The 72,089-nt window shown below is 37.2% G+C and overlaps 9 protein-coding genes across 9 annotated transcripts; 1 reads left to right on the top strand and 8 right to left on the bottom strand.

Moving 5' to 3' along the window:
- Positions 1-4,572: 4,572 nt before the first annotated feature.
- LOC311628054 (olfactory receptor 5AL1-like) lies at positions 4,573-5,511 on the top strand (the record flags this gene model as incomplete). The annotated part of the gene is made up of 1 exon (XM_084894931.1): positions 4,573-5,511. The coding sequence occupies one exon, from the start codon at positions 4,573-4,575 to the stop codon at positions 5,509-5,511; it is 939 nt and encodes a 312-aa protein (XP_084751057.1).
- Positions 5,512-11,672: 6,161 nt separating this feature from the next.
- Positions 11,673-12,632, bottom strand: OR8U3 (olfactory receptor family 8 subfamily U member 3; the record flags this gene model as incomplete). The annotated part of the gene is made up of 1 exon (XM_084894895.1): positions 11,673-12,632. One exon carries the CDS (start codon positions 12,630-12,632, stop codon positions 11,673-11,675), a length of 960 nt encoding a protein of 319 aa, XP_084751021.1.
- A 14,079-nt stretch (positions 12,633-26,711) lies between these two features.
- OR5M9 (olfactory receptor family 5 subfamily M member 9) lies at positions 26,712-27,644 on the bottom strand (the record flags this gene model as incomplete). The annotated part of the gene is made up of 1 exon (XM_084894939.1): positions 26,712-27,644. One exon carries the CDS (start codon positions 27,642-27,644, stop codon positions 26,712-26,714), a length of 933 nt encoding a protein of 310 aa, XP_084751065.1.
- Positions 27,645-33,280: 5,636 nt separating this feature from the next.
- On the bottom strand, positions 33,281-34,213 carry LOC311628063 (olfactory receptor 5M3; the record flags this gene model as incomplete). The annotated part of the gene is made up of 1 exon (XM_084894940.1): positions 33,281-34,213. One exon carries the CDS (start codon positions 34,211-34,213, stop codon positions 33,281-33,283), a length of 933 nt encoding a protein of 310 aa, XP_084751066.1.
- A 3,771-nt stretch (positions 34,214-37,984) lies between these two features.
- Positions 37,985-38,926, bottom strand: LOC311628046 (olfactory receptor 5M5-like; the record flags this gene model as incomplete). The annotated part of the gene is made up of 1 exon (XM_084894919.1): positions 37,985-38,926. One exon carries the CDS (start codon positions 38,924-38,926, stop codon positions 37,985-37,987), a length of 942 nt encoding a protein of 313 aa, XP_084751045.1.
- A 4,093-nt stretch (positions 38,927-43,019) lies between these two features.
- LOC311627572 (uncharacterized protein) lies at positions 43,020-54,108 on the bottom strand (the record flags this gene model as incomplete). The annotated part of the gene is given in 4 exon segments (XM_084894074.1): positions 43,020-43,505; positions 43,509-43,535; positions 43,539-43,980; positions 53,147-54,108. Coding segments are annotated over 4 exon segments (1,917 nt in total).
- On the bottom strand, positions 46,952-47,908 carry LOC311628024 (olfactory receptor 5M5; the record flags this gene model as incomplete). The annotated part of the gene is made up of 1 exon (XM_084894898.1): positions 46,952-47,908. One exon carries the CDS (start codon positions 47,906-47,908, stop codon positions 46,952-46,954), a length of 957 nt encoding a protein of 318 aa, XP_084751024.1.
- Positions 54,109-60,921: 6,813 nt separating the features above from the next.
- LOC311628049 (olfactory receptor 5M5-like) lies at positions 60,922-61,860 on the bottom strand (the record flags this gene model as incomplete). The annotated part of the gene is made up of 1 exon (XM_084894926.1): positions 60,922-61,860. The coding sequence occupies one exon, from the start codon at positions 61,858-61,860 to the stop codon at positions 60,922-60,924; it is 939 nt and encodes a 312-aa protein (XP_084751052.1).
- Positions 61,861-67,886: 6,026 nt separating this feature from the next.
- Positions 67,887-68,834, bottom strand: LOC311628032 (olfactory receptor 5M10; the record flags this gene model as incomplete). The annotated part of the gene is made up of 1 exon (XM_084894906.1): positions 67,887-68,834. The coding sequence occupies one exon, from the start codon at positions 68,832-68,834 to the stop codon at positions 67,887-67,889; it is 948 nt and encodes a 315-aa protein (XP_084751032.1).
- Between the last annotated feature and the right edge of the window lie 3,255 nt (positions 68,835-72,089).

Here is a 72,089-nt window from a genome sequence, read left to right as displayed (position 1 = left end):
ATACTGCTGTCTGTGTCTGCTGGGGTCCCAGCATTACAAAGGGTTCAGCAATCTGGAGAAAGGAGCTGCGCGTAGATTCAATAAGGAGTCCAAAGATGAAAGATAATTTTGAAAGGCATTGGGGGTCAGAGAAGCTTCAGCTGAAGGAACTAAAGACTACCTTCTTGACTCAGGACCCTGCTTTTATTAACACAATTTGTCCTAAGGCAAGATGGAGATAGTACACTTCAAAGGGTAGGGTTTACAGAAGCATTGTGAGTTTGGGGAATAGCCTACATCTGTTCATGTTTAGCCAACAGGAAGCGATAACATGCAGATTAAGATGCTCTGAGCTGTCTGGCAGCAAGCAATCCTATTCAGGTTTGGGGGAGATGTTTTTTAGCCTTCCCCGATGACTCAGCCCTGCTGACATGCTGAAACTGGCTTCCGGCATGTGTCTATGAGTTTTTACTTGCTTTTCTTGTTTGTTCATTTGTTGCTTTCATTTTTATGTCCTACATATGAGTGAAATCATATGGTTCTTAATCTTTTCTGTCTGACAAATTTTGCTTAGCATGATATTCTCAAGATCCATCCATGTTGTTGCAAATGTCAGTATTTCATCTTTTCTATAGCTGAGTAATATTATTTTATATGTGCATACAATATCTTTTTTGTCCAACCATCTATCAAAGGGCACTTGAATTGTTTCCATGTCTATGCCTGTCTCAATATATTTCTATATATTTATTCAAAGAATAATACATTTCTCTGAAGTTGTTTATTGAGAATCTAATTTCTGAACATAAAAGTAACCATAAGAATTAACCACCATTATCTCATTATTCAAATAGAAAAAAATATTAAAATGATTAATTCTTTGGTTCATAAGAATGTATACCAATTTCCTCATTTCTCAAATAAAAGGATGCATCAAAAGCTAATACTTGAACATATAACTAGTTACAAGTAGAACAGAGACTAAAGTTCAGATTCTCCACACCACCAAAATCCCTAGTTCAAGATTTTCTGGTTCATTGACAATATCCCACATTAAAAGCAAAGATGAATAATTTAAATAATTGTTTCCTGATTTGCTAATATTTTGAGAAAATTTGAAAAACTGTAAAACATTTTCATATTGATGTATTTAACAAGTTGTCTTTATTAAATATAATAGTAGTGCATCCTAATTTTATTTATATCATTATTTTAACATGGCTTTCCACTTACCTGGAAGCCTGCTTTGGTCTCAAAAGACTCTTTGAGAAAACTGCTTTTTTACTATGCCTATGAGACCTCATTATATTGTTTCCAGTTATTTTAAAATATAATAATAATCTAATTCATAGATAGAATCCCAGAGGGGCATCATACATTCTAAACAAATATATTCAAAATAATTGAAACTTATAGACCATTTTGGCAATAACAAGGATCATATGCAGTTACACCAGGTAAACCTTGGGTAAGTTGGTTACTATTGATTATGTTATAGTATAACACAATGAACATAGTAGGCAATGTGGGATAGTAAAAGAACACATGCTTATTGCTAAAGAATAGCAATAGGCTCTGTAGTATGTACAAGCTCTCACAAGTTTATCAATTAAATAACAAAGTTACTAAATTTGGAGTCTTTAAAAAAAAAAAGATTAAACAGTGTGAAAAAGGGCATAGTAAATTGTGAGCACTTGCATATCATTTTTTTGTTTCTGTGAGCCTAAATACCTAAACCATCATACCAACTCTCCTTATGAACTTGAAGGAGCAATTGATAAATGGGAATTACAATACACTGTAATATAGAAAAAGTTATAGCCATAAATATTCGAGTATATTTTTCAAATAAGTGCAATGATAATTTTATAATTTTAAGTATACAGAAAATGGATTTGAGTTTGATAATCATTCATATCATTTAATAATTTTTATCTTAGATTCATTTGAATGCTAATGACCAAATACTAGAAATATGCTATTAAGGCCTAGAGAGAGATTACATTCAAATAAAAATATTTCTTAAAAATTTCTTAGGTCTGGGTCCACTTTGATTTAATTATATAATTTGATGGATCATAGAGAGATAAGATTAGTCTAATCTACAGTTCTCAATGTTTCTTTCCTCATCTTCTATTCTATTTAGATACATTTACCTCCCATTTGAAAATTTCAGTGGCTCCCCATTTGCTCACAAAGCTCCTGTAGCAGATTTTGAGTCTGTATTCTATGTACCAAAACCTTATCATTAAATCAAGAGAATTAACAACCTCCTGTCAGGCTGGTGCGTTGACTGCATCACAGCTGTTTGTTGGAGTATGGATTCCTTGGAGTTTAATCTTAATGTGAATGCTGGGTCTAACATTTGCTTCAGCAAAAGATCTCAGACAGTTTATTGTGTTTATGCATACCTCAGTTCCCATAGCAATATAAAGGTGAAAACAGTGTTGGCTGATAAATCTATTGTGATAGGATTAAAACATACAATGGATAAAAAGACATTTAAGAGTAAAATAATTTTTAAATGGATAATTGTTATATTTATTATACCTAATCTTAAAATGTTATACTTGGTTAAGTTATAAATATTATTTAGAAACTGAGGGTAGATGTCTGTTCTGAGATTTTTGGTTTGAAAGTGGTAAAAGGGAAAAAATAGATAAAGTAGTGATCAAGATAAAGTTTCCAAGAAAAAATAAATAAAGGGTGATGGTTTTTACATTTTACTAGAGGCCTGGTGCACAAAATTGGTGTGTGGATACGGTTTCTAGACCTGGGCTCCAATCAGGTTCAACTTCCCCTTCTGCCAGCAGCCGGCCCCACCCCCTGCCGCCACCTACCCTCGGTTCCAAATTCACCATTGGGCAATCAGAGTCTGCCAGCCGAAGGAAGGGACCAAGAGGTGGTCAGTGTACCTCATAGTGACTGGTCGTTCCACCATTAGAGTCAATTTGCATATTACCCTTTTATTATATAGGATTATGTTTTATCTATCTAAACCGTACAAGGTGCATGTGAGGTTACCTGAGACAATGTAGAAGTAAAGGAAAATCAAGTTACCTTATCTTTTGTTCTATTTAGAAAAGAAAGGCATAATTTCAATTCCACTAGCTTTTAAGCATTCATAATACAGCTTGAATTTATAAAAATGCCCTGTGAAATTTAGTTATTCTAAATATTGCCCAAATATTATTCACTTTTGACCATTTACTAACTTGGAGATAGATACTAAAACGATGTCTCTTCAAATTAAAAGCTGTTTTACAATCTAAAAAATTGTTCACTGCTGAGTATTCTTCCAAAATATATAGCCAGAAAATTCACAATCCTATTTTTCCTCTGGCAACCACCATACTGTTGTCTGTGTCTGTAAGTTTTTGTTTATTTATCTTTCTTGTTTGTTCATTTGTTTCTTTCAGTTTCATAACCCACATGTAAGTGAAATCATAGTTTTGTTTTTTGTTTTTTTTACTTTTCCTGTCTGACTTGTTTCTTTTAGCATGACATTTTTCGAGATCCATCCATGTTGTCACAATGACAGTATTTCATCCTTTCTTATGGCTGAGTAGTATTCCATTCTATATGTACCATATCTTCTTTATACAATCATCTATCAAAGGAAACTTCAGTTGTTCCATGTCTTGGCCACTATGAATATTTCTACTATTAACAAAAGGGTGCATTTATCTTGGCAAATAAATGTTTTCAAAGTTTTTGGAAAAGGGGTTACTAGTTCATATATGAATGAGGGTTCCTTTTTCTCCACTACCTCTCCAACACTTGTCATTGCCTCTCTTGTAGGTGTGAGGTAATATCTCATTATTGTTTTTATTTGCATTTCCTAGTAGCTAGTAAGTTGAACATCCTTTCATATACCTGTTGCCCATTTGTGTGTCTTCTTGGGAGAAGTATCTGTTCAGGTTCTCTGTTTAGTTTTAACTGGATTGTTTGCTTGTTTAATGTTGTGTTGTAAGAATTCTTTATATGTTTTGGATATTTACCCCTTGTTGGAGCTGTTTGTTATGAGTTTTATATCTTTCACATCTATTTTTGGTAACTCTTAATGTTCTTATGAAATGATGAAATGATAATTTTATGAGATAAATGTACAATTTAAGAAACCACTCATATAGGCTATCAAAATCACTTAAATCTTTAATGTTTCTTTTTTTCCTTTATATTTCAAGAAAAGCACAACACAGACTTTGCAATTGTGCTAGTGTTGATTTGAACCAAACATCTCAGAACAGACATCTGCCCTCAGTTTCTAAATAATATTTATAACTTAACCAAGTATAACCTACTTTCTTTTCCTATTAAACCAAGTAAAACTTTAATCAAAGTACTTTTTCCTTTTTTTTATAGTGGATTTTCTATGTTGGACTTTCTGCCTGGACCAAACCCTTTCACAGTGAAAGCATAAGTAAAACCTACTCATAATTCCTGTCAGAGATCTACTTACTGGTAGACTGAACTTAACATAACCTCCTCGTGATTCAGGGCATCTTCCCACATTGAATTGATTTTATCTCACAAGTCAAGATTATTCAGAGAGTGTGTTCTGGGAGAGTTCATTGCAGAATTGTTTATTTCATGGCAAAAGGCAATTATTCAGCAGTCACTGAGTTCATCCTCTTGGGCCTAACAGATAATCCACAGCTTCAAGCCCTTCTCTTTTGTGTATTCCTACTGATTTACTTAGTTACTGCCTTGGGTAATCTGGGTTTGATTGTGCTAATTCAGGTCAGTCCTCAACTTCACATACCCATGTATTTTTTCCTCTGTCATCTGGCTTTTGTTGATTTCTATGGTACCTCCACCATCACACCAAACACCCTCGTGAACTCATTTCGTGAAATTAAAAGTCTGTCATTTTATGCATGTGCCACTCAAGTGTGTTGCTTTATCACATTTTCCGTTTGGGAATTATTAATGCTCTCTGTCATGGCGTATGATCGGTACGTGGCCATCTGCAAACCTCTACTCTATGTAGTTCTCATGCCTAGGAAACTCTGCATTCAAATGGTCACTAGCTCTTATATTTACGGATTCACCGTGGGACTCATACAAGCAGTGGCGACATTCCACATGTCTTTCTGTGACTCTAATGTGGTCAATCAATTTTACTGTGATGATGTTCCCTTGATTGCTCTGGCCTGTTCTGATACCCAAGTCAAAGAGCTGATGTTGTTAATCATTGCTGGGTTCAATGTTTTTTGTTCTCTTATCATTGTCCTGTTATCCTACGTATTCATTGTCTTTGCCATCTTAAGGATCCGTTCTGCTGCAGGAAGACAGAAAGCCCTTTCTACCTGTGTTTCTCACCTGTTTTCTATCACTATTTATTATGGGACCCTCAGTTTTATGTACCTTCAGCCCAAGTCAAGCCACTCGCTAGACAAAGACAAATTTGCTTCAGTATTCTATGCGGTAGTGATTCCCATGCTAAATCCATTGATCTACAGCTTGAGGAATCAGGAGGTAAAAAATGCTTTGAAAAAAATTATCAAAAAGGTATACTCTAGTAATTAATAATGAATTGTCCTGTTACTAAAGAAGTACTGGATATGAAGTATCAACAATTTAAATAAAGGCTATCCAATGGTACAGTGACATGAAGCACAGGAGCCTTTGTCTTCTGGGATTTAGTTTCCTGATCTTTATTTTCATGGAAATTAGTATTTTGTTGGTTTTGCTTGCACATAGTAGATATTTCATCAATGTTTGTATGTTGAATTGTAAAAAAAAAAAAAAAGGGATAAAAATGATCTGCTCTTTTTGACCATGAGATGTTTCAATAATAGAGAGGAAGAACTAAGCACCTTAAAATCATAAATTTTTTATTTCACTGTGGTATTGAGAATTTTAGGTTGTCTTGAAAGACATGAACTATGCAGGTAAGATTTTCTTCCATAGTTGAACAGGGGAAAAATAACAAGGTGTTTGGGTCATAGTTTTGATTTTAAAATGCCAGGAAAGTGACCTTACTTTTCACTTTACAATGTCCCTATTGATATGGTTGAACATTTTCTAAAGACTTTACTTTTTAGAATGCTTTGGTTTACAGCAAAATTGAGGGGGAGGTACAGAGATGTGTCATATACCCCTGTTGCACAAGGCATAGTCTCCCCATTATCAACATTGTTAGCCGGAATATGGTATATTTGTTGCTATTGTTGATAAACCTATATTTACATATCAAAATCCTCAGTTTACCTAAGGGGTTCATTCATGTAATACATTCTATGAGTTTGGAAAAAAAAGTATAATTATTTATATCCATCACTATAATATTATACAGAGAATTTTTACTGCTCTACAAATCCTCTGTATTATGTTTATTCATCTCTCCCCTACTATCCCCTGCCCTGATAACCACTGATCTTTGTTTTTCATCCTTACTCGAGGATATTTTTTCAATTGATTTTTAGAGAGAGTGGGAGAGATGGGGAAAAGCAGAAATAAATATCAATGTGAGAGAAACACTTTGATTGGTTGACTCCTGCACAAGCCACAACCTGGGCCCTGGCCGGGGAGGAACCTGCAATCAATGTATGTGCCCTTGGCCGGAATTGAACCTGGGACACTTCAGTCTACAGGTCGACGGTCTATTCATTGAGCCAAACCAGCTAAGGTAGATCTTTTTTTTTTTTTAAAATATGTTTTTATTGATTTGAGAGAGAGGAAGAGAGAGCAATAAAGAGATAAAAACATCAATGAGAAATATCAATCAGCTGCCTCCTACATGCCCCCTACTGGGGATTGAGCCTGCAACCCAGACATGTGCCCAGAACAGGAATCAAGCCAGTGACCTCTTGGTTCATAGGTCTATGTTCAACTGCTGAGCCACACCGGAGGTTTTTGGTGCGATCTAAATCATTACTTGTAGGCTGCAAAATACAATAGCAAGTTAACTCACTTCAATATAATGCATACATATTGTGACCTCTTAAATACAAAATTTAATGAACCTCAGACAAAATCATAAAATGTAGTTAAACATTTTGTAAGTTGTTTCACATGTATGAAAACAATATTGGTTTTTAGTTATCAATTCTTTATTATGCTTGTAATCAGTACACAGATGTAAAATTTCAAGTGAATGTTCCTTACCTGTTAAGCAAATTGGATTCCAAAAGATTAATCATAACATAATTGCTCATGTTTATAAGATGTCATTGCGTGTTTTTGTTGTTGTTGTTATTGTTGTTATTCAGATATTTTCAAAGTGATGTAATACAAGGAAAATGTTCTAGAGGAAACAACAACTAGTACAAAACATACAATCTATATTATAAAAAGCCAGTAACCATAACACTGTAACGATCAAGTGACCAGTCACCAGGAGGTGCATTGATGGGTCCCATGGCAGTGCATGGCGTGTCTGGGGTCTCACATAATTTCACACACTGGGCCTCTAGTATTAGTTGAATTCACAGAGTTTACCTCCGGATCTATTGGACTGTGGCTGTGTTGTGGATTATTCAAAGGCAGTATGTAATGGCATAATACAGAAGAATTTACCAGGTGACCGAAAAATATGCAGCAGTACTCAAAGATACAGGGGGAAAAAACCCACAACATTTATTTTCAGATTATTTCACATGTACTAGTACAGTGACTCAGGGGTCATTCCTCCAAATCCAGAATAAGTCAATATGGAGGAAGTTCTCCCTTTATATCCCTTGGTTTCTTTGTCCCCCAAATATAGATGGCTTCCATATGGTTCCCTGAAATGGCCTTCTGGTCCTCGTCATAATGGTCTGCGACCAGTAGGTAGGTCTGGGCCCTCAACGGAGGTCTGGGTCCTGGGAGGGCCCTTCCGGCTAGAGAGAGAACTCTGGGCCCCTAGGGGTGGTCTGGTACCTCACCTGGACCATCTGGCTTATTGAAATGGTGGTCTGGGTTACAAATTGAGAAGTACACCCAGGATACAAGTCTGTGTTTTAGGCCTTGGCCCCGCCATGATAGTCTGGGTCCCAAATGTAAGTGTGAGCCCCAGGTGGAGGTCTGGGTCCTGTGAGGGCAGTTCGGGCCCGGAGGGAAGTCTGAGCCATAAGGATGGTCTGGAACCTCACCTGAGAATCTAGGTTATGGCATAGTAGTTGGGGTTACGCATAGAGATCTTGTCCACTGATACAACTCTGTGTTCCAGGTTTGTGGCCTGGGCCCCAGGTGGGCTACTAGGCCCAGCCATGAAGGTCTGGGACCCGGATGTAAGTCTGAGTGCTCAGGCATGGTGTGGTCACTAGGGGGCGCTATGAGCCCAGCTGGGAGGTTTAGGGCAAGGGCAGGACCTCTGTATGATGAAATGGCGGTCAGGTCTAGCCTGGTTATTTGGACTCCAATTAAGGAATAGGCACTGGCTTCCAGTAGGTTTCCCCGAAATGGCCTTCTGATCCTCGCCATAATGGTCTGCAACCAGGAGGTAGGTCTGGGCCCCCAACGGATGTCTGGTCCTGGGAGGGCTTTTCTGGCCATGGAGGGACTTCTGGGCCCCTGGGGGCGGTCTTGTAGCTCACCTGGACATCTGAGTTATGGAAATGGTGGTCTGGGTTACAAATTGAGAAATACACCAGGATAAAAGTCTGGATTCTGTGTTTTAGGCCTGGGTCCGGGATAAACTTTTTGGCCCTGCCATGATAGTCTGGGTCCCAGATGTAGGTGTGAGCCCCAGGTGGAGGTCTTGGTCCTGTGGGGGCAGTTCTGAGCCCTGGGGACGGTCTGGTACCTCACCTGAGCATCTTGGTAAAGGAATAGTTGTTAGGGTTATGCACAGAAAGCTCATCCCCTGATACGACTCTGTGTTCCAGGTTTGTGGATTGTGTGCCAGGTGTGCCTAGTTGGCCCCGCCATGAAGGTCTGGGACCTGGATGTATGTCTGGGTGCTCAGGCATGGTGTGGTCACTAGGAGGCGCTATGGGCCTAGCTGGGAGGTTTGGGACAAGGGCAGGACCTCTGTAAGATGAAATGGTGGTCAGGGCTAGCCTGGTTATTTGGACTCTAATTTATAATTAGGCTAAACAATAACAAATACTCAATAAATCTCATCTACTTTTTTTCTTTCACTTATTGTTAATAGTAGAGCATAAATTTTAGTATTGGCTAATAGTCTTTTTTTTTTTTTTAAATCTTTATTGTTAAAAGTATTACATAGGTCTTCCTTTCCCCCCATTAGCCTCTTCCAGCATGCTTGGGTTCTGGTCTTTTATTCAAATAAAATATTTAAAAACAAGTTATACAGAAAGGGTCCTGTTCTTTTAGTAGCAATTCAGTCTTCAGTCAACAAACTGACAAGAATTGAAGAGAAACTAAATCAAAGAAAATATAATATAAAGTCTGAGGCTATTAGTATCAATATGCAAGAATAAGTGCTAGGATTTCTATTCAAAGTAGACCACAGATTAGTTGTAGGTACAAAAAATCCAACCCTTTTATTTACAGAAAAAAATGTCCTTAAGATGATCTATGTCATTGACAATAATGATAATAAAGCTGATATTCACCAACCCTATATTCGGTTGATTGTGCCTTTGTCCTTACATATACTTCTACCTAAATGTTTATACACCAGTTGTGAGGTGAGCATTTTCCTTATTTTACAAGTAATTGGAGTTTTATATGCCACAGAACCAGGAGGAGCAAACCTCAAATTTGGGGCAAACTTTCTGAAAACTGTCATGTTCTTCACTAATCTTGAACACTGCCAATGATGAATCCATTTCCTACTATTTTTTTTTTTTATCTATCTATCTCTTGATTCCATATCAGGACACAAAAATATTATGGAGATCACAAAAAGAGGGATAAAAATACAAACATCTTATTTCAATATACCTAGAGATAAAAGGAAGAGTGTTGATTTTGATATTTTGATGGAGGGACCAGTGTCTCAAGAGATAAGCCCCCCACCTGAAACAATGGCTGCAGTCCAGTCCTCGCGGCTGCTCAAAACTGTGTGCCCCAGCCCAGGAACAATGAACAACATGTCTATCAAGTACACTTGAATTTCCTGGTCCCTGAGAAAAGCCAGATTTACCTTAGAAAGGATTGCTGATAGTAAGGATTTAATATTGGGTAAAGATGTGAAAACTTCCATTTAATTAGTGTCTGAGCATTGCTCTTATTAATCATTTTATGAAGCAGAAAGGTGCAGAGAAACTGAAGAAGGCCTGTGTTTTTCAGGTGAGGCACCAAGATTCTACAGGTGTGAATTTCTTTACCTGTAGAAAGAGAGAGACTGTCTATGCTGCTTCTATTTGTCTCATATGTGACAGGTGAGAATAGGTATGTTTATTAGTCTATATGAATATATTATCAGAAGACAAACTGTGGTGAATAGTAACATCATATTTCTTTGTCAAAATTGCTTTTAAAACTGGAGAATTTATTCAACTCCCATAGTTCTAAAAGTACCTTCTGGCAGCACATTTGAGTTATTTACAAAGTAAGCACAGAAGAGGAAATAATTAGCTAGTGCCACAAACCTCAAACAGCTCTCTATCCAATGATTGCAACTCTCACTATCTCCTTCTACAAAGGTAAAATAATAGAAAAATACTAAATCACTAATATAATTATTTTTATGAAATGTCAAAATAAAAGTACATCAAATCATTGACTTTTAAATTTCATGTCATGATCCTATAAGGGTAACTGAATAAATAGCAGTCTCCTAGAATTATTTCTATTAGAACAAAAATGCAAATACATTGAATTTATTCATTTGAAAGTATAATTTATTATAAACCATGTTCTTCAAATTATATTTTAAAATCTAATATTGATTGTAAGATTTAAATCTAGAAAATCTATATTATAATACACCTTATCCTTATACCCATAGTGTTAGGAAAACAAAATTCAGGTAGTCGAATTTGCACTTAGAATTTTCATATAACTAGTTGTGTGACCTTAAGTAATTTATAAATCATCAAGGCCCAGAGCTGAAACCTCACACACTTCTAGGTTTGTTTAATTTTTTTAAGTAAGACTACTTGATTAAGTGCCTAATAAGTGGTAGAAACCTATGAGGGCATGTGACGGGGGTAGGGGAAGCTCGGGGTAGGTCAATGGAGAAAAAAGGAGATATATGTACTACTCTATGTAATACTTTAAAAGATAAAATAAAATAAAAAACAATGAGTTTTTGAGTACTCAATAAATTAATCTTTAATTACATATAGCACACATTTAAATAACAAGCATTTATTTAGCACTTATTAACACAGGATATTTTTCTAAGCATCTTATAAATATTAACTTATTTAGTCTTCAAAATAAGCCAATGAGTAGGGTCTTATTATTTTCTAAAATTGGGAAGAGGGTCACAGAGTTCAGGCCAATTGTCCAAGGTTGCACAGATAATAAAGGAAGGAGATAGAATACAAACTGAGGGAGTTTGGTCCCAGAGCCGTTCAAAAGGAGGCCACTGCCTTTTCTTGGGACCCATGTGTGTGTCCTTGCTAGTGTGCTTGTGTTTGAAGACAATTTCAGTGGTCTCTAAAGGCCGAGTGGTCCTCTGACTCATACTGACTCTCCAGGACTGGCCCGGGTCCTTACATACAATGTCAAGGTCTGTTGACGTTATAAATAGTCCCATTTTCAGTTGATTGGAAAAGAATTCCATGAAATATCAGCAAAGAAAGCTTGACTTATTTCCCTTTTTGTACTTAGTAAAGCATTTGGTAGTATTATTTCCTTAATTTTAATGTCTTTAAGGTTTCACGACCTTTATCCAAGACTTTTTTGGAGGCATCTTTCACCTCTTTGTTCCTTAGACTATAGATGAGGGGGTTCAACATGGGGATCACCACTGTGTAAAATACAGAAGCCATTTTGTCTGTGTCCAGGGAGTGGTTTGATTTAGGCTGCAGGTACATAAAGATGAGGGTGCCATAGAAAATAGTAACAGCCACCATGTGGGAGCCACAGGTAGAAACAGCCTTGCGTCGACCCTGGGTAGAGCGGATTCTTAGGATGGCAACTACAATAAAGATGTAGGAGGTGAGGACAATGGAAGAAGAACAGATCATGTCAAAGCCAGCAAAGGCGAAGATCAGAATCTCCTTCACGTGTGTGTCTGAGCAGGATAGAGCCAAGAGGGGGATGTCATCACAGTAGAAATGGTTAATTACATTGGGGCCACAGTAAGTTAGCCTGAAGGTGATAATGGTATGAAACAGAGCAACCAGAAAGCTGTATATGTATGGAACTGCCACCAGTTGAACACAGACCCTTTTGGACATCACGGTTGAATAGTGCAGGGGACTGCAGATGGCTACATAGCGATCGTAGGCCATGGAAGCTAAAAGGAAACACTCGGTGATCATGAAGGTGAGAAAACAGCCCAGTTGTATTGCGCAGGCGTGGAAAGGAATAGTGTTATGTTCCACAACGAAGTTCACCATCATCTTCGGCGTGATAGCAGAGGAGTAACAAAGGTCAACAAAGGCCAAGTGACTGAGAAAATAATACATAGGTGTGTGGAGTCGAGCATCAATCCTGATTAAGGTTATCAGTCCAATGTTTCCCAGCACTGTGACCAGATAGATGACTAAAAACACCACAAAGCATGGGGCCTGAAGCTCTGGCCGGTCTGTAATTCCCTTGAGAATAAATTCAGTAACATGAGTGCTGTTCACTTCAGCCATCTATTCTGACAGATTTTGTTGCAAGTTGAAGAATAAAACTGACACTTTTCATGGCCCCTTCCAGTGTTGGGGAAAAGTGATCACTGATATTTTCTCACCTTGAATCATGTCATCTTGTGGCAAAAGGTCCACCTTAACTCTCTAAAACAGGCAAAACTTGCCCCAGGTAGAGGAATGTTTTACTCTCAAAATAGTCTTCTTAACACCTCTTTATTTTGCTTTGTGAGTTTATAAAGTAAGGTAGATTGTAGATTAAAAGTTAAATATTATCTGATAAAAAATATCTTGAGGCAACTAACACTAATACTTGAGTGCGTTGTTTTTTTTGCCAGTATCTTTTTTATGCATCTATAAATATGGCAGCACAAAAAGTGTATAATTCATAAATGAAAATTGATTATTTCCTTGTGTTTCAATTTTGTGCATGCTTCACAGCTTTAAAATATATAAAAATAACCTAGTATGACTTATTCATTTTCCTATATCCCATTCCTGCTTATATAGATGAAGTACTTTATGGTATATAAGCTAAAACAGTTCATCAGAAATTGAAAGAACTGAAGATTGATGAAGTAGTAAAAGTACAAATAGATATTCTTTATAAAGTACTAAAAAGCAGGCAGTATGAGAGGGAAAAATGCAGTTAAGATATTAGAGATATCTTATCTCTAAAGCAGACTGATTCCATTTAATACCACAGCTCAGCTAGGATAGGGTGGAAGGATAGCAATTCATTCAGTGTACAAACTTTGCAGGCAAACTGCTTGAACTCACCTGCCACGCCATGATTCTGGCTCCCTGTGAGCTCATTCTGTAGTTGTTTGGATGATATATTAGTTCCTGGCTTCCTTTGGGTCTAAATTTGAACCTCTAGAGATAACTGAAAGCTGTAATGTTTTCTTTCCTGTTTTTCTCAAAGTTTGATGAGCTACACAAATTATTCTGAGGATTTAAAAAACATATTTTAATTATCTGTATTTGTGAAGGGACCATACTTCAAGGATATCAATAAGACTATTTTCATGAAGGAAAAGCTAGACTATACTAATGAAAACAACATTTTTAAGGCCACATTCATGTAAATAAGAACTCAAGTTTTGTGAAAGAATAAGATTAGCACTTAAATCCTGAGCAACTTACTTACGGCAACACCCACACTCTGTGAAGGCCTCAATTTCAACTATAAAATCAAGTAAAAATGGTGCATCTTCTATGTTTTTTTGTGAATATTGAATGAATTAGTAGATGTGAAGAACTTTATAAACTCCATGGTAAAGTTTTAAGTGTTCAAAAGAAAAGATACACATTTGCCTTTAAAAGTAAGCTAAATCAGAAACATAAATAAAGCCAAGGTACTCCAAAAAACTACCTGAAAAAGAATCCTGCTTCTACCATAATTTTAGACTCTGTTTGGGTGAACTATATAAAAAAATGAACCGTGTGTTTGTCAATGCTAAAATTTAATTTCTCATTAAATTTCAGACTAGAAAACCATTTTAAAATATAACATATAGCACATATGTTATATGTCTCTAGATATATGTGTATTGAATAAAATTCATAGAGGTAACCAACATTTTTTAAAAATTGTCTACTGCTTCCAATATTTCACAATCTTTTGCTCTTTCCAATCCTGCTTTTCCCTCCAGTTCGGTATCGTTTGTCTGGCTATTACACTGTTGATAAATGCAATGATAATTTAAAAAATTTTAGCCAGGCTGGTGTGGGTCAGTAGTTGAGCATCGACAGGTGAACTAGGAAGTCACAGTTTGATTCCTAATCGGGGCACATGCCTGGGTTGCAGGTTCAATCCCCAGTGAGGGTCATGCAGGAGGCAGCCAATTGATGATTCTATCTCATCATTGATGCTTCTACCTTTCTCTTCCTCTCCCTTCCTGTCAATATCAATACAAATATATATATATATATATATATATATATATATATATATATATATATTATTTTATATTTCCTCTGAAATTTGGAAATGCACATTGTCTCCCCTGTTGTGCTATTACATTTTCTTTGTTGTTGTTTTTTAATGGTGATAAGAACCTTTAGCATGAGATATATTCTCTTAACAAAATGTTAAGTACACAATAAGGTATTGTTAACTATTGACAACATGTTGTATAGTAGATCTCTAGATCTAATTCATCTTGTATAACTAATTCTTTTTGTCCATTGAACAACTCTCACTTTACCCCACCCCAGTACTGGCAGCCACCATTCTACTCTGTGTCACCTATCCATAGACATTTAAGTTGTGAATAATGATGCAATGAACATGGGAGTGCATATATCTTTCAGATCCTGATTTCAATTCTTTGGATATATATTCAGAAGTGGATAGTCAAACGATGAATAATATGATTGTTCTATTTTTAATGTTTTGAGAACTGTTCCATACTGTTCTCCATAGTGGCTGTGCCAACTTAATAGTCCCACTGGCACTGTATAAGAATTTAAATTTCTCCACATCCACACCATCATTTAGCATTTTTTAATAGCAGCCACATTAAATGAATAAGGAGATATTTCACTGTGGTTTTGACTTTCATTTCCCTCATGTTAGTGCTATTGACCATATTTTCATATGACTAATTGCCCTTTCCAGTCTTTGGAGAAATGTCTTTAATTGTTTTCAGGGGTTCTTTAATTGCTCCGTTATAGGAGTCTCATATACTAGTATTTTGGATGTTAACCATGTATCAAATGTATAGTTTAAAAATCTATTTTTTCCATTCTGTAGGTTATCTTTTACTCGGTTGATCGTTTCTTTTGCATGCAGAAGCTTTGTAGTTTAATGTAGTTCTACATATCTAACTTGCTTTCATTTCTGGTACTATATCCAAGAAATAAGTGCCAAATCCAAAACCATGATTTCCCTCTGTATACTTTTCCAGGGTACAGTTCCAAGATTTACATTTAATTCACTTTGAGTTGATTTTTGCATATGGTGTTAGATAAGGATTCAATTTCATTCTTTTGCATGTGGATATCCAGTTTTCCCAGCACCATGTGTTAAAAATACTATCCCTTTCTTATTATTTATCTAGACATCCTTGTCTAAAATCACTTGACTATATATTTATGGGTTGACTTCTGGGTGTTCTATTCTGTTTTATTGATCTTTATGTCAGTTTTTATGCCAATACTATACAGTTTTAATTACTAAACCTTTGTAATAAACTTTGAAGTGAAGAATTTTGATGCCTTGAGCTTTATTCTTTCTCAAGATTTCTTTAGCCATTTGGGATCTTTCGTGATTCCTTGTGAATTTTATGATTGTAAAAAATGCCATTGGGATTTTGGTAGAGATCACATTTTCTTTGTTTTTCTCATACCACACTGATTTCACTTTTTGCCTCTACTTTACTGCTGTTATTTCTTCTAGTTACTCCTTTATTAAACTCTTTTTAATGCTCACAACATCAGTTATCAAGGAAACTCAAATTTATTTTTATATCTTAGACATCTCCTTAAAGCTTGACTTTTATATCCAAATGTATATAATTGATTTAAGTTGGATGTCTTAAGTGCCTTAGTTTCTGCATGCCAAAGACTATATTCTCAAATCTGATGTTCATTCTTTGTGCTTTATCTTGGTGAATATTACTACTATCATTTCTGCTATGTGAGTCAAATAATAATAGTCATCCTTAAGCGTTTTATATTCATTTCCAAGTTTTGTATCTATTTTATATTTTTGATATTGTCATTTTTCTTGAATCTCTGCTGCATGCCTCCAATCTCAATATCATTTCTTGTATTCAAATACATAATTTCTTACATATATATTCTCCTTGAATCTCCATTCTAGCTAGCACATTTATCAGGTGTGACTTGAGGCAAATTATTTAAATTCTCTGAGCCTCTCATATAAAAGATGAGAACAAGTATTTTACACCACAGTGTTTTGTAAAGAATAACTATCTTAGGTACATAGACCTTTTTAGTACCATGCCTGGCACATAATAATCACCCAATAAATTTGAGTTACTGTTATTATTATTCTTTTCATTATCATTCTATTCATAATCATTACAGTATCATCAATTTTTAGTTTGCAAAATGATGTAATATCCATTATAGATTTACTCAAAGTTGTCCTGGGCTGTACATAGTATTTTTATTTATTAATTGGGGCTCAGAGTTTATGACTTTCCAAGGAAGACATGGGTGGATGGTAGAAGAACCAGAGTACAAACCTAGATCTGGCTTCAAAACTTTTTCTCTTCACACTATACTAACTTGTCTCCCAAAGGAAGGTGCTTCGAAGCAGTGGAATCAGCCATCCCTGAGGAATAGGATAATTATCTCAATATACTCAAACTAAACTGCAAATTCATTAATCTTAAGTTGAAAACTTTGTCTGCTGAAATTGGTTTCAGTTAATATGTCCCCATGATGAAACTGAGAAATGTCATTTTAATAAGCCCCCTTGAAACTGATTAGCAAGTAAACCCACTTTTACCAATTACAGTAGGGAATTTTGTTTGCAACACAAAGTTTTGTAATAAGACCCACAGAGACAGTTTCATCATCAATACTTAGCAAACTCTGACTTCAGTTTCCCTTTAGTTAATGATCAGCATTTGATTTAATTAAAATCATCTGATAAAGAATGGTGGCCTCTGTAAATGATAGTTTTCTTAACTTTCCCAGATACTCAACTTTTGCAGCCTGACTAGGAAGGGAAACTGATGTAATGGCTTTCATATTATAGAGTATAGGAAAGCAGTTGGCACTCAGGACCTTCTAAATTCTGTGACAAGATACTGTATATTACCTAGTACTAAATAATTTGGGAATACAACCACTGACTAAATTTTTTTCAAATACAGTGTCAAACTGCTAGTTTTTACATATGCTATGACCCTAAGGCCTTGCTAGAATTCTAATGCATGTTTAATTCTTCCCTGAACATACAAATTCTAAGGAGTCAACTAGGTATAAATCCTACTGAAATGGGAATAGAAATATCAAATGCATCCTAACAATAAAAGGTGGCATGTGTGCAGTTTGCATGGAAGTGATGGTTTATGATTTGCAATAATTAGGCAAAATATTGGTTTCTGCAAACCTTCAGAATACAGATTATGAATTGAACCATGATAAAATGCTTCTGACTATGGTTTGCTCATCACAATACAAAATTATATTAAAAGATATCAACTTAATTCACTCCACGAAAAGCAAATAAAACAAATACTTGAAGGAATAAATCAAATTTACAATTTAAAAGTATCAAGAAAATAATTGTGTATATGTATGTATTTAAAGGAATACAAATAAAGGCATATATGCAGAGCATTTTTTTATTCATAAGCATAAGAATTAAACACCAAAAATTAAATAAGGAAAAAAAAGGCTTATGTAGGTAAATTGAGTCAGAACTGCAAAATATAAAGGAAAAATAACTAAATAGAAATTTTTTTTAGCCACTTTATCTGTGTGGTTCCTGACACAAACTGGGGACTCAGCAAGTCATTATTGAACAGTAAATGAATGTCACTTTTGGCAATTTGACTCCCAACAGTGCCAAGTTCTTTATTTTAAAATGGTTTTCTTTTATGCATGTAAATTATATGCAAGTATATATACATAAATTTATGCATATTTTAATCATTAGTAAATATACATATTACTAATAATATACAATTTACTAATGACTATATAAATCTTGTATAATAAAAGAGTAATAAGCAAATTGACCCTAATGGCAGAATAATCAGAATGACGGGGAATGACTGGTTGCCATGAAGTGCACTGTCCAACAGCAGGCAGACGCTCAACACAGGAGCTGCTTCCTGGTGGTCAGTGCATTTCCACAGGGGGAGCACTGCTCAGCTAGAAGCCGGCTCATGGAGAGCACAGCTCACGTCAGCACTAAGGATGTCCAACTAATAGCTTAGGACAGCTCCCCAGGCTGGCAGATGGACATCCCCCGAGGGGTCCTAAACTACAAGAGGGTGCAGGCTGGACTGAGAGACCATTCCCCACCTTGCATTGTGTGTTTGAGTCCTGGGCCTCAGAATAATCTTCTGAGCCCCGCCATGATGGTCTGGGACCCGGTTGTAGGTCTGAGCCTCAGCTGGAGGTCTGGTTCCTGAGAGGGCCGTACTTGCCAGGAAGAGAGATGTGGGCACTGGAGGGCAGTCTGGTACTTCATCTGGACAACTGGGTTTGGAATGGTGGTCTGGATTATAGATGGAGAACTACACCCCTGATACAAGTCTGGATTCTGTGTTTCAAGTCTGAGCCCCCAAATAACCTTCAGGGCCCCTCCATGATGGTCTGGGACCCAGATGCAGGTCTGAGCCCCAGGTGTAGGTCTCTTGGCTTGGAGAGAGGTGTTGTCACTAGGGGGCGCTATGGGCCCAGGTGCTAGGTTTGGGGCAAGGGCAGGACCTCAGGATGATGAATTGGTGGTCTGGATTCACCTGGATATTTGGACTCCAATAAAGCGATAGGCAATGGGTTCTAGTCTGGGTCCCCAGAATGGCCTACTGGTCCAAGTTATAAAAGTCTGAGACGCGATTGAAACCTGTTTGTCTCAATGGATAGAGCCTAGGCCTGTGGACTGAAGGGTCCCAGATTCAATTATGGTTAGGGGCATGTACATTGGTTGGGGACACAGCCCCAGTGCGGGGTTTGCAGGAGGCAGCTAATCGATTTTTCTCATCGATGTTTCTAACACTGTACCCCACTCTCTTCCTCTTTGTGAAAAATCCATTAAAAAATACAATAAAAAAGTTCTAGGACCCGGATCCTCGTTCTTTGAGGGCAATTCAGGATAGGGAAGGAGGTTTAGTCCATGGGGGGTGGGGGGGTGGTGGGGGGGTGTCTTGGTACCTCATCTGAACATCTTGATTATGGCATGGTGGTCTGGGTTACAGATGGACAACTACACCACTAGTACAAGACTGGATTCTGGGTTTGAGGCCTGGGGCCCTGAATAATCTTTTCGTCCCCGCCATCATAGTCTGGGTTTAGGTGTGAGCCCCAGGTGGAGGTCTGGGTCCTGTGAGGGCAGTTCCATCCCAGAGGGAAGTCTGAGCCCTGCGGACAGTCTGGCACCTCACCAGAACATCTTGGTTACACATACAGAGCTCATCCACTGATATAACTAAGGAATACTTGTTGTGGTTATGCATAGGGAGCTCATCCCCTGATATAACTCTGTGTTCCATATTTGTAGCCGAGGCCCTAGGTGGGTCCATTAGGCCTCACAATGAAGGTCTGGGACCCGGATGTAGGTCTGGGTGCTCAGGCATGGTGTGGTCACTAGGGGGCACTACGGGCCCAGCTGGGAAGTTTGGGGTAAGGGCAGGACCTCGGGATGATGAAATAGTGGTCAGGACTAGCCTGGTTATTTAAACTCCAATTAAGGAATAGGAACTGGCTTTAAGTATGGTTCCCCTAAATGGCCATCTGGTCCTCGCCATAATGGACTGCGACCAGGAGGTAGGTCTGGGCCCTCAATGGAGCTCTGGGTCCTGGGAGGGCCTTTGCGGCCAGGGAGGGAATTCTGGGTACCAGGGAGCAATCTGGTACCTCATCTGGACATCTGGGTTATGGAAATGGTGGTCAGGGTTACAAATTGAGAAGTACACCCAGGATTCAAGTCTGGATTCTGTGTTTTAGGCCTGGGCCCCGGGATAAACTTTCCAGCCCTGCCATGATAGTCTGGGTCCCAGATGTAGGTGTGAGCCCCAGGTGGAGGTCTGGGTCCTGTGAGGGCAGTTCGGGCCGGAGAAAAGTCTGAGCCCTGGGGACAGACTGGTACCTCACCGAAAATCTAGGTTAAGGAATAGTAGTTAGGGTTAGGCCTAGAGAGCTCGTCCCCTGATACAACTCTGAGTTCCAGATTTGTGGCCTGGGCCCCAGGTGTGCCTACTAGGCCCCACCATGAAGGTCTGGGACCTGGATGTAGGTCTGGGTGCTCAAGCATGGTGTGGTCAGTAGGGGGTGCTAGGGGCCCAGCTGGGAGGTTTGGGGCAAGGGCAGGACCTCAGGATGAGGAAATGGTGGTCAGGACTAGCCTGGTTATTTAGACTCCAATTAAGAAATAGGCACTGACTTCCAGTAGGTTTCCCCGAAATAGCCTTGTGGTCTTTGCCATAAATGGTCTGGGCCCTCAACGGAGGTCTGGGTCTGGGGAAGGTCATTCTGGCCAGGGAGGGACTTCTGGGCTCTTGGGGCAGTCTGGTACCTCATCTAAACATCTGGATTTTGGAAATGTTGGTCTGGGTTACGCATTGAGAAGTACACCCAGGAGACAAGTCTGGATTCTGTGTTTTAGGCCTGGGTCCCGGGATAAATTTTTCGGCCCCGCCATGATAGTCTGGGTCCCAGATGTAGGTGTGAGCCCCAGGTGGATGTCTGGATCCCATGAGGGCAGTTCGGGTCTGAAAGGAAGTCTGAGCCATGGGAACGGTCTGGTACCTCACCTGAGAATCTATGTTAAGGAATAGTAATTGGGGTTAGGCCTTAAGAGCTCATCCCCTGATAAAACTCTGTGTTCCAGGTTTGTGGCCTGGGCCCCAGGTGTGCCTACTTGGCCCTGCCATGAATGTCAGGGACCTAGATGTAGGTCTGGTTGCTCAGCCATGGTGTGGTCACTAGGCGGCGCTATGGGCCTAGCTGGGAGATTTGGGGCAAGGGCAGGACCTCAGGATGAGGAAATGGTGGTCATGACTAGCCTGGTTATTTAAACTCCAATTAAGGAATAGGCACTGGCTTCCAGTAGGGTTCCCCGCAATGGCCTTCTGGTCCTCGCCATAACGGTCTGCAAACAGGAGGTAGGTCTGGGCCCTCAATGAAGGCTGGGTCCTGCGAGGGCCTTTCTGGCCAGGGAGGGACTTCTGGGTGCCAGGGAGCAGTCTGATAACCTCATCTGGACAACTGGGTTATGGAAATGGTGGTCAGGGTTACAAATTGAACAGTACACCCAGGATACTAGTCTGGATTCCGTGTTTTAGGCCTGGGCCCCGGGATAAACTTTTTGACCCCGCCATAAATAGTCTGGGTCCCAGATGTAGGTGTGAGCCCCAGGTGGAGGTCTGGGTCCTGTGAGGGCAGTTTGGGCCGGAGAAAAGTCTGAGCCCTGGGGACAGTCTGGTACCTCACCTGAGAATCTAGGTTAAGGAATAGTAGTTGGGGTAACACATAGAGAGCTCATCCCTTGATAAAACCATGTGTTCCAGGTTTGTGGCCAGGGTCCCAGGTATGCCTACCTGGAAATGGTGGTCAGGGTTACAAATTGAGAAGTACACCCAGGATACAAGTCTGGATTCTGTGTTTTAGGCCTGGGCCCCGGGATAAACTTTCCAGCCCCGCCATGATAGTCTGGCTCCCAGATATAGGTGTGAGCCCCAGTCTGAGATCTGTGTCCTGTGAGGGCATTTCGGGCCCAGAGTGAAGTCTGAGCCCTGGTACCTCATCTGAGAATCTAGGTTAAGGAATAGTAGTTGGAGTTACGCATAGAGTGCTCATCCCCTGATAAAACCATGTGTTCCAGGTTTGTGGCCTGGGCCCCAGGTGTGCCTACTTGGCCCTGGCATGAAGGTCTGGGACCCGGATGTAAGTCTGAGTGCTCAGGCATGGTGTGGTCACTAGTGGGTGCTATGGGCCTAGCTGGGAGTTTTGGGGCAAGGGCAGGACCTCAGGATGAGGAATTGGTGATCAGGACTAGCCTGGTTATTTGGACTCCAATTAAGGAATAGGCACTGGCTTCCAGTAGGGTTCCCCGCAATGGCCTTCTGGTCCTCGCCATAATGGTCTGCGAACAGGAGGTAGGTCTGGGCCCTCAATGAAGGCTAGGTCCTGAGAGGGCCTTTCTGGCCAGGGAGGGACTTCTGGGTACCTGGGGGCGGTCTGGTACCTAACCTGGACATCTGGGTTTGGAAATGGTGGTCTGGATTACAAATTGAGAAATACACCCAGGATTCAAGTCTGGATTTTGTGTTTTAGGCCTGGGCCCCAGGTTAACTTTTCGGGCCCGGCCATGTTGGTCTGGGACAGGGATGTAGGTCTGAGCCCCAGGTGTAGGTCTCTTGGCTTGGAGAGAGGTGTTGTCACTAGGGGATGCTATGGGCCCAGGTGCCAGGTTTTGGTCAAGGGCAAGATCTCGGGATGATGATTTGGTGGTCTGGACTCGTCTGGCTATTTGGACTCCAATAAAGGTCTAGGCGTTGGGTTCTAGTCTGGGTCCCCAAAATGGCCTTCTGATCCAAGTTATAAAGGCTAGAGTCTCGGCCTGGGGACTGAAGGGTCCCAGGTTCAATTGCAGTCAGGGTCATGTACCTTTGTTGCAGACACAGCTCCAGTATGGGGTTTGCAGGAGGCAGCTGATCTATTTTTCTCATCAATGTTTCTATCACTCTACCCACTCTCTTCCTCTTTGTGATAAATCAATAAAGAAAATACAATAAAAATGTTCTGGGACCCGAATGTAGGTCTGCATCCTTGCAGGGCAGTTCAGGCCAGGGAGAGAGGTCTGGGCCACAAGGGGGTGGTCCTGGTACCTCATTTGGGCATTTGGGTTACTATAAACAGTGTGGGGGAAAATGGCTGAGAATTCCGGAAGCCAAGAAAGTAGCTTGTAAGTATTTGGACATACTAATGGAGAGAAGCAGCCTAGACGTTGGGACAATGTCAGGCCATGACAAGTTAAGGACTCATCATGCAGGGAGACAAAAGAGTTATAATGCAAATCTAAGACCTGAGAGTTGTGTTTTTAACTCCTTCTGGTTAACACAGAGGATCAGATTTACTTTATTTAATACCAGGAAAATAGGTAAGTATCTGAGGAGATTGAAACATCCTCAAAGCAAAATTTTCCCTAGGAAGTATAGGTGAGATGACAGGGATCATACTTCCAGAATGTATTTTAGGAATACTTGAAAGGAAGATTAGGATACTGGCTAAGTGCTATAACTAGCGATCCCTAAAATAAAATAGGATTGTATTTCTTTCTCAGGCAACTGTGTGACTTGAGGGCTAGGGTAAGGCAGTTAGATCTTCAGTATGTAGCTTTCATGTTTGGGTCTAGGCCAACCATTTCAGTGGCAACATGTTTGAGTGGCCAAGGTCAAAACCACTAGACCCTGGTGTATGATCTTGGAACGATAGGTTATAAGATCAGTCTCTGTGAAAGTAGTTGTTTCTTGAGTAGCCTTACTTTTCAGACTTGATAATAATTCTTTAGAAGCAAATATGAGTGGTTTATAACATTTTTTAAAAAAAATCTTTGTTAACATAGCTTTAAATATCAATAAACAGTACTTTCCCCTACTCAGACTCTAAAGTTATGAATGAAAATTCCCCTCCTTCCAACCATCTGCCTTCTCTCAGATCCATTCTAAGGGGAAGTGGCCCATGTTTAATGAGTATATTAGTCTAAGTACCAATATTGTTTCTGAATTTATCCATCTTACTTGCGGTATTACGACATTTTCTGCTGCTCCTCAGAATCCTCCTGCACATACTCAATTGTGTGCCCCTTTTAGTTAGATTAGCACTCACAACAGGACAAACTAACTCATCAGGAATCACTTCTCCTTTACTTCCATTTACCTCTATACTGGTAATTTAACAACAGTCATCAAAGGTATGCAAATTTGTATTCTACATTTACCAAGAATGGAATGTAGATAAAGTAGGATGTATATGCACCAATCTAGATAAATTAAGCAGTGAGTTTTTGGAGATTTTTAACCAGACCCAATGGGATATCATTTTGACCAGTATTACTTAAATTTGAATTCATCCCCAGAGCAATATAATTTAGTTGAACAGTGCTTCTTATCTGGTTGATTCACTCTAGGCACTAAAAGCTTGATTTAAGCTGCAAGATACAGAACCAAAACATTTAATATTAGTAGGATGAACTGGAATCAAGTGATACTTTTAAATCATATCAATCAAAGATTTAATAGGACAAAGTCAGATTAAAGTACCAAAAAATTCATACTGGTTTATTTTTTTATTATGATGAGAGTAGGAGAATCTTTATAAATAGTAATCCTTTTAAATAATTAAAGGGCCATAAATAATTGACCTATTTATTTACTTATTTTAATTAACCCTTTTAAAACCAATAAATTTATACTATAACCCAAAGCAAGGAATAAGAGTAATTAAACAGATTATTTAAACAGAAATAATGTTAACTATTAAACAATGCATACTGAGGACAAATCTTATGATTATATTAAGATATTAGTTGAAGTTTCAAAAAAAAACTTCATTTTTTAGAATCCATATATACATAAACACCATAGAATACTTTTTGGTAAATCAGGCTCCATCAACATTCTGTAATCATAGAAAAAAAGATGAATTCTTACTTATTTTTTCTCATAAAGTTATATATTTTATTTGAAACCTAGGCAGATGAATATTTGTATATAAAATATATCCTAGGAAATCATGTTTGATTTCAACAAGGGCACCTACAAACTAACATGTATCTATCTAAACTTATTCATGAGTTCTTCCAGTGACTACATTTAGCACAGTTTTATATACACTGTGAATGACACTAATATTTCAGATTCAATAATATGGTTGCATATATAAGATAAAGCAGGTTTAATCATTAGATTCCATTCATAGAATAAAGCATCATCATATTAGATTGGACCTCTTATTGTATGTAAGAGTTGTCATCAGAATATCTTTTCTGAGCTAGGACTTTTATGCCTGAACATTTATAATAGAGTAGGGGCCCAGTGCATGAATTTGTGCATCTTGAAAGGAATTGTGGCCCACAAGGCTGCAGTGGGCACAGGGGCAGGTCTCAGCCCATCCTCTGCGCCCCTCCCTGCCTGGCCCTCCTTCCACAGCCCCTAGTCCCCTGTCTGCCAGCAGCCCCACTCCTGCCACCACTGCTTCCACCAGCTGATGGTGCTGGCCCTGCTTGCACCCGTTTATGTTGCAGAGCAATTGGAGCCAGCACCATCAGCAGGTGTGAGCAGCAGCTGCTGCCCCATTTGTTCCTAGGGAGCAAGGGGAGATAGAGAAGCCCTCAGGGGTGATTGGAGACAGCAGCTGTTACTGACAGAGCCTAGCGATCAGGCCAGTGCCAGGTGCTGGCAGCAGGTATAGGTGATGGCTCTGGTGCCAGTGGTGGTTGTGAGCAGGTCCAGCGTGGCAGCAGGTGCAAATGCCAGGCAGGACTGTGGCACACAGGAGCAAAGAATTTTCAGTAACCAACAGAGTCTTGTCCCTATGACAGTGACCGGCGCCCCACCTAGGTCTGACACCCCCACTCATCTGCCCCACCAACCTGCCGTGACTGATGCCCGCCATGTTCTGCACTCTGCTGCCTGCTGCCAACTCCTGCCATGTACTGGGTGTGCCACCTGGTGGTCAGTGACATCATAGTGACTGGCTGTTCAGTTGTTCAGTTGTTCCACCGTTCAGTCTATTTGCATATTAGGGTTTTAAATACACTGAGTGGCCAGATTATTATGATCTCTGAACACATAATAATCTGGCCACTCAGTGTGTTGTGAGTGTGTGTGTGTGTGTGTGTGTGTGTGTGTGTGTGTTGGAGGCCTGGTGCATGAATTCATGAATGGGTGGGGTCCAGCCAGCCTGGCCAGAGGGAGAGGACATGGGAAGTTGGCCGACCTGCCTGGTGATTGGAGTCCTGGTGAAGGGGACAATTTGCATATTAGCCTTTATTATATAGGATATACACTGAATGGCCAGATTATTATGCATTCAGAGATCATAATAATCTGGCCACTCAGTATATATAGACTAAAAGCCCAACATACGATATCATAAGGCCCCACCCACCTGCACGCACCCCACCCTCACCTGCCATGCTCGCAGCCATGCTCGCAGTCATGCCTGCCTCTCCACTCCCATCCTCCTGCTGCCCCGCTCGTCTGCCCGCCGGCCACCAGCCTTGCTGAGATCAGAGCCTGTGGGCCACGGGGGAGGGCCTGAGAGGTGCTCTATGCATCTCATGGTAAGCTTTGTTTGGTTGTTTTGGTCATGACACCTCTTGGCCTTTTATTATTATGATAGCAACGCACCACAAAAATATCTGTGGTAGTTTCACTGACCCAAGTTGGCCTTGATGATTGCTTTATTGACTGCCTCTTTCACATCCTTGTTCCTCAAGCTGTAGATCAAGGGGTTCAGCATGGGGATCACAGTGGTATAAAACACAGCCACCATTTTCCCATGCTCCACAGACTCTTCAGTGGGCCGCCTGAGATACATGAATATGAGAGTCCCATAAAACATGGTAACAGCTGTCAAGTGGGACCCGCATGTGGAGAAGGCCTTCTTCCTCCCGTCAGCAGAGCGCATGCGTAGCACAGCTACTACAATGAGGGTATAGGAGATGAGGACCACTGAGAGGGAATATGTGAAGTTAATTCCAGCAATCACAATCATCGTGTATTCTTTGATGTAGACCCCGCCGCAGGCAATCTTGATGAGAGGAGGGTCTGCACAATAAAAGTGGTTGATTTTAAAGTTTCCACAGAAGTACAAGCCGTAGGTCCATAGTGTGCATATTAGACTGACAGAGAATCCATAGACATAAGGCACAGAAATGAGGCGAACACAGACAGTCCTGGACATTTTACTGCCATAAAGCAAAGGGTTGCAGATGGCCATGTAGCGATCAAAGGCCATCACTGCCAAGATATAGACTTCCACATGGACAAGGGCAATGAAAAAGTAACACTGCACCAAGCACCCCACATAGGAAATGGTTTTCGTCTCTGATAATAAGTTTTCCAGCATTTTGGGGGTGACATTGGAAGAGAACCACACATCCACAAAAGACAAGTGACTCAAGAAAAAGTACATCGGGCTCTGAAGCTGGGGGGTGACACTAATCAATATGATCATGCCAATATTCCCTAATAGAGTTATTATGTAAACTACTAGGAACACCCCAAAAAAGAGAACTTGAAGATCCTGCTGACTGGTCAACCCTAGAAGGATAAATTCTGTCACATCTGTGAAATTTGGCATTGTCTTTACACAGACCCAATCTGTATGGCCTATGGAGAAATGTTTTTAAATGAATGGATTTGTTTTATTCTTAAAATTTTTAGTCAATTAAAATAATTTAAAAATCAATGAGGATTTTGCACAATGTCCAAGAATATATGGGCATAATTGTTTTCTTTAATAGGTCTTATAAGTAGTTACCATCAATATTTATCAGTTTCTTATCTGTAAGAGAGGAAATTGCATTTATTGTTAGTACATATTATTAAAATTAGACATTTATATTTTACTAGATTATGACACTAATGTTAAAATCATAGGAAATAAATGTGACTAAAGTTAGACTGAGAGTTTTCAAAGAATGGTTAAATCCTATCCCACATAGACTGATTTACCAAAAAATGTGCTATATTTTTCATATGTATATGGATTTTTAAAAATGAAATTGTATTCAGAACCTTAAACAAGTGTCTCAATACATTGGTATTACAATCTAGTCATTTACATATATGTCCTATGTTTGTCAGCATAAGATATATGCTTTCCACATACAAAATTTCTGGTTGTATTTTATTTTGTTTAGCTAACATTATGCTTGTTTGGCTGCCACTACTTGCAGGGGTGAGGTGAGAGAAACTTAACAGCATAAACTCTATGAGTTGAACAATTATTTCAGAAGAGTAAACTGCAAGTGGTTTAATCACCTAGCATCCACTATCAAACTTATGTCGATAGATAAATACCAACATGTAAAGTTCAGGTAATTGAACTTTAATAACAATAAGTCTCATTTCAGATTCCACTGCTTTTCAGAACCTATCAATTCCATGCTTATGATTCATATTCAAACTTGGCATCACTGCATGGAAAAGGTTCCCAAACAATATTTTCCTGTTTCACTGCACTTCTCCAGTTGACTTCTTCCAATAACTAAAAACTTGCCGTGAATTTTCAAAGATCTAATTGTAGTATTAGCACAAATTTGGGAATTTAAAGTCTATAATAATAATAATATTTAAAGGATATATTACTGAATTATAAATGGGTCTTTGAAATTACTTACATTAATTCATTTTAAAAATATCAAAGCCAATTACATGTCAGTTGTGTTTGTTACATCTAGAAGTAATCTAAATTTTGAAAATCTGAGGGTGAGCAAAATACACAAGATTCTGGCTTGCATTATGCTTTATTATTGTTGAAAAGGAATTAGTAATAAATGAATTAGCAATAAATAAATATGCAAATGAGATCATTTAAGGAGTATACTTGCTGTGAAAAAAGTACAGCCCACAATAAATAAGAAATAAGCGAAGTGCAGATAGAGTGATCAAAATGACTTCTCTGAGAAAGTTACTTTTGAGTCAGTGAGAAGTAGCCAGCCGTGTAGAAATATGAAAAAGTGAGTACAAATTCAAAAGCTCAGAAGAGGAAATAGTAGCTTGGCATGTTGAAAAAGAGTGTTACTAGAAGCCTTCCTTTCTATATGAAAAAGTGCATGAAAGTGCATGAACTTTATGATTATACTAGAGGCCCAGGGGATGAATTCCTGCACAGCTGTGGTCCAACCAGTTCACCCCATTTGGGGTGGCAGGGGTGATCCAGGACGGAGCCAACCAGGAGGAGGAGCCACGGGTGATTGACCGGCTGGCTCTGCCCCCAATCAGGGTGAATGGGGCCAATCGGGGCCACAGTGCATGACAAAGCAAGCGTTGTTCAGGCATTCTGATCGCTTGGCTTATATATATATAGATCATGGCCCCTCCAATTAGTAGCAGGGCACATCTGAGAAGTTAATTAATCTCTTTGAGCTATTTTCTTACACCTAAAATGTTTAATACATAAATTAAATGTATCATCTTTAAAATGAATTAGACACATAACATAACAGGTACTGCAATTTTAGTTCTGATCTAAGTTTCCTTTTACTAGAGAGCTCCACTACTGCAGCTAAGCTGTTTGGCTCCTCTTAAGTATGGAACTATCCAGATGAAAGCTGCAGACTGTGTTTGGGAAATAGAGCTAAGGTCAGGGATTTTTCTTATGTAAAGACTCCTGATCCCACTCAATTAACCCCAATTCTCTAATAAACAGATTTTCACTTGAGTTAATGCTACTACTATATTGTTTTAAGTATAAAACGGATGAAAAGCATCAAAGTATCTAAAATCAAAAACTAATGCCACTTCTCTAATTTTGTTCCAGTCCCTGTGTGAAGGATATTTCTCTTCCTCTACATAATCACTACCTCTGTGGTCCTTGTTTCCCCGAAAATAAGACAGTGTCTTATATTAATTTTTTCTCCCAAAGTTGCGCTAGGTATTATTTTCAAGGGATGTCTTATTTTGGGGGAAACACGGTAGTAGTATTTGTCTCATTCATCTTGGAACTCTTTAAAACGCCTAGGTTGGATGTTACATAGAACAGATATTCAGAAATATTCACATATATAACTTATTTAGAAAGCATCCCGATCTCTAAATCATATTAATATATCCTATAGTTAGTATTATTAAAACTCTCTAAGATAGATTTTTCTCAACTTTAGAATATTAATAAGAATAATCAACTTTTATTGGAAGCTTATGAAACCCTTTGCATGCAAAAGTTATGAAACACTAGAATCGTCACTTTACAAATGAGGAAATTAGTGCACTGACAGGCCAGGAAAGTCTTCATGAGTTAGACATCTGCTAATTGACCAGACTTGGGGTACAAACCAATTAATTTAACTGCAGCATGATACCCTTAACAACCTTATATTGCCACCTCTTTGATAACTTATTATTCTATTTCTACATATTTAAAATTTAGTTTGATTACCCTCCAAGCATGAACAAATTTATCCTTTTAATAACTTATCCTTGACAGAGCTTTGTATGACCCTAGAACAAGCTGAGCTACAAAGATAGACCACCACTACTTCTCTCTGCCTTTCCATCATCAGGGATTCCATCGACCCAGGAGCAGATGACCTGTCACTTCTGAGATAGAGTCAACTTATTACACAAGTGTGCATCATCTATAAAAATAATTTTGAGTGTAGAATGTGCAATTTATAAATAAAAAAGCAAATTATCTTTCATTAACCTTTTAGGAATTTTTCATGAAGAAAAATTACTGGTGCAATCATCCTCAAGGACACAATAGCCTCAAAACTTCACTTACCTGTTAAGAGAACAATGTGCAAATCAATGAAATTTGTGGAGAATGAATGGGTGAAAAAGTGAAGAATAGCCTGGCCGGTGTGACTCAGTGGTTGAGGTTCAACCTGTGAACTAGGAGAGCATGTTTCAATTCCTAGTCAGGGCACATACCCAGATTGTGGGCTAGATCCTTAGTGGGGGCATGAAGGGAGGCAGCTGGTCAATGAGTCTATCTCATCATTGAGGTTTCTATCTCGCACCCCGTTTCTCTCTCTAAAAACCAATATTTTTTTAAATGAGCAATAAAAAGTTGAAAATTCCGCTTGTAACAAGATGATTCTTATGAAGTTATAAATAAAATCTGAATAAAAATAAAAATACTTGCCAGTAATATAATTTCACAAAATTAAACACTGTAATAATAAATAAGTCTACAAATAAGGTTTTACTTTTCTCTTCAAAATAGGGATAAAAATAATAGATTTTACTGCGTTCATCTGTATTGTATAAAATACAATTTGCAGACCTACCTTCAGCAGAGGAGAACAGCAGATGATACTTTTTTACTATTTATAATAGAATTTGGAATATTGAGAGCATCTCCCCAAGGAACTATCCAGGTAATTATGAAAGGAATAATGATTCCAATTCTAGAAACATCTCAAGAGTAGGAGAAACTAAGGAGTATTAATTGGAAGAATAATTCTTTTAGTTAAATTTATTTCAAAAAGTATTTTACAGAAGTATCCTGAATTTTCAACTAATGGCAAAATTAAGTGCTGCCAACTCATGGAAATTATGAACCAGAATACGTCTTGGAGATCAAAGACTACATTCTAAAAATTAACTAGAGGAATAATAAGAGTTATAATAAAAATTAACTAGAAGAATAATAAATAACAAGGTTACCCACAAATTAATCTAAAATTTGGAAGCTCAGACCAGAAACATGATTTAACCATTGACCTTGGCCTCATCATTCTTCATGTAAGACTAAAGTAACTCTCCAAAAATCAATTGACAGCATTTCACCTTTGGGGGGGAAAAAAGAGGTTACAAAGCTCATACATAACCACATGCTAACAGATTACAAAGTATTAAAATGCTTCAAAATCATATTATGAAATATATCATAGCATAGTCTATCAAGAGTTCTCCAATAAATGGTTTTAATGTCAACAAAGTAGTTGTTGCCTCACATTAAAAAAAAAAGGGCATGAAATATCACACAATCTCACAACTTCTAGTAAGACCATTTTACAATCTCATTCTAGAACATTAAATAAAATATTTTTCTGCCCCAATTTATTCTCTAAGAAAGCAAATTGATATTTCCCAAAATTCATCTACTGCATTTTATTTTTATTTTTTTATTTTTTTATTAATTATGGTCTCACATAATTGTCCTTATTCCCCCATTCCCATCCCAAACCCCTGCCTAGATATGCCTCCTCAACCCCCATTGTCCAAGGCCACTGGCTAGGCCCATATGTATGCACATAAGTCCTTTGGTTGATCTCTTCCCCTTACCCCCATCCTCCCTTACTTTCCCTCTGAGGTTTGAGAGTCTGATGGCTGCTTCTCTTTCTCTGGGTCTGTTTATGTTGTTCATTATTTCCTCTAGATGTGTGAGATCATGTGATCCAAGAAATACCCTTGTAAGAACCTAAATTGCAACAAGCCATAATGGTTATGCTGAGAGGCAAATGAATCAGTCTGTAGTGAGTTCCTTTCTGGGCCAACAGTTCTTTTGAGTCCCAATTTCAATTCCAGATAGTTCCTTATGTGTACATGCCAGCCATGATATTTCAGATCTGGTTGGTGGACAAATAATGGTAATGCAGGTTCGCCCATCTCTGGTTTGGTCCTGGGCATCCTTCAGCAACCCGCAGCTGCTGTCTGCTGGTATGCTGAGGCGTCATCTTCCATCTCTGAATTGTCTCTTCTGTCTTCATGGCTGGAGTGCTTCTGTCTATTCCTCCCTGTTACAGGATTCCAGATGGTCTCGGAGTTGTTTTCTGAAAATATACAAACATATTCTCGACCAAAAGTTAATAAAGGGATATTTTCTTTAAATTTGATTTGGGATTCTTTTCCATTTCCCCCCCTCCCCAAATGATTTTCCCCTGGCTTGTTCTGTCACCATGTGTGTATTTTCATAGGTATCTTGCTATTAGCCTTTGGAATGAAGGTTACATCTACTGGATTTTAAATAAGAAGTCTTTTCATTCTAGCCAAGTATTTGAACAATTTCAGTTAGTATACTTCTGAACTTTAGCTCAAATAACCTTTTGATTAGTTAATTTATAAAATTTTAGTTATCTTCTCCACTTACATCAACAGGAATGGGTCAATCTACTTTATTTTTTTTTTAATTTGAGTCTTGTTCTATTTTTTCTTCGCAATGCATAGTCTGTAGCTTTTGTAAAAGTAAATCTTTAGCTATGTCCTGAGCCATTACCTGCTGACAAATACTTATGAAACACAGAAACAAGATTAACTCATTTTATTTTATTCGGTTACACATATTCTGCTCATCACTTTGCTCGTGGCTTCTTTAACATCCTTGTTCCTCAAACTGTAGATCATGGGGTTCAACATGGGGATCACTGTGGTGTAAAACACAGCCACCATTTTCCCCTGCTCCACGGACTCCTCTGTGGGACGTCTGAGATACATGAAAATAAGAGTCCCATAAAATATGATGACCACTGTCAAGTGGGACCCGCAGGTGGAAAATGCCTTCCGCCTCCCTTCTGCTGAGTGCATCCGTAGGATGGCAATGAGGATGAACAGATAGGAAATGATCACCACAGTCAGGGAATAGGTGAAGTTAATGCCTGCAAGAATGATCATGGTATATTCTTTGACAAAGGTGCCAGCACAAGCCATTTTGATAAGAGGTGGGTCTGCACAGTAGAAGTGGTTGATCTCAATTTTTCCACAGAAGTACAAGCCATAAGTCCATAATGTTGCCGCCAGACTAGTCAGAAAACCATATATGTAAGGGAAAGAGATCAGTCGAATACAGACAACCCTTGACATTCTGCTGCCATAGAGCAGAGGTTTCCCAATCGCCATGTATCTATCAAAGGCCATCACAGCAAGGATAAAAATTTCTACGTGGACAAGGGCGATGAAGAAGAAGCACTGTATCATACAACCAGCGTAAGAAATAGTTTTTGTCTCTGACAACAGGTTTTCCAACATTTTAGGGGTCACATTGGAAGAAAACCACACATCAACAAATGACAAATGACTGAGAAAAAAGTACATGGGGCTATTGAGCTGTGGACTGACCTTAATTAACAGGATCATGCTAATATTGCCCACTAGGGTGATAATATAGACCACAAGAAAAATGATGAAGAAAAGAACTTGCCATTCCCGATGACTAGTTAGTCCCAAAAGAATAAACTCTTTCACATCAGTGAAATTGAGCATTTCCTCAGTTCTAGATCAATGTTAGTTACAAATCTCTGTGATAACAAAAAGGAAATAAATTTAAAAATCAGGTATTGATTATTAATTTGTACTTTAATCATGTCTGCTTTCATTATTTTCTTTATTACATAGCTATGACTGCCTTTTGACATTCTTTTCAGTAAATCTTATATGACCAGTTGCTATGCAACTGGCTCTCTAAAGGTCACTAAGAATAATAAGTTCTCAGGCCCATTACATAACAGTTATACAAAATAATGTGATTGAAAAAATGCTAGTACTAAATATTGTGAGTAGCCAAATTTCCAAGACTGCCTTATAGATATCCCTCATTTCTACTGCTGGCATGTTTGGTAGTTTCATATTTTTAAGATATTTATAGAGAGTTATACTTCTCTTTTAACCACAAGTCAAAAATAAATTTTACTTCATCTTTTCTTATTATAAGTATATTCTTCAGGATTAGAAATGAAAGCCATTTAATCAAATAGCTCATCCCTAAATGTCAGATAAAAATATATTTTGAATCTAACCTCATACTTGTACTTAACTTAAACTGAAGTAGGACAAACTACTCACATTCATCATCACAACCAAGTGAAACGGGTGAACCACTTATACACATTCATACATATTCATACATTATACATATTCCCCGCATACAGGCTCTTTGGCATATCTAACATGTAATTATAATCTGCCAGGTGTCATCCACTGTTATGTTCTAGAGACTCAAAAGTAAATAAGATAAGGAGCTGCTCACCTTATGCATTTTTAAAGATTAGCAAGAGAAAAATTCTTATTTGGAAAGTCAGATCTGATTGCACAGTACCAAAGATGATTCACCACAAAAGGAAGTATAAAAAGATGGTGATGTTGGTATTTTGCAAAAGCTAAATACATGAAAACCTGAGTGGTGGTTAACCAGGTAACAGCTATGATGAACTGACAGGGAAAATGGAGTGGTTAGGTCTGATATTAGGGGGTATGAAGTCTGGAAAGAAAGAATGAATTTGGGGATCTCAGAAGCACTTACAGTATTTTCTTCTCCTTTTGAAGGAAAAATGTATACACACATTTTTTATATTGTAACACTTTTTCAAATTAAGTTTCCAATAGATATAGATTTTCCCCCAAAGGACCAGGAATGAGAAAAATATTAAGTATAAAGCTTAAAAATTATGTTTCTATTGTTTGGTTGAATTCTAGCTCCATGACACTTTATGCACTTAGAAAGGTTTTATTTTTTGTTTGTTTTCAGTTTCTCAATGCCTTCATATGATGTAACTGCAATAATAGTATTCATTTTATTGTGTACTTATGAGCACGAAAGAGATATTACACATTAACACACAATAAATATACAAAGGACAATTGTTATTAAATAAACTCCTGAAATTATAGCTTCCATTAATAGTTTATAATAATCAAATCTTTATAGAAAATTTCTCTCTCTCCCTCATTTTGCCATCTCTTTCACATATATAAATAACACATCTATACACACAGATAACATATATGGAATAATTAATGTTAATTAATAAAAAATCTAATATACAACCTTCATCTGACAGTTCTAGGCAGATTCATTTTTATACCAACCTGAGAATGAAGAGAAGTATCTCCAGGAAGGATACAGAGTTGAAAAGTGAACGCTGTGTAAGAGATGGAAAACAACTTATATATACCAGGCAAAAGAGAAACTGGAGGTCCATAGAGACATATCCTTCAAATCTTTGCCTTAGTTAAAAAAAATAAATAAATAAGAAGCAATTAAGAAGCTTCCCCTAAAAATGATCCTGGGGGAAATATATCTCTAGAGAGGAAGAATTGACCATTGAGTTTTGTTTTTTTTAATTACAGATTTGTACAGTTTTATTTCCCCTCAAACTCAAGTTGTTTTGGATGTGTCTAGGATCAAATAATATTTGTTTTGAGTTTGCATCACACTAAATTTGGTGATGGTGTTTCTCAACTTGAAAAAGGTTATCTTATGTTCTGTACTCAGAGTCTATGCCACTTGGCTTTTCCAGAGAAAGAGGAAATAATATTATTTCTTATAATTAAAATTGTAGCTTCCGGTAGCAGGAAAAATATATATGCTTCAACTTACTCAGTTTATAAGCAAGGAAAACTAGAAACTTAATCATAGCAACATTACAGCATTTATTAAAGTTAACACATGCCAGACACAGCTAATTTAATTTAATCTAATTCTCATAATTACCTTCTTAGGTAATTGTATTACTGCCATTTTTATAGGACAAAAACAAAACAACAACACGAAAAAACCAAAACAAGTCTTAGAAAGTGGTGCCTTACACAAAGTCACACTCAATAAATCAAAAAAATAGATTCCTGATTCCAGAATTTGATTCCAGTTACACTGTTAATTACCTAATTCTATTGCCCAACTATTATTAGAGCAGACCAAAAGTCTCAATTTCTGACCCAAAAGGAGTTTCATTTTCACTATATGATTAGTGTATATGTTATATCATAGTCTTTATGGACTTGAGGAGGAAAAAAGAGTAAATATATCTCCACATCTCCCACAAATTTTTAAAAAAATAACTTGATTATAAATATTTATGTAAACACACTCTAATTACAAAACATCAACAAGATTGTGTTATTACCTTCTAAGAGTCATCATAAGGTTAGAAACAAATAGGATCTTAAATGGATACTATAGGATACTAAGTATGTTCACATATAAAGTTTAGTGAATTAATTAGTATCATTAGCCTACATAAAGAAAACACAATCTTTTATGCAATCTTGATTTCTAAAACAGCCAAATGGATTTAGAAAGCACATCCTTGAAGTCATTTTTATGATTCTTCAAAAAGAAAACAAAAGCTAACTTAGCTGTAATATTGAGACCTGAGAAAAAATTTTTATGTGACAAAATATTTTAAAAGAGATTTCACTCAAGGACATTGGTGAAGATGTTAGCAGGTATCTAAGATCATCCCATCACCTATGAAATAAAGTGTTACTCAATTCAAGTATTGGGAATCATTGGAAGTGGGTTAGGTAGTAATTACTTAAATGAGTAAAATTTGAAATTGAGTTTATTTTTTAAAAAGTGGGGTGTAGATTACTATTCATCAAAGAGGAAATGGTAGAACCCTATGTTTTAGCCTGACAAGGTGTCCTGTAATAAAAGTTTCCTAAACTCTCTTGCAGGGAGGTTTGAGATTATGATTAAGTTGGCCCCAAAGATCTGAGAAAACATGTTGCATAGAACATTTAGAACATTTGAACCATTTGCACATTTGGGCTGCCTTCAGAGTAGTCATTGTGCATCCTAAAGTGATTGTAGGAATGCAAGCCATCTTAAAAAAAAAAAAAAAAAAAAAAAAAAAAAAAAAAAAAAAAAAAACAAGCTGTGAAGGACTCAGAGACCAAATCTAATAAAGCTGGCATACAAATTGAAGACTACTTACTTCCAGGTTTTTGGGTTTTTTTACCTGACAGAAAAACAAGACAAAGTGAAAATTTAGATTTGTTTAAAGCACTATATATTTTTTTCCTATAAGAAATGACACTAGCTGATATAGGAATTTGTATGAATTGCCTAGATGTTACCTCTTATTCTTCCCATTTTTCAAGCACTTGTTCAGAGAATTTTAACCTCATCAGCTACCTGACACAAAATGTGAGAAATGTATTGTGTAAAACTTGCTTTAAAAAGAGATGTCTGACCCAATAATATCATCATATCTTGCTATATCTAGAAATATTTTTGATGACAGTTGAGCACTTTCATTTTCCCAATTTTTGTCTCCAGATTGCTTTTCTCAATGCCTCTTTCACATCCTTGTTCCTAAGGCCGTAGATCATGGGGTTCAGCATGGGGATCACTGTGGTGTAAAACACAGCCACCATTTTGCCCTGTTCCACTGATTCCTCTGTGGGACGTCTCAAGTGCATGCAGAAGAGGGTTCCATAGAAGATGGTGACCACTGTCAGGTGGGAGCCACATGTGGAGAAAGCTTTTTTTCTTCCTTCTGCAGAACGGCTTCTGAGGATGGCAACCAGGATGAACATGTAGGATGTGAGAATGATCAGGAGGGACTGCACATTGCTGTAGCCAGCGACTATGTACATCGATAGCTCTTTGCTGTAGGTGTCAGAACAGGCCAGCTTGATAAGAGGAGGATCAGCACAGTAGAAATGGTTAATTTCATTAGCACCACAGAAATAGAGGCTGTAGGTCCTCAAGGTCTCCATCACACTGAGGAGGAAGCCATAGACATAAGGAACAATGACCAGGCGGACACAGACACTCTTGGACATCCTGCTACTATAGAGCAGTGGATTACAGATAGCCATGTAGCGGTCATATGCCATGACAGCCAACATGCAGTGCTCTGTGAGGACCACAGCAATGACGATATAGCACTGCACCAAGCAGCCTGCATAGGAGATGGTCTTCTTCTCTGACAAGAAATTTTCTAGCATTTTGGGGGTGACATTTGTGGAGAAACACAGATCTAGAACAGACAGACTGGAGAGGAAGAAGTACATGGGAGTGTGGAGTCGAGAATCAATTCTGATTAAAACAATCATGCCCACATTTCCTATCACAGTGACTATGTAGACCATGAGGAACAGCACAAAGAAAGCAACTTGCAACTCTGGATGACTTGTTAGGCCCAAGAGAATAAATTCTGTCACTTCAGTGTAGTTTCTTCTGGACGACATTTCTGTCTCATAGGAGAGGCATTAGTTTATCTAAGGAGAAATATAAAGGAATTTTTTAATCATTGAGTATTGTATCAGATTAAATATTGTTTGTTTCTTTAATCCTCACCCCGTGATATTTTTCCATTGATTTTTAGAGAGAGTGGAAGAGAGAGGCAAAGAGAGAGAGAAATATCAATGTGAGAGAAACACATCAATTGGTGGCCTCCTGTACGTGCCCTTTCAGGGCCCAGGCTGGGGAGAGACCTACAACTGAGGTCCATGCCCTTGACAGGAATCAAACCTGGGACCCTTTGTGGAAGTGGGGTTCTTGCCTGGGAGGATGAGTGATCTCTATTTTGTGGAATCAAACCCCTGGGTTTCCACTGTCCCATTTCCCTGTTCCGCCATAGAAAAAGTTCAATCTTGTCTTCAGCAGGGCAAGAATTAAGGCCACATCCAGAGTCTCCACTCTGTAATAAAGCACAGTGCAGTCCAGCATCCTGTGTGTGGAGTCTGCCTGGCCCTGGGCCAAACAGCTACTTGAGACCACATGGCAGGCAAATGCCAGGGGTAACTGCAGGTCACAGAGCAAGGGAAAGCCAGGGCAAGAACAAAACTAGAGAGAACACTTTGCCTTTGGGATTTTACCATTCCAAGAATATGTGTGCTTGCAGTGGCTCCACCCTTCTAGCCAATTCATTGTTTTCCAGGCTAGACTTTTTACAATCCATGCTTGCCCTACAGAGAATCATTTCCTCCCACCCCCTAGAATTTTTTTTTCAAGTATCTTGGTTGAAAAAAAAAAAATTCTAGGGGGTGGGAGGAAATGTTTCTCTGGAGGGCAAGCATGGATTGTAAAAACAAAAACAAAACAAAAAGCAGATCTTAGACAGAAACAGGGCATTGAAAAAGAATCCAGAACCTTATAAATAAGAGAACCATAAAGGGCTTAGAGAGCTTCTAGTCTAAACTTCAAAGCTGCATATACTGAAGCTAACTTCTCCATATGTTAAATGATCACAAGAAAATGCCTATCTGGGCATATACTTTAATTCTGAGAAGTCAGAGCATTTTTAAACTATTAATAAACTTCATGGATCTAAAGATCCAAAGTATGAAATTCTGGGATGATTCAAAAACACTGGTAACATAGAGAAAGACAGGGTTGACCAACCACCCTATAGATTTTTTCTCATAGAATATTCATTGTCTGTGCAAATTGCCTGTGAAATTGCCTATTTCAACACATCAATATCTAAAAAGTATGCAATCTAGTGAAGCAAATACATAAATTGCTAGATATTGAAAACTAATATGCAAACACATTTCCTCTCCTACCTGTGAAAATGTGTGAGTGTCTTCTTAGTGACCACAAAGGTCAAATTCTTACCGGTGCTATAGGATTTATACCTAACTTACTGACATCAGCATTTTTCTCAGGAGAATCCCCAACTGTTTCAAGAAACAAATAAAAATGAAATCCCAATAGAGAGCTTTCTCATGGGGAGAAATACTAATTGGTAGTGCTACGCTTTCTCAATTCAAGATTTTTTAATTCTGTATTTTATAATTCATTGACATTTAGACCATTTGTCTGCTATGAGTAGGAGGGCAATATTTAAGACAACAATGAAAAACAAATTTACGATGCTTTGGGGACACAATTCATCAAACTGAATTCAGGTCATTGTCTTCATCATTTCAAGTTCTCTATTTCCTACTTTGTTTGTCCTTTAACTAATTCACACAAAATATGTTCTCAGTGAAAAGTTCAATGCTGATTTCTCTCCAGAATACAAATATGAATAACATATCTGTCCCCTAAAGAGATTTGCACATTGATGGGATACTTAAATAAATAATACTAAGTACAAATGATTAGTTTCCAGAAGAAAAACACATGGAATGTGAGACACTGGTACCTACCAATGACAACAACAGTGTTTCATATAAACAATAATCAACAAATATACACTGAGTGGCCAGATTATTATGATCTCTGAACGCATAATAATCTGGCCATTCAGGGTAGACTGAACAGAGTTGGGATTTTAAAATAAGGTTTTGACATTTATAAGAACTGCATTGAGGGTAGTTAGAAAGAAGTAGAGCACTAACTAGCCAGAGGCTGGGGGCCACTATCTCCTGGTCCCTTGACATATCAAAATTTGCCAGCATTCCCTTATACATAAGTACACTAAGAGGCCAGATTATTATGCATTCAGAGATCATCATAATCTGGCCACTCAGTGTATGTTAAATATATGAAAGACTATATTTAATTTGTTGTTTCTACCATGCCTCCCATGTTTGGTTTTCTGGCATCAACATCACCTGTTGTTTCTCCCATTTATTAAGCTCCAGACACATGGCCTTTCTTTTTGTTATTCTAACATGCCAGGCTTCATGCCTAAAACTTTGATTCTCCTGGTTACAATTCCCAAAGACTTTGATTATGCTGCTTATCTAGACTGCAATTCAAATGTCACTTTCTCCAGCAGTCCTTTCCCATGCATTGAAGCTGGCCCGTTAGCATGACCTTTGCTTCTGATGTTGCCAGTTACCATCTTCCATATTGACTTGTCTGACTCTCTCCACAGCATTTACCCACACCTGAGATATTCCTTTTTCAATTTATCTTTATTGTAAAAAGTATTACATATGCGATATTCTGTTTGTTTGCTATCTGACTCCCCTCCCTCCTAAAGTTTAATAGAGGACTTTTTTGTCTTGTTTATTTTGAATCTCTAGTTTCTAATATATTGTCCTGTGATCAACATAAGTTCAGTGTACAAACATTTTAAACCACTGATAGCAATCACTGTCTCCAGATAACAGCTCAGCAACAGATCTAGAACGCAAAATCCAAGAGTAAGATAGAAGCCTCCAGGGAGAAAGTGTGCATATTATAGGTCATCTATGGGAAGACAAGAGTAAGAAGTGAAACAAAGGTTCATATACCCATATAAGTCTTATAATATTAATTGACTTTTGAAACAATATACATAGTTTACATTAGCAATTAAAACAACAATTACAATAAATGATTTTAAATAAACATGTACATATATGTAAAGACATAGAAAAAAGGCTGGAAGAATATAAAATCCCAATTGTGATTTTTTTGGGGGGTTACAGTGTTTAATATCTATATGGTATGCATCCCACCAGTTCAAATTTTATATGATTAATATTGTATGAGTGAGGAGAGGCTATTTCCTAAAAATAAGTAACTCAACATATTGCAGTAGCTTATAAAACAAAGGGCATTTCTCATTCATTCTGTTTCTATTATGAATTGACAGTGAGCTCTGTTTCACATCTCCTCACTCAAGAACCTGTGATGCTCACCATGGGGAAAAAAAACAAAACACTGAAGGGTTCTCTTACCAACAATTATATGCTGAACTGAGAATTGATACATACGAACTCTAATCTAATTCATTGTCCCGAAATGGCAACACACTTTCACCTACAGAGAAATATAATTCTATCGTGTGCATACAAGGCAAAAGAGAAACATAATTCTATCATGTGCATACAAGGCAAAGAAATTAAAGTAACTGGTGAACAAAATGACTGACAATTATAAAAATGTAAACTTTTGTAATGAAAACTTTATTTACTATGTTTTGATTTTAAAAAAACCATTAAACTTTTTTAAAGTGCAGTGCTTTCCATTGGTATACCATATTTCTTATTTTACCCCAACTTAGGAAAAAGGTCTAGAAAATGTTTTAGAACCAAAAGAATCCTATATAATAAAAGCCTAATATACAAATTTGTCCCTGGAGTTCGACCACCTGCTATGATATACACTGACCACCAGGGGCAGTGCACAACATGGGTGGGTGATGCAGTGCTGGCATCTGGTGGCAGTGGAGTTGCTGCAGGCCCCGGTGGGTCCCTAGGATATCAGGACTGAGGCAGGTGATCGAGTGGCACCAGGCCAAGGTGGGGTGCCAGGCAGGGCTGCAGGGCTGCAAGGCTGGGGGCATGAGCTGGAGCTGTCAGATTGGGGGCACAAGCTGGGGCCTGATCCCGAAAGGCCACCCTGAAGGACCCCACCTGTTCATGAATTCATGCACCAGGCCTCTAGTAGTGATATATTTTAGGGAAATAATTTTTTCCTGAACAGCTCTCTGGTTAATGCTTCTTTCACATCTTTATTTCTAAGGCTATAAATCATGGGGTTCAACATGGGAATTACTGTAGTATAAAATACTGCAACTTTTTTCCCTTGTTCCACAGATTCCTTTGAGGGGGGTCTAAGATACATGATGAAGAGAGTTTCATAGAACACGGTGACAGCTGTTGGATGGGAGCCACAGGTAGAGAACGCTCTGCTCCTGCCTTCTGTGGAACGCATCCTCAGGATAGCAGAAAAAATATAAAGGTAAGAAACCAGGATGACGAGGAGGGAAAAGGTAAGGTTACTTCCAGCACAAACCAACATTGAGGTTTCTTTTATCTTGGTGTCCGAACAAGCCAGTTTAAGCAGTGGTGGGTCAGTGCAGTAGAAGTGATTAATTTCATTGGGGCCACAGGAGACTAATCCGTAGGTCCACATGATCTCCATCAGCCCAATGAGGGCTCCTTACACGTAAGGCACCATGATGAGGGCCTCTCACACACTCTTGGACATGTTGACGCCATAAATCAGAGGGTTGCAGATGGCCATGTATCTATCAAAGGCCATCACAGGCAGAATATAGAGCTCCACGTGAACCAAAGCAATATAAAGGTAACACTGCACCAGACAAGCAGGGCAGGAAATGGTTTTCTTCTCTGACAAGAAAAGCGCCAGCATCTTCGGGGTTATGTTGGAGGAGAAGCACAGGTCCACAAAGGATAAGTGGCTCAGGAAAAAGTACATGGGTGTGTGGAGCCTGGCATTGACCTGGATGAGTGCAATCATCACCAGATTCCCTGCCACGGTGACCATGTAAATGACCAGAAACAGCAGGAAGAGGAGAATCTGCAATTCCAGGTGATTGGTCAGTCCAAGGAGAATAAACTCAGTCACTGAGGTGAAGTTTCTTCTCATGGTCTCCTTCAGTGAGAGAAGGGAGCTGGACATGTAGATTACAGCAAAAATAAAAAAATTCTATATTACCACACAATAACCATCTTGGTTTTCCTTCTTCTCAGCATTTGTTTTCACCCTATTTCTACTTTTTTTCTTGGTAAACTTGGTCGTCTTAGTCAAGCATTGCAAGCTAGGAGTACTGAAAGCAGCTCTCTTGATTTTTGTGATATGCACAGCCATCCTTTCTTTGCTTTGTTTTCCCCTCTCTTTCTTTTCACTTCCTTCTAATGATTCTTCTCTCTCTCTCTCTCTCTCTCTCTCTCTCTCTCTCTCTCTCTCTCTCTCTCTCTCTCTTTTCTCTTTTTCTCTCTCTCCACTTTTCCTAATAACTTAATAACTTTGACACTATTGATTCCCTGCATGAGAATCCCTAGAACTTAAGAAAGCATCTAATTTGATGCTTTCTCCCCCTTTAGACTCCATAGAATAAGGACTTTTAGGTGGGGCAGGGGAAATTTTCTTCTTCTTTTTCTTTTTGAAAATACATACATAATTGCATTTGACAATTGCTGAGTCTTTAAATTCCCCAGCCATTAGCATCCCCTTAGAATTATTTTAGAGGGATTTGCCTAGAATTTAGAGGGACAGAAATTCTCTTCTTTTATATAGTTTCCCACTTCTTTCCACTGTGACATGTGAGGCTTGTCCCTTTTATCTAATGTTAGTAAATTAGTAATTCAAGGTGGGCAAAATATTTTGCATCAAATTGATAGCAGTAGAGTCTAAGGACCAGACTGATCTTCCAAAGGAACACTATGATGTTGGAGCTGCCCAACCTTCAGAGCTCCCTGGGTGGCTCTCCGTCTCTGAACCTGGTATTCTGTCTGCTCACTGACTTAGAAAAACATGTATCCTTTTAGAACAACTTCTTTTTGCCTGTTGCTTGCAAAGAAAAATTCATTCTAATGTTAACTAAAATAAAATTTTTCTATGTAAAGCTCATATATATTCACTGAGAACATCGTGTTCAAAGCTGCTCTTTGAATATGAATGCTGCCCCACAGTTTAGTGATTTGCATGGCACCAAGTTTACTTCTGTTTAATCAGAGTAGTGATGCACTCTCCTCCATTGTTATATGTTAAATTCTTTCACTTTTTTTTCTTCTGGTTGTTTGTTTACTGTCCTTTTGAGATAAATTTTAATACGTGAAATTCACACACTTTGTGTGTTTTAGTAAATGCATACACCCATGTAACCTGTAATGAGAAATTCTTAGGTCTAAGTTAGGACTAGATCAAACAGATTAATTTCTCAACAGGAACTCCCATTTGACCCAGTGACGTCACTTCCAGGAATATATCCCAAGAAACTAGAAACACCAATCAGAAAGGCTATATTCACCCCTATGTTCATTGCAGCACATTTTACAATAGCTAAGATTTGGAAACACCCTAAGGGCCCATCAGCAGATGAGCGGATTAAAAAACTGTGGTACATCTAAACAATGGAATACTACACTGTGGTAAAAAGGGAATTCTTACCCTTTGCAACAGCATGGATGGAACCGGGGAGCATTATGTTAAGTGAAATAACCCAGTCAGAGAAAGATAAATATCATATAATCTCATTCATTTATGGAATATAATGAACAACATAAACTAATTAACAAAAGCAGAGGAGAGACAGAGAAGCATCGATCAGATCCTCAAACCTCAGAAGGAAGGTATGGGAGAGTGGGGGTAACAGGGAGCAATCCACCAAAAAACTTGTAAGCATGCATATAAGCCTAACTAATGGATACAGACACCAGGGGGGTGAGGGCATGAGTGGAGGAGGGGTAATTGCAGGGGAGGATAAGGACACATATGTAATACCTTAATCAATGAAGAAAAAATAAAACCAGAAATAACTCCACAGCCACAGCACAAAATCAATTTGTGAGTTCTGATATTTGTCATTTATGCAATTCTGCCCTACTTCTTAAACAAGCCTCATATTCTGAATTTCAGTTTTATCATTAATTTATTTATTTTACAAATACTTACATCGTGTCTTATATTCCAAGCTTTGATCTAAGTGCTTTATAAATGTTAATTCATTGAACCCTCAAACCAATTCCATTGCATTCTGTCCTCCATAAGTATAAACAGTAACACATTTCTCAAGTTTAGAACAGAGGAAATAATGTTATGAACAGAGTGTACTAATAGAAACATGGACTATAGAGTCAACTTCACACTGGCTTCTTGTTTCCTGTTATGGCAGAAGAAGGCAGTGTCTTATTGAAAGTAACTCTCATAAATAGAAATAAATAAATTAATGTCAGGCAAGGACATGGGGGTGTCATAGTAAATTCTCTTTCCTAGAGGTGACAGCAAGTCTCAACAGCATTTTGGTCACATTTCTGTAAACCATGGGATCAAAACACTATATTGTAAATGCTACAGAATTATAAAAAACTAAAAATTAGCTCATGTATTCCTCATGTGTATTAAAATTGTATATATATATATATATATATATATATATATATATATATATGATCATACCATCTATTGATTTGTAGATATATAAAAATTTTCTTAAGACATAAGAAATATTAATAGTGAAGATTTTAAGAAATAAGAATAGAAGATCAGGATAGAGAAAAAATATATTTTATTCTTTTACTTTATACTCTTCTAGAGTTTTGATGTTTTACACTATGGATGTTTTATAATCTAAAAATAATATATAAAATTATAAATGTAAAAATGTATTATATTGTATATAGGAAGAGAAAGTATACCCATATGTATATACAATATAACTCCCACCTCTTTAGATACACAATGCATCCACATGTCTCAAAGAAAACTATGCAACCTCTATACATGTCTTTTATGTTTTGTAGTTATATTAGAGCTTTCATCAACAATTTAAAATTGATTTTACTATAAATGCAGTTAAAGTCAAATCCAGCTGTTATAAATATAACTTTTATTTAATTTTTAAAGAAAGATACACTATGAATTCACTTCAAAAGTACATTTCTTCTAACCGATTTCCACAAAGCCTGTTTCACATCCTTGTTCCTTAGACTATAAATGATGGGGTTCAACATAGGGCTTACGAAAGTGTAGAACACAGCAATGATTTTGGACTCCTCCACTGACTGGTCTGTGGGGGGTCTAACGTACATGCAGAAGAGGGTCCCATAAAACACAGTCACTGCCACCAGGTGGGACCCACAGGTGGAAAAAGCTTTCTGCCTGCCTTCAGCAGAACGTATCCTCAGGATGGCAATGAGAATGAAGATGTAGGAGATGAGGATAATAAGGAGGGAGTTGGAGAGGTTAAATCCTGCTACCACGAACATGGATGTCTCCTTAATGAAAGTGTCAGAGCAAGAGAGTCGGATGAGGGGTGGGTCAGCACAATAGAAGTGATTGATAACGTTGGAGCCACAGAAGGTCAAGCGGTACGTCCACATGGTTTCCATCAGGCCACTAAGGAACCCATAGACATATGGGCCAGCAATCAGTCGAATACAGACACCTTTGGACATCTTGCTGCTGTAAAGCAAAGGGCTACAGATGGCCATGTACCTATCATAAGCCATTACAGCTAGCATGTAATATTCAGTTATCACCATGGCGATGAAAAAATAACACTGGACTAAGCATGCAGCATAAGAAATGGTTTTCTTTTCTGATAGGAAGTTCACCAACATCTTAGGAGTCACGTTCGTGGAGTAGCACAGATCCAAGCAGGACAAACTGGCAAGAAAGAAGTACATGGGGGTGTGGAGTCTTGAATCTATCCTGATCAATACCAACATGCCCAGGTTCCCTCCAACAGTGATCAGATAGATCACCAGGAACAGCACAAAGAGGATGGGCTGAAGCTCTGGACGATCCGTTAATCCTAAAAGAATAAATTCAGTCACCAAGGTAGAATTTCCTCTGACCATTTTCTTAGGTGCCAGCATTGCTCACTTAGATGAATGAAAATAAATTAAGAAGTGAATGAGAAGTTCGTCATAAGTTTCTTTTCTTTTTCTCTCCTTTTCCTTCTCTCTTCTTCTTCTATTCTCAGTCACCCTCACACATAGCTATTATTGGAATCTGAGGCTATAGGAGTGGGTACTTTTAAAAGAAGATGAAGGTCCCTATTATCTAGATATATAACATTCAGATGATTCCCAAATAAAATAACCCTTGTAACACCAAGTTGTTTTGGAATGTGGGAATTATGACACAAAGTTTGTCTAAAAATGGACTGAACCACAAAGTGCCACTTGCAATACACCGTAAAATAACAGGTCCCACATTGAACTCAGTATTTGTTTCTGGACAAAATGATAATATGTGTTTGAAAATGTTTTTCAGTCATTAGCAGTTGTGCATATTTAGAAGTTCAACCTCTGAGTACTGCACTCCCTACTGAATTAGACAGCTTAAAATTATAGAGGTTTGAAGCAAATTCCCTGGGACCTGTTTGACTATATTACCCATGAAATATAGGAGATTGTGGCATCCCTAAATGAATAGATCACAGATAAGAACCTTGAAATTGGAAACAAATCCCTAGATATATTACTGATGGAGAAATATTCATTCAGAAGAGTTTATATGAATAAGAGCAAGAGAAACATAGATGAGGAAAAGAGAAGTAGTCAAAACTTAGATCATAGTTTTATTTGCCTTTTTTCCCATTTGACACTAATTGCATTTATGCATCAGGATAGGTATCAAAGAATGATAAGCTTCAACTGGGGCTTAGAGGTAACTAAGAATTTTCTGGGACGAGTGTTGGGAGGACTTTCAGTTAGTGAGGGTGGTCTATGCAGAGACAGCAGGCTTTCAAGAGAAATCAAAGGTACTTCACCTAGAGGCAGGTATGAATTTCTATTGTGTCAAATGAGACATTTAAGAAGACAGAGGAAGATAAATATTACATGATCTCGCTCATTTGTGGAATAAAGTGAACAACATAAACTGATAAATAAAAACAGATCCAGAGACAGAGAAGTATCGATCAGACCGTCAAACCTCAGAGGAGAGGCAGGAGAAAAATGTTCGCCTAGGTAATGTAAATCTTCTATTTTTGTGACATGCAAATACTCATCTAATCTATAAATCTGCACAACCATGTCCCAAATAGTAGCACCTGGTGGATCATCACATTACATTAAACAATTAATAAAGACAAAAACAGAGAAAATAAAAATGTAAAAAAATAGGTTGGAATTTAATCTGCCTATTTTCTACCCTTTCCTGTAAGTAGGCTCAGCAACCGCATTCTACAGTTAGGGAAGGAAAGGCTGTATTTTGATAATAGTATTTTTTCTCATGCACACAGGCACTTCAGTTTTACAAAGCATTTATGCTATTCTAATCTATTTTACCTTTAAGAGAATCCTGCAACTGATAGAACAAGTAAAATTAGGAATGGGGAAAATAGGGCACAAATAAAAAATAGCTTGCTTCACCTGAGTTTTAATTTTTTTAAATATATTTTTATTGATTTTAGAGAAGAAGGCAGAGGGAGAGATTTTTAAAAAATCAATTATGAGAAAGAATCTTGATAAGCTCCTTCCTGCATGCCCCCACCCAGGTATTCGAACCCAGAACCCTTCAGTGCATAGGCCAACACTCTATCCACTGAGCACAGTTCTGCCACATGAGTTTTTAGATTAGTATTTCCATAACTGCGTTCAGCGAAACAAATGCATATTGAGTAACAAAAACTGGTCTATGATAAAAATAAATTTTAAAATGCTGAGTTTGGAGGGGGAAAGGGAGTTGGACTCAGGGTTGCAAGAAGTTTCAGAACCTTTTACATACAGATATGCACTGGAATCTACAGGAGCAGGGGCAAGATACACTGCCTTTCCTAAACTAACTTGTTCAAAGAGCCTGGAGCTTAAATGTTCGCTTTGGGCTAAGAAAATCTCATTGGGGAAAACTTTGCTCTCTTCAGGTTCCAGTTAAAATCCAAATGTCTAAGGTAGCAGGGTCACATTGGACTCTGTCACATGTACTGTTTCGTATACATAAGGTCACCATTTTTGTAGTCCCATAAGATACACTGAGTGAGAGACTAGGGGGCTAGCTATTGAAGCCAAAGAAAGAAGCACAGAAAATAGAAATGAGTTATTGATGTTTAGTTTTAGTAATTTAGTCTAGAAACTAGCACAGTAAGTCACTAAGATTTTTTTTTAATTTGCAAGAAGAGCTGAGAAAAATGATATTTTTAAGGAAGAAAATAAAAAGTGCACGAGTCATTTAGGTGATGAGCCATGCATGTCATGTAAATATAAATTCCCCAGATTAGAACACTCTGCCGTGTGAACTCCAGCGCCTTCTCACTCTCTTGGTTTTTCATTCCAATGACTCACAAATATAAGGGCAGGATGGATAACCTGAATACAATGTATGAACCTAAATTATAAATCATGTTGTACATTGTGACTTCATACTAGTCAATCACACAACAGTAAAAGAGTATTAGAAAACGTTCCTTTTACCTTAACATAGTGGCTTTCTTTCTACAGAGTCCTCATTTACTCAGTATCAGACTTTGACTAAATAATTTCTACAATTGCCATCACTTGGAAATTCTGACTCATCATTTAGGTAGTTATAAATCCCACACTCATTACTAGTCATATAATTTTTAGTGAATAGTAAATTTCCCCAAAAGTTTATCTCTCCAATAATATAATATAAAATTCTATGAGAGTTTTACTTTAGCTAGAATGAGTATAATTATGCTTGAATTTGTCCTTCTTCAAAATTATTTTTTCAAGGTTTTTTATGTGGTTTTTTGGTAGAGAAACTGTTTTTTCAATAGATATTATTCTAAAAATAATTTATTAGATTGTCAACTGCTTACTCTAAAATAATTTATTATCTGCTTACTCCAATATAGTTATTTATTGTGCACTAAATTATTAAATGAATGGTGAGAATGCTATTTATAAAGTAAAATTATTACAGTAAACATATAATTCCAATAAAATTTTCTCTTGTCTAGTGACCAATCTAAATAATATATACTGAGAAATTATGCTAACATTCAAAACTGCTTTTGTTGTCACCTGACTTCTAGTCATGAAGATTCAAAACTGAAACAAGAGAAAGTATAGGCCTAACCTATGTGGCTCAGTTGGTTGGAGCATTGTCCTATGCTCCAAAAGGTAGGTTTGATTCCTGGTCAGAGCACATACCCAGTTTGTGGGTTTAATCCCTCATCAGAGTGCTTATGGAAGGCAATCCATTAATGTTTCTCATTCTCTCTCTCTCCCTTCTCTCTAAAATCAATTTCTTAATTTTTTTAAATTAAGTAAATAAAGAGAAAATGCAAGCATGGAAGTCAGAACTTTCATACCTACCTGACCCAGGAAAGATTTTCTCAGAGACACTAATGGTCCAAGGAATGAGTTGCTGGGAATGATTTATACACTTGCACTTGGAACTTTTATCCCTGAAGTATTTTTCAACACACCCTGAAACAATAATTATCATGTTACTATTGCAAGAGAAAACTCCAGGGGAATAGTAATTTATGTCAACTCATTGTCATTAAAGTCTTGGATTATGCACAATGGAATTGCATCAGATTATAATCATTTTTAGCTGATTGCTTTAGGAGTTTCTCATAAAATTTTTGCCTTGTGGACCACCATTTATTCCAATCAAATCAGTAATAATTTAAGACGTAAAATAATGACATAACTCAGGGACTTTGATGTTTCCCCAGTTGAAATTGTGTTTTATACAGTCCCTTCCACAAAATGACTACTGTTTGTTAAAAAGACTTTCATATCTAGAATAAAGTGGTTAAATTAGAAAACTCAGTAATTAAAATCATTTGGACAAGATAACATAATGAATTAAATTATAATGTAGTTAGTTCAAGGTGTGAGGTTCAGGACTTGGAAAGTAATATATTATTCAAAATCTGGTGAGCAATTACTCTATCAATATGTGATTCATTTGCCCAGAGATGAGAATAGAGAAAAATGAAATTATATATCTACCTTTTTTTTCCATTTACCAAGTATCCAGTTATCTACAACAACAAAAAAATATAATTATAGATGACAGATGTCTTAACCAACCTTACTGTAATAATCATATTCCAATATAAATATATATATATATCCTTAAACCATGTTATATGTCAATTATATCTCATATGAAGCTGAAAAAATATTAATCAATAAATTTTCAAGAATAAAATTATAACACAAAGTCTTTAACTAGAGAATTTACAAACATGTAACAATAAAATTTCTTTTAAAGTCCCAAATGTATGGTCATTAACCACTCTCTGCTAAATAATCCATAGATTAAAGAAAAAATCACCAAGAGGATAAGAAAATAGAGCAAACTAAACTATTTTAAAAAGTAGCTTTCAGCTAAAACATTGTTTAGATAAAATGTATAAAAACTTATATGACAAAAATCAATAATCTAAACATTTATTTTTAAAAATAATAAAAAATATAACTCCAGTTAAGTATTAAAATTTTCAAATCCAGGTGCTACAGAAAGCATTCATTCTTTTCCTAAAACTGAGTTTATGGATCCAGGGTTGCAATTCAGAGGAAGAAAATAGAACCCTATAGCTCAGAGGCCACAAACTACATCCACAAACTCATGTTTATGAAAGAATGCTTATTCTAGTCCTCTCTCTACCCAGTCACATACTGAACATTTTTTAAGCACATAAACAGGAAACCATTATTCTGACCCATGGTTTATGGTTTTATTTAGTAAGTTGGAGTAGAAGACATATTTCTTAAAAATAGATAGTAATAAGAACAGAGTAAATTTCAGGAACTGGGCCACAAGCATGTTTATCCGGTCTATTGTCATAAACAATAAGAGCACACCAGTTCCCCAGGTCATTCCAAGAGGAAGTTTCCACTGACAGCACAGCTGCTTAAATGTAATGTATTTACAAATCGCATAGGATCAGGCTGAAGCACAGATTTGGATATCATAGATCTGAGGTACAGAATGTGATGCCACGTTTCTAAAACCTCCAAGGTAATGCTGCTGCTGCTGGTTCAAGGACCGCTCATTGAGGGGCAACGGTATAGCTCACTTATTTTTATTCAGAACTGAGCTTGATATTACCTTGAGACATAGCCATAAAGAATACCCAAACTTATCAGTATGCAAAGACATTTGAGCCCAAGGTTTAGAATTATGGCTTATTGGGAAATGGAAGCATTGCCATCTTAGTGACCACATTTCGTCTGAGGGCATTCTTCAGTGCCTGCTTCACATCCTTGTTCCGCAGACTGTAGATTAATGGATTAAGCACTGGAGTTACAAAGGTGTAGAAGACAGCTATTATTTTGGATTCCTCAACAGTCTTATCTGTTGGTGGTCTTACATACATACAGAAGAGTGACCCATAAAATAGGGTAACAGACATTATGTGGGAACCGCAGGTGGAGAATGCTTTGTGCCTTCCCTCTGCTGATTTGATCCGGAGGATAGCAGCAATAATGAAGGCATAGGACACCAGGATGATGATGAGGGAGCTGGAGAGATTGAAGCCAGCTGATATGAGCATGGCAAGCTCTTTGATATACGTGTCAGAACAGGAAAGCTTAATGAGTGGTGGGTCAGCACAGTAGAAGTGGTTGATGACATTGGATCCACAGAAGGTCAAGCGGAAGGTCAAGATGGACTGTAACAGGCCATCTGAGAAGCCATAGACATAAGGAAATGTGGCCAAGCAGGTGCAGACCTGCCTGGACATTTTCACGCTGTAGTGCAGAGGGTTGCATATGGCCACATACCGGTCATAGGCCATGGCTGCCAGTATATAAATCTCTGTGAGAAGGAGCGCAATGAAAATGTAACACTGTGTAAAGCAGCCAGCAAAGGTGATGGTCTTCTTCTCCGAAAGGAAATTAGCCAACATCTGTGGGGTGGCGTTGGAGGTGTAGCACAAGTCAACAAAGGCTAAATTGGTAAGGAAGAAGTACATGGGGGTGTGAAGGTGAAAATCCAGTCTGATCAACGCTATCATGCCCAGGTTGCCTAAGAGAGTAGCAAGGTACACAACCAGAAACAGCAGAAAGAGGAGAGGCTGGATTTCGGGGCGATCTGTGAGCCCCAGGAGAATGAATTCTCTTACTGCACTGCCATTGGTGATGGGCATTTTCTGAGAATCTGTGCCTGAACTTGAAACAAATGGATAAGGTCAGACATGAAGGTACCCATAATGTTACTGATTATTGAAAATGTTTTCCCCCAAAATCCATATAATTCGAAATGAATACTATTATAAACCAACTTTGTGCTTCTACTAAACCATTTATAATTTTTGCCTTTATATTGAATTACTATTATACTTATCTACACTTATACCTACCGTTATTTCTATAGATACATATACTATACCCATCCTTAAGTTGATATACACAGCTTATATTCATATATCCATACATATCCCTTTTCTCCATGAACTATTTTTGCCTCTCAAGCTCTACTTATTCTATAAGGATCAGATTCAAGGACTGTTCTTTGTGAAACACTTCTTACTCTACTCTCTTAGATGAGATTGAACTCATCCCTTTTTTACACCAAGTAAGTACATGGTGTTTTAGATAGCACTGTTATGAAGAAGAAAAAAAAAACAAAGAAAATACGGTTTGGGGAAATGGTAATCAAATTTTAAAAAGTAGCATCAAGGAGGGAAAAAAAAACCTCAAGAAAAGGTGACTTAGCAACAAACTGAAGGAGGAGGAAAACCCAATAAAGTAATTTTAAGAAGGTGTTCTGCCCTAGCTGGTTTTGCTCAGTGGATAGAGCACTGCCCTACAAACTGAAAGGTCCCAGGTTCAATTCTGGTCAAGGGCACATGTCTGGGTTGTGGGCTAGACCCACAGTAGGGGGCTTGCAGGAGGCAATCAATCAATGATTCTCTCTCATCATTGATGTTACTATGTTTCTATCTCTCTCTCCCTCTTCCTTCCTCTCTGAAATCAATAAAAGTATATTTAAAAAAAAAAAGAAAAAAAGAAGAAGGTGTTCTAGGAAGATAAAGAGCAGGTGCTAAGATATCATATGTTGTCTTCCTTTGGAATTGTTAGTGGTGTGTGTGTGTGTGTGTGTGTGTGTGTGTGTGTGTGTGTGTGTGTGTGTCTGAAGTAGATTTATGTTTTGTCTTCCAATTCTATTCCATTGGAAACTAGAGATGAAGAAAAGTGGTCTACTCCTAAACTGTTTTCTAAATGACTTTTCTGTTTACAGGAGGGAGAGTGAATGGGGTTACCTCATTTATTCCTCATTCTCCCTCTCATGATATCTTAGAAATGTTCTAACAAATAATGAAGGCAAAGAAATTATTGAAATTCAAATTATAAAATGTTTAGAGACAAGTAGTCAGCAAGTAATATCAATTCAGGAGAGCATCTCCAAGGAAAGAAGAGAGTACAATAGTATTCCGGGATGATAGATGGATCTAAGGACCAGCACATCATCTTGTGTTAACTTGGCACATGCAACCTGAATGGATCAACCCTCATTACATGTCTACCCTAATGCCTAGCTCACCAAGCAGCCCTTATGATCAGATGCTCATGACAAGGGGAGCACTAAGCCACTCATTGAATTTTTTCTTTGTTTGCAGAATAATTCCATCAATCAAACAAAGATTCTAGGTGAGTCTGGAACCTTTTTCCGGCTTTGTGACCAACTTACTCTGTGAACTTAATTAACATTTAGCTCAGTTACAACTTTTTCACAATAAATGAATCTAACTAGATTATGCCAGGCCTGCTCTAACATATCTAACCAGTCAATACTTTAGTACTTAGAAAGTCAGAGTTTCATGAGCCTATTTCTTTCCACTTAGTGATTCTGATTCTGGCTCCATTAGTTTGGAATTCCATGCCAGTGTCAGAGTACTTACCCTATCTTTGTTGTTTTCTCAGCTGTAAAATGAGAAATGCAATTGTCAAGAGTAATAAAAATAGTTAACTCATTTAAAATACATATAAAAGTATTTAAATAAAGTAGACAAAGAATGAGTAGGGCAAGAAATAGAGTTAAGACTTTTTATAGTTGAACTTCCCTCTCTACTTTTCCCACAGCTCTTGAGAGGAAGACATGTCCTCATTCACAGCTGAAACTCAAAATTCATGAGATCACTGATTTGCAAAGTAAAAACAAAACAAAAAAAAACTGATTTTTGAGGATGGAAAAATGCATATAATCTGTGGACCTCAGTTTGAGACTTTAATAAATTTCCTTTTGACTCAAAATAAGGACAGTAAAAAGACTTACTTCTGGTTCTGAAAAGCACCTGTTTGTCAACCTCTGATTAAGGAAGTTTCTTGACGCCTCTCTCAGCTGGTAAACATAAATGTATTTATATCCGGATGTAGGATGGACTTGCTCTTAAAGGAAATCTCAGAAGGGCTTAAAAGTATCAGCAATGAGTGTTACTTTGGGAATCACCCTCTTGGGTTTAATTGGAGCACTCTATGAACAGAATGCTAATCATATACCTCAGTCATATTTTCTATAATTTTAAATCCACCATTTGTCCTGAGAGCTCTATGGAAGACACAAATAGATGTCATCTCAACATTTTGATGATGGTCTGATTTTACATGTGGTTTTTTTTTTTATCTTGGGTGGTTGTTTTTTTTTTCCTATCTCTTCTGAAAATCCAGATCAACGTCCTCTATTATAAACATTGATGCCTTGAGAAGGGTCTGCTATGGACAGGATTGTGAAACAAACAGGGTCTTTACATACGAAGTTGAGTACTTTATCAATCATAGGTGACTGCCATTTCTCAAGTTATAGTCACAATTTATCCTTTCTTCCTGCATCATTTTTAAAATATTCCCTTAGATATCCACCAGTCAGTGCTTTCCTTATTCTCATCAGAATCAAGTTGGTTTGGGCAGTAGTAGGAAAGGCTCAAATTAAATTCTTCTCCAAAGATAATTTCTCTGTTTCCACAGCACTAAGCTTGACCTCCCTCCATGCATTGTAGCATTCTTCCCCTATCATCCTCGAACACTCTGTTTTATAATCCAGTAATATTTCTATTGCCCAGTAGACCATAAACCCTATGGGCAAAAACTGTAATCTTCGCACTTAGCACAGGCCCTGGAAGATAATAGTTGATCAATAAACACTTTCTTAAGGAGTGTTCAATATGTACTTAATTCAGTGAATAAAAAATAAATGGTTATCTCCTCCAAGGTAACTGCATTTTATTGAGTTCATTTCCTTATCTCTCAAAAATTAAGAAGATGGATGGAATGAGTAACTAATTTGCTTAAGAAACTACAACAAAGAAAACAGAATGTAGGTAATTATTGTAAGTAGTATGCATTCAATACTTACATTCAGTACTTAACATGTACTATGCATTAGGCTTAGTACTTTACAAGCACTCACTTAGCTAACTCACCTAACTCCTTGGGTTATTAGAATTATTATATTTGTTTTACAAATGGCAATTTTGTATATCTTGGAAGGAAATGCCAAAGATGATCAGGAGGATGGGTAGGTGTGCAAATTGCCCAGCAGGAAATGTACCGCTTGTGATGCATAAAGAGTAAAATAGCACCACACCACCTCACTTTTGTGGTTATTTGCTTTGTGAGCTCTAAAATCAGGATATGGTACCTTCTGGCAAGGAAATTGGCCAAGTTTAGATAGGAAAGAAAGAATAATCAAGACATTTGCAACTGATGATGCCTTGCAAAATAGATTAAACCATAGGTAAGGAATATTTGTGAAGGTGACTACCAAAATAAAAAGGTAAATATAGGACTAAATAGAGACCATAGATATTTTTATTTCTCATTCTCATAGACATCATTTCTGGATCAATGAAGTTGGTTTTACCTGTCTTCTGAGAAATGATGGAAGTAGACTCTGGAGAGATTATAGGTACTTCTGTTCATTTTAAAGATATCTCCTGTCATAGATCATTCAAGAAAATAATGTTCCAATCTTTCAGATGAGAGTTGGTAAAGCTATTCTTATAAAGTAGTTTGTAGTAATGAAGGGATTGATGAATTGGTCCCAGAATAAAGAACCCAGAAACAGACTGATACATATATGAAAACTTGATACATGACAGAGTTTATACTAAAGATGTAATGAGAAAGGTATGAAGTATTTTTAAAAAAGGGAAAATTAAATATTTTTCTTAAAAATAAGATTAGAGTTTGTCCTATCTAATAAAGACAAAATATGCAAATTGACCATAACTTCACAGTAAAGATGGTGGCGCCCACAGCCAATAAGGAGGAAATATGCAAATTGATGCAAGAAGGCAAGAAGTAGAAGGTGGCTTTGGCCAGAGTGAAGACAGTGCTAGCAGCCTATTCTTATACAAATCTTCATGCATTGGGCCTCTAGTTTTGCAATATTTATGATAGCAGAAAGAATACTTAAGTATGTAAAAGCAAAACTTTAAAAATGAAAGGATAGAAGAATTCTATATAATAAAGGCTAATATGCAAATTGTCCCCTGGAGTTCTACTGGGAGTTCAACCAGGGGACAGGGCTGGCCGGCCAACCTTCCACATCCCCTCCCCCTGGCTGGCCTGGCCCAATTGGCCCCAATGGGGGAGGGCAGGCTGGACCCCACCCATGCATGAATTCATGCACCAGGCCTCTAGTATCTTTATAATAGGAAAGCATTGTTTAAAACAGACATTCAAAACACAACCATAAAAAGAAGATTGATAAATTTGAACTACCTGAAAATAAAAATTTCTATACCACCAAATATATCATGCACAAAAATATAATTCAAACTACAAAAAGGTTGAAGATATCTGCATTGTATAGACCATTAAAAAATTAGTACCTAGTACAGAATACATAAGGAACTATAACAAATATGGAAAATAAAGATAAAATAACCCAGCTAAAAAGTGTATAAGAATGTGGGCCTAAACTTTTTTAAAAAAAGAAAAATTCCAATTAGCATCAAGCATTTACAAATATTTAACATCTCTTGTAATCATAATTCAAAAACTTAGCCCTAGCTGATTTGGCTCAGTGGATAAGAGAGTTGGCCTGTGGACTGAAGGGCCCCGGGTTTGATTCCAGTAAAGGGCATATGCCTGGGTTGTAGGCTCAATGCCCAGTAGGAGATGTGCAGGAGGCAAAAAATCAATGATTCTCTCTCATCATTTATGCTCTATCTACCTCTCCCTTCCTCTCTGAAACAATAAAAGCATTTTTAATTGCATTAAAGTTATTTTTTTCAAAACCTTAAATAAGAACTGAGACTATATTTTGCACCAACAAATTGGAAACATTTTTAAAGTATGCAGTATATTGTGTTGATAAGAATGTGGAGTTAAGGATACTCTCACATAGTATTGGCAGCAGTGTAATTTGATAAAATAATTTGATTACATCTAGTAAATTTTCAGTTGCTCATGACTCATGACTTAGAAATTACATCTTAGATACATATATGAAAATAATTCTTGTACTGCAATATATCCAGAATTTCACAAAAAAATTTATTGTTGGATTTTCATATTATCATGAATTAGAAAAAATGTAATCGCCCATCAATAATAGAATAGTTAAATATATTGTGACACATATGTTGACATAGAATACAGGGTGGGACAAAAGTAGGTAAACAGTTGTTCATATGGACAAATACATGTAATTTATGAATATTATAAATAGTTTTATTGACTCTGTGTTTACCATACTTATAGCTGTAAACCTACTTTTGCCTCACCCTGTATATCATTGAAAATGCTGCTGATTCATCATGAATAAGTCTAATGCATGACTTAGCATGTATGCCTAACAATGTATATGTAGTAAAAAATAAAACAAATTGCAGAGGAATACATAGAGGATGTTATATAATTTTGTGTATACAGAAACACTATCAAATGACAAAACTCTACATAAGAATAAGAAGCACTCGCCGAAACCCGTTTGGCTCAATGGATAGAGCGTCGGCTTGGGGACTGAAAGGTCCCGGGTTCGATTCCGGTCAAGGGCATGTATCTTGGTTGCGGGCATATCCCCAGTAGGGGGTGTGCAAGAGGCAGCTGATCAATGACTCTCTCTCATCGATGTTTCTAACTATCTCTCTCCCTTCCTCTCTGTACAAAATCAATAAAATATATTAGGAAAAAAAAAAGAAACATTAAATTAATAGAAGAATTTAATACAAGAAATGGGACGGAAAAAGAATCAGTCAGGGAAGCCTCACTGATATTTTAGAAATATCTGAATCTCTGAAATATTTGAAACAAAAATGGCATTATGAAGACAACTGGTAATGATCACTAGGGCTTACACAGTGGTCTTTCTATTATTTATTTTTGACTGTATGTTAGGAATAGTACACAATAAAAAATTAACAAATTAAGATATAAAACTGGTTTTTAGGTGGGGATGCTTGTTATTAAAAATATAGTAATAAAATAATAAAAAATAAACCCTTTCTAAAGAAAATGTGAGATTTTCATCTTAGATTAAAAATCTAAGATACCCAAAGATCTTCATTGTTATATAATTTGTATAAAAGGAAGAAGAAAACAAAACTCATCTGCCATGGTTAAAGAGTTTCTGGAAAATAGTTTTAAAATTATTAAGCACTATAAAAAGCTAATAGGTAGTCATTGCCATAGCATTATTTGGTAATTCTGTCTCTTATAACTTTGTACCAATATGAGTATCATGGATGTAATCATCTGTTCTTTATTGACTTTAACGAGCAATAGCAAAGCCTTCTGGTAATGCCTTTGAGTTCCAATGCACTATTTTTTTTTTAATTCACTGACATGATACTGTAAATGCTAATAAATAATTTGACACATTCTTCTAAGTTCCATATTCTAATTGTGAAAGATAAAACATATTCAGTGATAGAAAGTGATTCATTCATTGAAAATGCTCATTAATTGGTCCAATAATAATGATTTATTGCACACCTGTGACCGAAATGTCTACTTTATTTAGCAAAAAATTTCTTTTGGATAGCTTTCCTGATTGCTTTTTTAACATCTTTGTTCCTCAGACTATAGATCAAAGGATTTAACATAGGACTGACAAAGATATAAAACACAGCTACAATTTTCCCCTGCTCTACAGATGTTTCAGAAGGGGGCCTCAGGTACATACAAAACAGAGTCCCATAAAAGATAGTGACAGCTGTCAGATGCGACCCACAGGTAGAGAAGGTTTTGTGCCTCCCCTCAGCAGAGCGAATACGCAAAATGGCTGCGAAAATGAAAATGTAGGAAATACAAATCATGGTGAGAGAGCAAGTTAGGTTGGCACCAGCCACCACAAACATGGCAGTTTCTTTGACATAAGTATCTGAGCAGGCAAGGACTAACAGAGGTGGGTCAGCACAGTAAAAGTGGTTGATTTCATTGGGTCCACAGAAGGAGAGACGAAGCATCAGGATGGTCTGGACCAGACCATTTGCAAAGCTGTAAGTGTAAGGAATCACAACGAGGGAGATGCAGACACCTCTGGACATTCTGCTACCATATAGCAAGGGTTTGCAGATGGCCATGTAGCGGTCATACGCCATCACGGTGAGCATATAATAATCTGTGATCACCAAGGCAATGAAGAAGTGGAATTGTACGAAGCAACCAGTGACGGAAATGGTTTTTCTCTTGGATAAGAAATTAACCAGCATCTGAGGAGCGACATCGGTGGCATAGCAGAGGTCGACAAAGGAGAGGTGACTGAGGAAGAAGTACATTGGAGTGTGAAGTCTTGAGTCAGCCCTGATTAGCAAGATCATGCTCACGTTGCCAGTCACCGTGACCAGGTAGATGGCCAGGAACACCACAAAAAGGACAGGCTGCAGCTCTGCTCTGTCTGTCAGACCCAGGAGAATAAACTCAGTCACCACAGTGTAGTTCTTCCTGGACATGGTGTTTGGTTGGCTGCAAGTGAGATCTACATAAAGGAAATAGAGATTCATGTCTTTTGTCATTCATCATGTCAACTGATACTTCTTCCTCTTCTCTCAAACTTGTAAATACCTGTAGCATAAAAAGTAGCCCTGTAAGCATGCAATTGATGTTTTCACTATCCAAATTAATACAGAGCTCTTTTATAATCAGTGTGGATAAAAAAAAGGGGCCACAGGCTAACCTGATAAGCACAGAGAAGGCCTGCGTGGCAGTCACACAAACTCAAAAGACCTAAGGCAACCACAAAAGACGGTGTGAAATTAAAACTTTAACTAAAAGCAGTTTATGGTCAGTAGTCATGTCCTAGGCCAGAATCTCCCCTGACAAATGCTAATAAGTAAGGTCAATCTTTACCTTAACTGACAAAGGTCAATCTTTACCTTAACTGAGCCTATTGTCTTTTTGCTTCTAAGATAATATACCTGTGAAATGTCAGGGTAACTTGTAACTTCCCTTTTTCCATTCCCCTCAGGGCACAACGAAGGATTGAGATCATAAGTCCCTTCATTGTCATTGTTATCAAGTTAATTGTTGACTGTTAACGATTCTGTACTCTCTTAAGTAAAGAAGTATGTGTCTATCATTTTACTTTTTATCCAATCCCATCTTTGCTTTCTCCCATCTTCCTAATGTACCACAAATGTATTTCATGTATCCAGCTTACCTCTCCTCCTTAGATTGCAATGTATAAAACAAAGTGAAAAATTGCCGTTCTCTGGAGCATTATCCCAATACTTTGAGATTCTGCTTCCTCGCAATTGTCGACAGTTTGCCTCAAATAAACTCACAAAAATTCTTTACAGGTTTGAATGATTTTTGTGTTAACATAGGGCAGTATATTGTTAAATGCTTTCTGCAATTCTATTCATGTTTGAAAATCCTTTATCTTTGCTGCAAGTCTTTATCACATTTGTTTGCTTACAATTTCCTTCCTTGAACAATATTTTTCAGCATTGCTTTTCTTGGAAATTGTAATCCCATTTTTTTTTCTGATATACCTGTTCTTTAGTATCTAAAGCATCAATATTAAAACTCATTTGTTTTTCACAGCTGAATGAACTTAGGGAAGTGGTACTGATGTATAGCACCCATTTTTATAAAATTAGAATCTGGCCCTAGCCTGTTTGGCTCAATGGATAGAGTGTCAGCCTGCAGACCAAAACTGGTCCCATGTTCAAATCCAGTCAAGGACACATACCTTGGTTGCAGGCTCCTTCCTGACCGGGGCCCTGGTTGGGACATATGCAGAGGCAACCATTCAAAGTGTTTCTCTCACGTCCACTCACTCTAAAAATCAATGGAAAAATATCCTCTGGTGAAGATTAAAAAATACAAATAAAAAGTAGAATTAGAATCTGTCTACCTGACCCTCTAAATTAAAGTTTGTTTTCAAGTTGTATCCTCACCTTGCAATGCATGTTCATTTTCTTCTAATTCCTAGTGAGGCTTGGGCAGATTATTCATTTCTCAGTGAGTATGTTTCCTCAGACATAAAATTTGGTTACTAGTAGCAACTTCCTCCATGTCAGAGAGATCAACAAGGCAAAACTTTAAAAATGTCTGACATGTAGTAAGCACTTAATAAATTGTAGCTACTATAATTTTTGGTGGAAAAAAAAAAATCCAGATCTAGTCTAAAACAAGACTCAACATGAAAGTGTAAGCTCCTTAGGAGTTTATCTAAACTGTAGCTACAGCCTCAGTGGCACATAAACCAGTGCTTTCCCAAATGAAGGCAATTGATTATTATTGATAGAATGAATGTTCTTTTTGGTCTAGTTATCTTCTCATTATAAATACTATTCCACTGTACATTTAAAATGCTTGGACTCTGAGAATAGTCTGATATAGTAAAATTTAATTCAAGATAATTATTAATTCATCAGAATATGTTTAAGCTCATAATTTTATTTTGTTGAATAAAATATTTCTAGATCCCAAAATATATCTTATAAAAGGTAATCTTACTGTGAAAGAAGAGTGATTTGCCAATGACAGGATAGACATAAGAAAATATGAAGTTTATAACAGAATTGTTATATAGGGACCAAATCCCTATGGTTCAATTATTTCAAGTAGAAAGTCATTCAGACTATAAACAGCCACTATGGTTTTATTATTTTGCTCATCTTATATCATCAGAGAATCAAAGCCCCCAAGAAACATGAAGTGATAGGATTCATTATTTGTTTTAATATGTTTTTTATTTTTAAATATATTTTTATTGATTTCAGAGAGGAAAGAAGAGAGGGAGAAAGTTAGAAACATCAATGATGAGAGAAATTTTATTTTTTGCATGTTTCTGCTCAATTTGCCCAACACCATTTATTGAATAGATTAAGTATACACCATTGTATGTTCTTGCCTACTTTCTTATATGATTGAACACAGAAGTGTAGGTTTATTTCTGGGCTATCTATTCTGTTCCATTGATCTTTGTGTCAGTTTTTATACCAGTTCCTTGCTGTTTTGTTCATTTGTTTGTTTAAACACAAATAAACACAATATTGTTAAGGGAGAAAATAATAGCATCTTGGATTAGAAGGGATCTGGATAACTATCCAGTTCAATGCAGATATGGAACAGTGTTGAACCCTTGCTTTTTCCCACATTCATATTTAAATTCTCACATCAGTATATAAAATTCTTTTATTTTAAATGATGGGATCTGGGTGGTCCTGGAAACAAGCAGTATTTGTTTACTTGTTTTCTTACTCATAAAATTAATAATTGTTCATCTTAGAAATTTGGTGTATAGATATAAAGAAAAAGTCTTAGTTTTCTTTAATTCTAGTATTTTATAAGTTATCATAATGTATACATTGTTGTACCTTACTTTTTTACAAAAAGCTATAACAAATTATTTGCCCTTTCCTTAACTGGAAGCTTCTTCATTTTAATGTCTGGCTACATTTAAATGGGAAAGTCCATCATGTGACTGTCACTCTTCTTTATGATCCCAGTCAGCACACCCTTATAAAGGACACAGTTGTATACAACCAGCCTCTGCTCCAGCTGCCATCTGCCAGTGTCCAGCCAAGCATTCAATGCAGGCTGTCCTCACTTTGCACAGCACTGTGGTAACTGAGACCCATACAAAGCCAGGAGACACTTCCAGTCTTCCCAAGTTTCCTTAGCATGGTGCCTTGCCAAAGAGGGCTGCCTAAATTTAATGCATCCCTGCCTTGCTTTTTCTCATTTATAACACAAACATTACAATGAAAATCTTCTCCAGGGGCTTTATTATATCTTCTGCACATGCTTAAAATTGGAATAGCTGAGTGAAAGTGTACAAATACTTTTTAAAACTCCTTACCACACAATGCTAAACTGATTTCCAGAGAAGCTGTAATTGTTTTCCCTGATACCCTTAATGGAAAAAGTGCCAGTCTTCCTGAACTCTCTTGAAGATAAATACACAAAAGGGTATCTTATTTCATATTTTTACTACTAGTCTCTTGTCTAATTAATTTTAGCATTTTTGTATTTGTATCCATTTTCTAAACATAACTTTTGACATTTATTTATATCACAGTGACATAAATAATTTGATTGATTTCGTTGATTAGGAGTAATACTTTCCAAAATATATGCCTCTTAATTTTAAGGAGTTTTATGATTAAATTTGAGTGACTCTTCAACTAAAGTTCTCCATTGCAACTAATCTCAAAAATATGTGCTGTTGGTTATTTAAGAATTTAATATTTATCTTAATGCAGATCAACATAAATTTTATTTAGTGTTTCTCAACTCACAGCTAAGCAGTATGTGTGGATATGTCAATTCTTTGGAGGGACAGTTGCTAACAAAGGGCAATCTAGTTAGGTATAAGATTCTGTGTTTAGATATCTTGGTTGAAAAATAATGTTGCATTATGACACTAGAATGGTGCAAAAATAAATATTTGTGTAAAAGTGTTAATCAATACACAATATTAAGGTGCCAAGGATACATGTTGTTCTCATTAGTTATGTCACAAGCACTTATCTGCTTTTCTAGCAAAAAATAAATTTTAAAAATTACCTGTAAACTTTCATTATTTGTCAAAATAAAATGGAATCCCTTCCTAAGAATTTCAGTTGAGACAACAAAGAAGCAAATAACCTTAAATGATGATACAGTTAAATAATTATTATCTATTACTAGTCATAGGTATAAGCTGTTAAAAACTTTATGGAAGAAATTTTACCTATAGAAAAATTTAGCAAGAGCTTTGAAAATGTACAAAACATTTAATTAAGCAATTACACTTCTAGGAATCTATTCTAAAGGAACTATCAAAGAAATATGTACATAGATACTAAATAGTCTTAAAAATAATAGGATACATCAACATGTTGAAATAATACTTTGCAAGATAAATCAAACAGAAAAATACACCAAAATATTGAAGAGTTCTCTTTAAGTAGGAAATTGTAAGTAAATTTTTCTTTCATGTCTTATATCTTTTGATATTTTTCACTTTGTTTTTTTTACCATCAATATGTATTATTTTTATAACTAAGATCAATATGAATTAACTATTAAGTATTATACTACATTAAAAATGGTGTCTATCAAAATATTTAGTCTGTATGAAGTACAAACAATATATTATCAAGTGAAAATCAATGTCCATACTTGTATATGGTAAATTGTTCCAATTTTGTTTTATTAATATTGAGAAGGAATACACAAAAAGCAAACAAATTATCTGCTGATAAATATTGCTTTTTTTCTGTCTGTATTTCCAAGTTATCTCTAACAAACCTGTGTGCTTTTACAATTTAAACAATATATTCATAAAATACAGTCTAAATGTGTCTACCATATAGTAAAATTGCCTTCTTTACATGAAACAGTAACACAATTCTACTTATATTGCACACAAGTTACCACATTTACCTGAAATAACAGAGGGAATTTACATTAGGGTATAGCAATGACCTTGTCAGTTTACTGTCCTCAACATGCCATCCAGCATTTGCAGTGTATTGAGGAGTTTAACCACTGCACTGTGAGTTGGAAAAAGAAAGAATGGGAAATCAATGGGTTTATCTGTAGCTAAGTGACTTTGGGTTGGCCATTTAATCTTTCTGTGCATAAGACTCTAAATGTTATAAAATGAAGATAATTTCCTACTAGATCATCTGTAAAAATTAAAAGGTAGTGATATAAAAAGTTAGCAGTAAACTAAAATAGAGTATCACATATTATGTTTGTTAATTTATGCTCTATTTATCTCTAACGAAATTTTGAGGTAGCGTTCAATGAAAGAATTAGACAATGGGAAAAGTTCATTGCAGTGTTACAATAGCCAAGATTTAAAAGCAGCCCACGTGTCCATCAATAGATGTGTAGATAAGAAAGCTGTGGTACATTTATACAATGGAGTACTACTCAAATGTTAAAAAAAAAAAAAAAAAAAAAAAGGAAATCTTATCCTTTCTGACAGCATGGATGGACCTGGAGAGCATTATGTTAAGTGAAATAATCCACTCAGAGAAAGACAAGTACCATCTTATTTCACTCGTGTGTGGAATCTAATTAACAAAGTAAGATAACAAGCAGAATAGAGACAGACTCATAGAGAGCAGGCTGGCAGTTGTCGAGGTGCAGAGGTGGTGGTGGAGGGATTGAGTGCAAAAGAGAGAAAGAACTCATGGACATAGGACAAAAGTGTGGTGATTGCCAGAGTGAAGTGGAGGTGGAGGTATGTATAGAAAAGGATATAGAGGGGATAAAATGGTGACTGAAGGAGACTTGACTTTGGATGGTGAATACACAATATAATATATTGTATATACAATTGTATAGTGTATAGCAATAACCTCGAAACCTATATTAATTATATCAACCAATGTTACCCTAATAAATTCAATGGAAAAAAATTTAAAAGAAATTGGAACCAGGAAATCTATTACATTTAGAATCCCTCTCTTAATCATTTCTAGGCTCTAATAATTATTTATCACAGACGCTGGTTATTTCAATTAACTGATGCCTAAATTTCATTTTTATGGAAGAGATTTCCTCTAGTCATTTGCTTCATGGCATGGATCACATCTTTATTCCTTAGACTGTAGATCAATGGGTTCAGCATTGGACTCAAAAAAGTATAAAAGACTGCAATTATTTTGGACTCCTCTACAGACCTTTCCGATGGAGTCCTTACGTACATGCAGAAAAGGGTTCCATAAAATATAGTGACTGTTGTCAGGTGGGAAGCACAAGTAGAGAAGGCTTTGTGCCTGCCTTCAGCAGAATGGATCTTCAGGATGGCTGTAAGAATGAAGAGGTAGGAAAGGAGAATGATGAAGAGAGAGCTTGAGAGAGTAAACCCAGCAACTATCAGCATTGCCATTGTTTTGACGTAGGTGTCAGAGCAGGCCAACATTATAAGAGGAGGATCGGCACAGTAGAAATGATTGATCTCAAGAGAGCCACAGAAGGACAAGTGAAAAGTCAGCAGTGTCTGAGAAAGTCCATTAAGAAAACCAAAAGCATAAGGGACCATGACTAGAGAGATACAAATGTCCTTGGACATTCTGGTACTGTAATGTAAAGGGCTGCAAATGGCTACATAGCGATCCAATGCCATGGAAGCCAGGATGTAAAACTCAGTGATCACCAGAGCGATGAAGAGAAAACACTGTGAGAAGCATCCAGCATAGGAGATGGTCTTCTGGTCTGAGAGGAAATTGTACAGCATATTTGGAGTAATGTTGGAGGAATAGCAAATGTCTACAAAGGAGAGGTGGCTAAGGAAGAAATACATGGGAGTTTGAAGGTGGGAATTGGCCCTGATCAGCACGACCATGCTCATATTCCCTGCCAGAGTGATTAGATATATCACCAGAAACACCCCAAACAGGATCTTCTCTAGTACTGGGTCATCTGTGAGTCCTAAGAGAATGAATTCTGTCACTAGAGTGTGGTTTTGGGAAGACATTTTCTTAAGCTTTGAAAAAACTGAAATTGACACAAAAAAAAAAGTGAAAAATTTTGTCTGATCAAGATTCGGCATTTATCTCATCCATTTTATTATTTATCCCAGCCATTTTATCACTTACCCTTTGATCTCTTTGATTGATTTATCTAATAGGAACTTACTCTTTTCTTTTCAATAACACATCAGAATTTCTACACAAATATTTTTCTTGGTGTCTCTGTGTTTTCTGTCTCTTTCTCTCTTTAACTCAAAATGTTTTCTTTTTATTGCAGACGAGCATGCACACATTTATACCTCTGTTCTTGGAGAAGTCCATGTTTAGTATTGTTTTTCTAATTTGGGGGGAGAAAAGGCACAGGAATTAAAAACTGATAGAAAAAGCAGCAGGTCATAGGCATCATTCAATGGAAAAATGAATGAAGTTAGATTTCTAGTGATGTCCTGTTTTTCAGATATAATATAGAAAATAAATCTTTAGCACATCATTTTCCATTGTCATCCCTAGTTGTTTGACTTAATTTTCTTCAGGAAACGTTGAATTAGTAAATCTATTTCTTAATATGCAGGTTGTGGCAAAAGTGGTTTACAGATGTGAGTATTAAAAGCATAGAGTTTATTCTTGTATTACTCTTTGTTAATTGTATTACTTTCCAACTGAGCAACTGTAAATCTACTTTTGCCACACCCTGTATAGATAAAAGGATACAGAATGAAGAATTGTTCTCTCTGCTTTGTGAAATCACCCATTTATTCATGTACATTACAAAGATTAAATTTTTTTTCTGGTTAAGGATCTGGGGTTACAGCAGTGACCAAATTCCTCATCCTCAGGTAGGAAAAGGTACAACACATAGAGAAAAATATGTAAATAATGTCAGAAGCAAGTAGGAAGAAAAATAAAGATGGGATGCTTTTAGATGGCTATTCTGAGAAGATAAAAATGTGAACAGAGTGCAAATATCTGGAGAAGAATGAGGAATATTCCCAGTTTCTGCACAACTAACACACATATGAAAATATTTGTCTAGGAAAGCTCAGCTAACAGAGTTTCACTTACTCCTGAAACCACTATCAATTCTTTGTAAAAATAAGATATGACTAGAAAAAAATGTGCTTTAAGAATTGCACCATAGAGTTATTTTATTTAGCTTTTACATACACATCAAAAGACCTTGCATATAATAATGGAATTTTAGACACGTTATGAAATATTATATCAATAAAAAAAACCAAGTATAATTGTTGAAAATAGTTTTCTATTTTAGTGAGGTACTGATTTCCACACTGAAAAGCAAACATATTTTTAGTGAATAAACATGGAAAATGACCTACCTCTAAAAGCTGATTTATCATTTTTATAAAAACAAGATGGGAAGGTTTATAATATATTTCTTGGGTACATTCCCTAGAGTATTTATAAAATAATTAGAAAGAACCAATTAAAGTCATCATTTTTTTTTCTCAAAGGCACAACCTTAATTTGGGGCTTTGAGATCCTAATTTCTCTTTTGAGGCCAAAGTCTCTAAATCTATGTACACTGCTTGGGACTGAGTGCATGGAAATATTTAGCGCAAATAGAATAATTAGCTGTCAGGTAATACTATGAAAGGAGGAAAATGTGCGTAGATAAGTTTTGTACTTTTTAAAATCCTTATTGTTGAAAGTATTCCATAAATTCCCCTTACCCCCCATTGACCTCTTCAAGCCCACCCCCACCATCCTGAGAGGATTCTGATGAAAAGATGCTCATCAGAAGTCTTCAGTATTTCTAAACACTGAGGTGAGGTCATCTCATGAGAGTGAGGAAAAGGAAGGTGAAGTTCGTGAGAAATTTGGGGAACAGAAAGAGTGTTGAGAGCGTAAGAGTCACATAACCAATGGAAGGAAGTAGAGGTACTGGTCAGGGGTGTGGACCCTTTGAAAGTTGAACATTATGGATTTATACGGAAACCAGTTTGTTCCATTGAGCTAATTTGATCAACAAGTTAGGAATTAAAGTGGGTCTGAGAACCAGGATCATTCATAAAATTGATATTTGAGGAGGAAGGTTGAAAATAGAATAAAGACTATTTGAACATTATTTGGAGCTGCATTTTCTGGAGAATAAAGGCTCTTCAGATGTTTTCTTCGGTCTGTATCTTCCAGAGCACTGATGGTCTCAGGTCAGTAAAGAGTTCAAATATAGTCTGACTAAAATAGGAGATGTGTCTCTGACTTTGTTACATCTCCAAATAATGGATTACAGGATGAGAAATCAGTCAATGAGATAAAGCTATACATCACTGATTTGGGTTGTTTTATTGAGCAGGATGCAAGATTGATTTCTTTCCTGGGTTCTGCTCCAGGTGGATTCAAAAAATGAAGCCACGGACAAAAGGTGGTAGTTAAAAAGTCCAGAAACTTTCCTGCAAGCAAATACTACCTCTAAAACCTTAATTCTAAATTCTAAGCCTAAAACTCTGTCCTCTTGGCGCAGAGGGGCCACATAAGAAAGGTGTCCTCTAAGTTCCTAATCCTAAGACTCTGTCCCTTCTGGAGGGACAGAGGGTCCTCTAAGGAGGGTAACCACTCTTTCTTTGTCTTGAGGCATTAAATAGGCTAGAGACCCTCCTTTTCTACGTGGGGCCTTAGCCCTGTAATCAGCTCCCACAACCCCCACCTCCACAATTTTCCTTATTTTGTCATCTCATCTGTTTAGGCGAGAGTCACTTTTGATTTATCTTATGGTTTTCTCCCACTTGTGCCAGCTGAAGATATCCTATCGTATAGCTCTCCCAGCTGCTCAGGTCAGGGCTACTTTTGATCTATTGTCTGCCAAGAGCATCTCCTCCTGCTGAAAAAGCACCCCCCCCCCAATTTGAGCAATCCTATCCTATATAATCTATCTATACTAATAATATCTATATTATGCTAATTAGACCAGGTTGACCCATCTTCCAGACATCTGACTTCCTTCCAGACAAAGCCATGGTGGTAGGGGCCAAGGCAGAGGCAGTTAGGGACAATCAGGGGCAATCAGGCTGGCAGGGGAGGGCAGTTAGAGGCAATCAGGCTAGCAGGAGAGGGCAGTTAGGGGCAATCAGGCTAGCAGGAGAGGGCAGTTAGGGGCAATCAGGAGAGGGCAGTTAGGGGCAATCGGGTAGGCAGGCAGAGAGGTTAGGGGTGATCAGGCAGGCAGGGGGCAAAGTAGGGGCAATCAGGCCAAAGGGAGAGCAAAGTAGGGATGATCATGCTGGCAGGGGAGCAAGGTAGGG

This window comes from Pipistrellus hanaki, assembly GCF_964339955.1.
Source record: "Pipistrellus hanaki genome assembly, chromosome: 9".
NCBI lineage: Eukaryota > Metazoa > Chordata > Mammalia > Chiroptera > Vespertilionidae > Pipistrellus > Pipistrellus hanaki.
The sequence above is the reverse complement of the archived record's forward strand: the minus strand, read 5'-3'. Positions and strand labels throughout refer to the sequence as shown.